This window comes from Ursus arctos, unplaced genomic scaffold (assembly GCF_023065955.2).
Source record: "Ursus arctos isolate Adak ecotype North America unplaced genomic scaffold, UrsArc2.0 scaffold_4, whole genome shotgun sequence".
NCBI classification, from domain to species: Eukaryota; Metazoa; Chordata; class Mammalia; order Carnivora; family Ursidae; genus Ursus; species Ursus arctos.
In genome coordinates, this window is record NW_026623056.1 from 88,615,406 (window position 1) to 88,687,494 (window position 72,089).

Below are 72,089 nucleotides of genomic sequence, written 5' to 3' on the forward strand. Positions count from 1 at the left end.
GGCCTTGAAGCCAGGGCCTCCTGCTAAGTACATGGCCCGCATTGTATTAGCAACCACGCCACCACGTGGCTTCCTGCTCGGCACCCCCAGCCAGAGTCCACTCCCCAGTCCTTGTCCCTTCCCTTCCAGGCTGGAGCCAGGCCCTGGAGTGCGCTGCACGAGGCCCTCCAGGCTTTCCCCCCACTACCACTTCCAGCACCTCCCTCCACACTCTCCCCATACCCCAGCTCTCATAGTTTCCCGGACTGGCCAAGGCCACTTCGTGTGCAGTCCTGTCCATTCCAGGAATCCCCTTACCCCTCATGTCAGTCTCCCTGTACCTCTTATGGTGCCCTCCCTGGGGCAGGCCGGTGGGAGCTACGGGACCATGGTGCTAAACAACACAGACACACTATGACCTCATGGAGCTTCCAGTCTAGTCTTCGAGAGAAACTGAACAGTCACAGGCGTGGCTATGTATCTACCACTGATGTAAGTGCCACCAAGGAAAAGAACGCCATCCTACGAGAAGGTGACCAGTGGACTGGGGCACTGGGAAGGCTGGGGGCACGCTGTGGAATGAGAGGAGATGTTCTGATCAGAATGCCGGATGCCCTTCCATTTCACTCTGGCAGCCCCGGAGGCCAGGCTGGAAGGAGCTAGGAACGGGCTCAGGATGGTCACCAGGACATCTTCTGCAGCGACCCAGGAAAGGCAGAATGACTGGTCCTAGCGGATGCAGCAGAAACAGAGCCAAATGCACAAGAGGACTCTGGTGTGGGAGAGGAAGAGAGCGCATGCTAGTCAGAGTTCTCCAGAGAAACCCGACCGAGAGGAAATGCACACACGTTTGTTATGAGGGATTGCCTCTCACAGTTACGGAGGCTGAGGAGCCCTGTGGCTGCAGTTGGCCGGCTGGGGTCCCAGTCTGAGTCTGAGTCTGAAAGCAGGAGAAGACTGATGTCCCAGCTCAGAGTCAGACAGAGCGAGCTAGTCCTCCTCCCTCCACGATTTGCCCTATCCAGGGCCTCAACGGACTGGACGTGGTCCTCCCACATTGTGAAGCGACCGATTCAGAGGCTCACCTCATCCAGAAACAACCCTCCACACACGCTCAGATAGTGTGTTAGCAAATGTTCGAGCACCCCGCGGCCCAGCCAAGTCGACACACAAAATTAGCCATCACAGGGAGTGACTGAGGGGAGGGCAGGACTGTGTGTGCAGCCCGGAGGCCTGCAAGTCACCCCCACATGGCGGGAAGCCACACACGTGGGTGTAGAGCTAAGACAGGAAGAACCAGCTGCGGTAAAACTGGGGCGCCACAGGCACGTGGATGAGGCCCCGGGAGATGATGAACTTTCTGAAGGAGAAGGGACCTCAGCGAGAGGCACTTCCTGCACTGAGCCCCGAGGAGCCCAACGTCTGAAGCTTGAGCAGCCAGGAGGACGTGCGTGCTGAGGACACCTGAGAAGGCGCTGGGGGGGGCTGGCCCAGGTGGAACCCCGCCTCTCCAGAGGCCCTGTCCACCTGCTGCTGGCTGCTCATCGCCCACTCACTCACCCTGCAGCACGGCTCTGGGGACGGCAGTGAAGGCGTATTAGTCACTCCAAATGTTTGCAGTACTATTTTTTTAAATCTTCTCCAGTAGTTTCCTAAATAAAAGTATGATGAATGAATGTGGTTTGCTCTCTGCACTTTGCCTCTGCAGTGGCACAAAGAGCCCCGACACTGCAGGCACCCCCACCCCCAGCACATCAGCTCAGCCTGGCGCCTGGTCCCTCCACTCCCCCCGACCAAGGATTCTCTCTCCATGAGAATGCAAAATTTTCCCTTTTTTCTTAATAAAGATTTTATTTATTTATTTGACAGAGAGAGTGTGTGTATGAGTGGGGGGAAGGGCAGAGGGAGAGAGAGAGAGAGAGAGAGAAGCAGACTCCCCGCTGAGCGCAGAGCCCGACGTGGGGCTCCATCCCACCACCCTGAGATCATGACCTGGTCCAAAACCAAGAGTCGGATGCTCAAACGACTGAGCCCCCCAGGCAGGTGCCCGCCAGATTTTCTCTAACAGTTCTGCCGGCTTTTCCTGGGGACAGACAGACTCCGCTGGCCGCTGGGCAGGAGGTGTGTGAGCGCCCGCTGTGGCTTGCCTGGAAATCCTCTCTCCAGGTACTGACACCTCCCCACTTCCCCCGTGCAGTTTCGGGCTGGGCCAACCATTCCCTTTATAAGATGTGCCTCGTGACACATGACACCCAGCAGGAAACAAATCTGCCAGCACAATTTCTTCACCCACAAGAATGGGCCTACATGGCGGGGCTCTTCCCTGAGAGGCCCCAAGCTGACCCTTTTGGGAATGCCCGTTCCGGGAGGTGCCTGCAGGGTCGGGTTTATGGGCCACGCCTGCTGCAACCACACCACAGACACACTCACTCCCACATGCTCACACTCGTGCCCACATACACACTCATTGACACACGTGCTTGTGCACACACATCCCACACTCACACATACATCACCATCCTTCCCGGTGGCACCGTCCTCTTCTAACTCATTCTGTTTAGCCTCAGATTGTGTCTGGAGGAGATGAGGACATGGGGAGGAAGGTGGTCCAGAGGGCAAAGCCATCAGAGATAATTTAGATGATCCTTCAGAAGAAGCTCTTCATCACTGACAGTCGTAACAAAAAGCAGGATGAAGAACGAGGAGGGGGATGGGCAGCTTCGTGGCCTCGGTTAGCACATCAGATGAAAGGAACTGGTGCTCCTTTGGGGCCATGACTGTGGCTCCATTGTCATCGGCACTGTCTACAGACATGGGAGTCCAGTACAATCTTCCATCCCAAACCTGTCCCTCGAAATACACAGCAGGCAAATCATGGGGATGAGAAAGAGCATGGCTTTTGTGCCACTAGCTATAGAAAGAGCCATGTATTTCACTTAATTTGAGGTTGACCAGGAGAAGTGTGCGTGCACCGTAACTGAGAGTGTTTTAATATATGTGTAAGTTAATATTCAGAAAATTGAAATAGTCATATCAGAGTGGTAGACTTGGAGTTTCAAATTTTATTCCTCTAATGTGATCATTTCACATTTTTAAATACTAATTGAAAGGAGAAATCTTAGTCCATTTTCTTCAACCTTGTCAAGTGGCCGCAGGGTCACGCCCTGTCTCCACAGCTGGGAGCTGGGGCTCTCAATTCCAAGCATCTGCTGTACACCATTACTAACATGTGTGTTTCTTGGGTACTGGTAGAAGGGCAACACCAGCTTCAACAGAAATCTCATGAGTAATTACCAACATGCAAACAAAGGAGAAGTGAACACCCTGCCCACTGTTGTGGTTTTTGCTTTTCTGGAAAGTTTACTTCGCACATCCTTGTGCTTAAGTCACTCTGTAATATTAGTAAGCAAATTTACTCAGAGTTATGTAGGCTTTCTGTGCTGCTAGAATTCACTGAATGTCACCAAGCACATTCTTTCTCCTGGAATAAAGTTTTCCACCCTAAGTTAGGGTCGCCCAATCAGAGCCATTGCCTTTCTCACTCAGCAGTTGGAGGCTTTCAACTATCTGAAGGGAGTGTCTGTCGGTAAATGACACAGACTCAGAATCCAGCTGCGGCTTTTGTTTCCTTCCAACATTCGGAGTAAACTGGGTACCAGAAGAAAATTTGCCACCCCAGAATGTGTCTCTTTGGCATGTGGATTATTTTAGGCTGATTATTTTTAAGAAACAGAAGACTCACAAAGTTTCTGTAGGGGTTTTTTTGCCTCCTCCCCAACCTCCTAAAAGAATTTAGAGAGAGGACCTGTTCCACAAACGGATCTATCACAATAGATAACTTCCATATAATATGAAGCAGGTCTGGTCGACAGAAAGAAACCGAGCAAGGCCTGTTTGATCAAAGTCCTCTCTAGGTCCCATTGTTTCTGGGTGGTCCAGCAAACATCTGTTTACCAAACATTTACTCTTTCCATTCTTCCTGTGAATTGCCTTCCTTCCCTCTGAAGCTCCACCCCGCTACCCCCTTCCCCTTAGTCCAAAATGACATACCTTTGCCTGATTGTCTTTGTAATCTCTTAGGTTTATGTGGATTCCCCATATGTATGTAACTAAATTTGATTTTCCCTGTCTCATCAAATTAATTCTTAGGTCAGCTGGAAGAATCTTGAATGCTACAGGAAAAAGTTTTCCTCCTCAGTGGCTGCTCCCTTCCCCAGGGCCTCTAGTGTCTCTCAAGATTCCTGGATCCCATTTTTGTAGACGTCTAGTTTTCTAAGCCCATATGCACTCTCTGTCCTGGGTTCTCTAGAGCTCCTTTTTGGGCATCCACATTAAAAAAAAAAAGAAAGAAAAAATCCTGTTAAGATGAACTTTTTACCCCACAGTAGAAGCCTGCTGTGCTCAACAAACCTTTGAGATAACCAGGGCTCCTAAAACCTGTCCTACAAAAAACAGCAGAGTGGGTGATCAAACAAGAGTCAGACAGGCAAAGTTCCATTTTGGGATAGGCTGATGTGCAGTGACGAGACCCAATCGTTCACCTCCATTCCTCGGTTTAAAAAAACACAGAAGAAAAAATACGTGTGAACAACCACCTGGGCTTCACTGAAAGGTTTCCCCATTTGGTGAGGGTTTGTCTGTTTTTCTTTCGTGTGCCCAAAGGGAAATGAACTGATCACAAGAAATCTTATCCAATGGAAACACCCTCAGGAATGTTATGGGGAGAAATAAACACACATGAAGGGCTATGGGCTCCAAGGGGAAGGGAGCTTGCTTGGTAAGTATAGTATAGGCAGCATGATTACTAATATGATGATGGTGCTGACTCCTTAACTACTGGGTAACTCCAGCATCAACATCCAAACAAAGATAATGACAAGTTGAAGGGGGCAAGGATAGCTTGAAGACGTTCCTGTTCCATCAAGTCAACTCTCTGTGTAGCTCTTTGACCTCTCAAAAATCTGAGTTCAAGACTTTCTTGAAAAGCTTTCTCAGCTTTTCCCAGCCCTTCCTTTACCACCTCCCACCTGACTCAAGCAAAATTCCCTGCAGAGGTCATCCAAGACAAATGTTGAAAGTTATTTAAGGAAGTTATGTTTGTTCAGCTTAAAAGTACTCTCTTTCCATGAAGGTGAGTCGATACAAAAATATTGTCCCAGGAACTGAAGCCAATGTTCTGAGGGCGGGGGCTGGCCAACTTCTTTCTGTAAGGACCAGAGATAGTAAATATTTTCGGTTTTATGGGCCATTCAGTTTTTTTGCAGCTATTCGGCTCTGCCACTGGGGTATGCAAAAGCAGCCATAGATAATATGGAAGTGAATGGGAATAAATATGTTCCTATAAAACTTTATTTATGGATGCTAACATTTGAATTTCATATATACTTTTCATGTGTCACAAAAATAGTGTTCTTTTGTTTTTTCCCAATCATTTACAAATGTAAAAACCATTGTTAGCTTGTGGGTCATACAAAAACCCCTGGAGGCTGGTTTTGATTTGGGGGCTCAAGCTTGCAGCCCCCTGGTCTGACATTTGATCAGTAACAAAATCATTGTGCTTACTTCTAATGATGTTCATGCACATTGCATTGTGTATGTGATAAAACATACTCAAAAGCATCTATAAGGTGATGGACATTCTAGAATTTTTTTCCTGAACTTCTCCAGTGGGTCATCCTATAATGCCCCGGGTTCACCCACTTTGGAGACACCTGACCTAACAAATGAGAAGAGAAAATTCCTATGAGATTTTCATTTTTTATTAACCCACTGTTTCAAGAGATAAAGGAACTATAGAGCACTCAACATCTCAATCTGAGTTATTTTTATAAAATGAAGATATGCTGGCTTGTATTCACAAAACTTAAACATAAGAAATGAAAGAAAAAAAAACCCCAGTATTACGTGATCTGAGTAGGACCATGCTAAAATCATTCAGCTCAAAATCTGCAGGGGTACTTCGGTTGCTCAGAACCAGTCAAACTTGTGCTATGGAGACAATAGGTCTATTATTTTATATCAATTGGAAAAGGATGTGCTGTGCCCTCCATCCACCTCCTGCTTTATTTTCTGAAGGGCATGAAACCATCCCAATTTCTTTTTCAAACTTTGACGGTGAATCTAAGGTGTCAGCCTAGCCTTGGAATGGGCCATTACCAGATGTCCATAGAAACAGTCTATGTGGTGTCTATCCTTGTTTATCTTCGGGAGCCATGGGTCCCAGCCTAAATCTGGATCAGTCAACAGTCTCATCTCCCCCAATTACTTCAGGTTTAAATCTGTCTCCCAGACAATCCAGAACTAGAGACTGACTCAAGAATAGTCTAAACAGCCCTTTCACTACCCCATGCCTCTCTCTCTTGGTCTCTCTCCATCTCTCTGTCTCTGTCTCTATCTCTCCCTCTCCCTCTCCCCCCTTCTAGCACGCACACACACACCCCTAAGATCAAGCCACTGAAGCTAGACCTAAAGGGAAAAAGGGGAAAAAGTGTCAGGAATGAAGCATGTCAAATCACCATTCCTGCTCCTACGGGTCTTTTGAGTTCTGAAATTGCCATCAGGCAATGTGCAACAGACTGAACGTTCTGGAAAGCAGGCTAGGGCACTGAGAATCTCCAACAAGGACTGCAGATATTGCCCTCTTGTGCAAGGTGACCAGATGGCCTGGATTTTCCAGGTTAGTGCCCATTGCAAATATTCCATCTTCTTGTCTTTTGACTGTCCTCGCAGATCGGGAAAGCAGACCTCAGTCACACCACGTGTCCTGATTTGAGGGTCAGAACATACTGTCATCATCCCTCCGCAGAAGAATTTTAAATGTTTTTACAAATTGTGGCAAACATACGCTCAATTCGTTGGTCACTAAATGCTCTATTCTACCTCCCCATCCCACTTTGCGGGGATCAGGATGTCTGAGAAGTTCTGAAGAGTCCAAAGACAGGTGACGTGGCTCCTGGGCCATCAGGAGATCTGTGACAACGCCACATGAGCCATCCTTTGGCCTCTAAAAGGCTTGAGATGAAAATCCTGGTGAATTATCTATGTATTATAGGAGATTAAAATCAGGAAAGTGAATAGAAATGAAGAGCTGGCACTTTGCATGGATGAAAGCCCACCGCACCCTCCCGCCTGCGTGGCACCCCGCCCTCAGTGCACGCCGCGCACCAGCAACCACCGCAGCCCCTCGGTACAGACGTCTCCTGCCTGATCCTGTCTCTCCAGTCTGGAAGGAAATCACGGGCCACTGAATCTCCATCATCAGCTCACACAAGACACAGCTGCACATCGCCTTCCGAATAAACCCCTCTCTGTTGTCCTACCACATGCTAATTGCCCATAATGAGCAAATTATAATAATTACAGGCTATTGCACAAAACCTTTGACTTAAGTAGCAATCCTTCACCAGGGAATTGCAGGGCCTTTCCTAAATATTAATTAAAGGCCACACCAGTCCCCTGAACTAAGACAGCGTTATTAGCCCACTTTAGAGATGGGGAATACAGAGGCGCTGAACAGCACATTTCTTATTCGAGTCCAAAAGGCAAACTTGCACAGTTTAATGAATTAAAATTAAATTTTAGGCATCATCTATAAAGAGTTAGTTAAATCAATGGCTTAGCTTTTCCAAAGAACAGTAGGTAGCTGGTAAAAATTTCCTGTTTTCAAAGACACTGGGAAGAACGCTGATGATGGAATTTTAAATGAAAGCAAGGGATGTATTTGTGTTTGCAGGGGGGTCTCAGTCGCGTGTGAAGGTGTAAGTGTCTGTCTGAGCATCTGTTTATCAAGACGACACCACAGAGCGAGCAAGGTCCGACTGTCAGTTGCTGGCGGGATTCAAGATGATGTTTAGCTCTACCCTTAAACTTTCCCGTCACTTCTAGAGTATCTGCGATAAACATTTAAACTCTTACGATAAGAAAAAAAAAAGCTGAATGCTATTTTAAAGATGCTTTTAATTTTTAAAAAATGAAGACATTTTTAAAGACTCTCCTAATCTGCGTTTTAAATCAGGTTCCTTAACTCTTCAAATGCACCAAGGACATTCCCTTTTCCACTCCCCGCAGAAATGCAACCCCCAGTTACCTTCCCTCTTGCTTGCGGTGAAGGAGTAAGCATGTCCCAGCGTGGGACCTTCACTTAAGTTGCCCCCTGGCTGCAAGTCACCGAGAGAGGCTGGAAAGGTCCACTGAAGTCTGGAGACAAGGCGTCGGACCAAATTCAGGTCTCAGAGCAGGTGCCCCTCAGAAGGGGCTCGGGAGCCCCCAGGTCCCTGGTGAGATTCCATGGAGTGACTTTGGCCAGCCGCCGCTTTCCCGGAACCGGATGCATGCCCGCACCTCCCTCTAAGCCAGCCGGCTGTCCGGTGGTCAGGAGAGAGGAGGGGGCAGCCGACATCAAAGACATAGCAACTGCCTGGCGAATCCTCCCCTGCCAGCCTGGAGGTGTCGCTTCCTGCTACAGCACAGCTGCTCTCTCTTCTTGCCCTTCAGCGAAAGGGTAAAAGGTTCACACTCCCCTGTAAATACCACGCTGACCCTCTAACACCCCTGTCCTAAACAGAACAGCACCCAGACATCATGGGCTAAATCTGACGCCCCTCTAGAATGGGCCATGTGCAAGGGCTCGTGTCCACCAAAAAAATCCACCTGCCACACCCCCAAAGGAAGGAGCCACCACCCCTTAATGTCCTTCAGATCTGCCCCTCAGGCCACCTGGCTGCTGCTAGGGGCTCAGGGACAGAGAGTGAAGTGGGGGTCCTGGCATTGCTGGGTGCCACTGAACCCAAGCTGGCCCTCTCGGCCACAATCAGGATTCTGGCTGCGCGTGGACAGCAGGGGACACAGTGCAGTGTGGGCAAAGCCGCAGCCTCAACTTGTCTCTGGCTTGTGACTCCGCAGAGAAACCCGGGCCAGTTTGACTTATCCTTGTAGACACAGGAATCCCAGGCTATGTTCTCCCCTTTCCGCAAGGCTCTGCTGCTTTTGCAAGGACACTTGTCTTAACTTCATTAAGCCCTGCGTGGAAGTTTCCCTCAGGAAGGACAGTTCTCCCAACACCTGCCAGGGTGCGTGGGCCTGAGGGAAGCTTGGGCGGGCAGAGAGGGGCTGCTGGGAGGGACACTAGGAGGGGGCACAGCTTCATGACCCTGCTGGGGGAGCAGAGATGGCCATTTCATCCCACGAGATGGGCCTGGGTGCCAAAGAGAGGTTTGGGGCCAGCACAGAACACAAACCACACCAGGGAAGTGAGGCCAGAGACGGCACGTGGGCCTCCCAGCAGAGGCTGAGCAGAGACGTGGGAGGCTTTGTGGGGGCTCAGGGACTCTCTTCTACCTGCCAGCTCGGGGGTCAGCACTTACTGTCCTTCACGGGAAGTTCCAAACGGGAGCAAACACAGTCGTTGCCCCAAGAGGGTCCCAGCCTGGTTGGTCGGAACCCGTCCATTTTGAGGATGAGGATGGGAGGATGGTGTTCAGCCCTCCTTTCCCCGGACTGGGGGCCCAGCGTGTAGGACCCAACCCCTTCTCCTCAAGCCCCTCACTCCCTCCAAGTCCTCCCTGGCCCACGTCTCAGGCTCTGGCTCTTTCCACCCTGAGAGCAGCCTCTCTCCCAGTGGAACACCTGACCACAAATGCCTTTTCCCAGGTGCCTCCCAAGCGTGCCTCCCGCTCCCCAAATGACCCACACCCTGAACGACAGCCCCGTGGAGGCGGTGCCTCCAGCAAAGTTCCCACCATGGCCTCAAGGACAGTCACCGTGCACATGAATGGACCCCCAGGGAAAGCCACCCCACTGCTGGGCCACCGGACTCACAGGCCCAGTGACTGGAGACAGTGTCGGTGGTAACATCCACTGTCGTCATTCCCATAGACGGGTGTTTTTTTGTCTCAACTATGGGACAGGGACAAAGCCCCGAGTGGAGAATTCAGGAGACTTGGATGCCCACCCCCTTCTGGCTCTCACCCTTGTGTAATGTAACGTACAGCTCTGCCTCAGTTTCTTCATTTACAAAGCTGTTGACAAGACACCTGGGACGTTCCCTCCAGCTGTGAAATCAGCGTTGACCACAGGGTATCCGCTGGCTCTCGGGAACTCACATTATCAGCTGACACAGAAAAAAATGGTGTAAATACTGCCCGGTCATCAGAGGCAGGCCCCGCCGAGAGGCAGAACTCCCCAAGATCAAGGCCTAAAGGGCACACGCTCAGGGCTGCTGAGGCTGCGACGTCAGGGACCATGACACCATGACACCCCGCAGTAATGAGGGCAACAAGTTCCGGGGTGAGGGGAGGGGGAAGGGAGCCCTCCCTGTGCCCGCACCTGTGTCTCTACTCGTGGGCGGAGCCCCGACCTGCAGGCTGAGGACAGGGAACCAAGTGCGGACCAGGAACGGGAAGCTGCTGGAGGAGCGCCAGCATAGCCCGGCGGCTCCGCAGCCACAGCGGCTGGACCTGACCAGCTCGTGCGGTCACCCAGGCCCAGCACGACCCATGAGTGAGATCTGGGCTTCTGTGGGATACTGCAGAGAATTCCAGAACTGGGGTCTGTGTCAGATCCCTGCAGGTGCTGTGGGGCTAAAACAGCAGGAGTGGATAGTCTCGCGCCTGGAGGCCAGAAGTTGGGAATCAAGGTGTCACAGGGCTCCAGGGGATGACCCTTCTGTGGCTCTCCCAGTTTCCCAAGGCGGTTGGCAGCCCCTGGTAGTCCCGGCTTGCAGACGCACCACCCAGCTCTGTGTCTGTCGCCATACGGCCTCCTGTCGTGTGTCTCTGTCCCCACTGCGTCCTCCTCCTCTCCTGAACACCAGCCCTGTCGGGTCAACACCCGCCCGCGTGACCTCACCTCGGCGGGATTACACCTGCAAAGACCCCACTTCCAGATAAGGTCCCATCCACAGGTCCTGAGGGTTAGGACTCCAACTTCTATTTGGGACCACACGTCGGCCCATCACTGAGTTCTTACACCTGGCTTCAGAGGGAAACGAGAACTCAAAATTTTTCACTGCAATGTTAGCGCTTAAAAATCCGTAGAAATGACCTGAGGCGTGTTATTCGGAGTTTGTACTTGGTGGACTACTGAGCATAAAAATGATAAAAATGATTATCAAGGGACCATGTGGCAAGATGACAAAACATTTCTGGCCACGCTGAGTCACCCCTCTGACTACGATCGTTGTGAAGGGGCCTGGGGGGGAAGTGAGAACAGCTCTGTCGGAGGTGAGGGGTTACAGGCAGCTTTCCTCTCCGTGTTTTTACCTTAAACTTCTCTTTATGTGATTTTTTTTTTTTAATTACAAACGAGGAAGAGGGGCACCTGGATGGTTCAGTCCATTAAGCGTCTGCCTTCAGCTCAAGTCGTGATCTCAGGGTCCTGGAATCGAGTCCCACGTCGGGCTCTTTGCTCAGCAGGGAGTCTGCTTGTCCCTCTGCCCCCTGCAGCTCCCCACCCCCGCTGGTGCACGTGCACTCTCTCTCTCTCAGGTGCTCTCTCTGTCTCTCTGGCAAATAAATAAATAAATAAATAAATAAATAAATAAATAAATAAAATCTTAAAAAAAAAAAAACCAAGGAAGAAACGATCGGTTTGCATCATCTCTAACACTCCAGGCTATGAGGCCAGGGGAGGCAGTTAGCTCTGCAAACCCCAGTTTTCTAACTGCAGAGGGGACAGAACACATGACCCTTCAACCTCCAAGAATAGTTGTCGGGCTCGCAAGGGCTGGAGTCACCGGAGGGTAGGGAACCGCCCGGGTGGCCGGGGCCACCGAGGCAAACCTTTCCTTGTTTCTGCTGTTACAGAGTAAGGCTTTGTTTCTGTCACTGTCCTTTCAAGTGCCTGGGAGTGCTCTGTGACTTAGAGATATTCAGAGCAATAAAAAAAAAAAAAAAAAAAAAGGAGGAGGAGGAATTACCAGATCTGAAGAGCACAGAATCAGGGTGCCTGGGTGGCTCCGTCGGTGAAGCGTCTGCCTTGAGTTCTGGTCATGATCTCGGGGTCCTGGGATCGAGCCTCACATCGGGCTCCCTGCTCTGCGGGAAGTCTGCTTCTCCCTCTCCCTCCACCCCTCATCCCTGCTCCTGCTCTCTCTCTGCTCTCTCACTCTTTCTCCCTCTCCAATAAATAAATAAAGTCTTTTAAAAATAAATAAATAAGTGTACAGAATCGAAGTGAGCTGAACAAGCACATGGGGGGGGGGGGCAGAAACTTCCGGAAGTTTGGTTCACTATCACATGATTTCCCTGCCGCAGGCTGAGCCTGGTGTCTTGGAGCTGCCGCGAGAACTCACTCACTTCTGGAGCCCACGGCCGGCCGGCCTCCACTCTCTCCACCAGCACACGCTTCGTTCATTCTGCCTCATCTGCCTGCTGAGCGTCCGTGACACCGCGAGAGCATTGCTCTGTGACTGGGATGGGGCAGTGGGCAGCGCAGAGTCTCCGAGGGAGACAATCAGCAGACAAATGCGCACAGCGGGCCCAGAGACCACGCATACCAAGAGGGAAAAGTGACCCAAGGAAGAGCCCTGCTGGATGAGGGCGTGTTCGGGCAAAGACGTTGTGAAGAAAGGGAATGAGCGTTTGTCCCTGTGCCGGGGAAAAAGCCCATCTCTTCCAGGAGGACCAGCAAGTGCGAAGCCGGATATGGGGCAGGCTGGGTGCACAGCAGGCAGAGCAAGGAGACCGGTGTGTCTGAAACAGAGCGGGCAGGAGGGGCAGGAAAGAGGCTGGGGAGACATGGGGGCAGACCACCCGCAGCCTTGAAAACAAAGATGCGGACTTACAGAGTTTATTCTGCGTGAAAAGAGAAGACGCTACAGGGATTTAAGCAAAGGAGTGACGTCTTTAAGAGGATCACTCTGACTGCCGTGTAGGGGACAGGTGGGGGACAGCAAGGTGCAGGCTGGGGATCAGCCAGGGAGAGACAGTGCTGCCCCCGAAGGCAGAAGTGGTGGGAGGGAGGAGAAGTGCCTATGTTCCGGACAGTCGTGAAGGGATTTGCAGATGGACCTGATGGGAGAGGAAGAGAAGAGTCTAGAACTCAAGAGTTTGGATCTAAGGACCTGGGACAATGGAGTTTCCATGTACTGAGACTGGAAGACCCCAAGAGGAGCACATTGGGAAAAGCAAAGGGTCACCTTTGGTTAAGACTACAGTGAATGAAGCCTGAGTGAATTCAACCAACACTGAGGTTCCTGGCTGCACGTAAGCCGACCGAAGCCAGCCCTGCCTCCAGAATTGCTCCCAACCGGCACTGTGATTACCCGAACTATAATTGGAGATGCTTTTCCATACGGGTTTTTTGCAAATGCGTGAAAACACTGTCCAAAGGAGGGAAGATCCCGAGGGAATGATCTCCAATAGGGTTGCTTTTTGTGTTGAGAAAAGGGAAGGCTGTTAGTGCTTCTCCTAACTAACCCTGTGACAGATTTTGGTTTTTCACCCTGGAAAGGGACCTTGACAGGGGGGAGAAGAGGGCCAAGAGGTTTAATAACCACACAGGTGTCACGGACCTGCCACAGTGGGGGCCTTGGGCTTGTGGGTGGCCGGGCAGGGCTTGGGACCAATAGCTGTATGACGGGAATGTGGGATTATAGTAAGAACTGGCCCTTACCCACTGTGGGAGGGGCTGGGGAAGCCAAGGTCGGCCGGGTACCTGAAACGTGGGCAGGGACAGGCCAATTGCACCCAGCAGCCTAGATGGGACGGCGAAGGGGATCTCAGGGCGCGATGGGTGGGAAGACGTCAGCAGGGCAGTGGCAGGGGCACAGGGATGCAGAGCAGAAGAGAGCATAAGCTCTGATTCACTGGGCTCCTCTGCTCTGCCCCCCACTGCCTGGGACCACAATAACCTTCTGAGCCTCACACAGTTTGCCAGGTCGTTGTATAAAATGCGGAATGCCCCATTAAATTTGAATTACAGATCAGCACTGGATCTTTTTTTAGCATAAGCATGTTTCATGTGGTATTTGAGACATACTTATCCTAAGAAACTACCTGCTATTGATCTGAAATTCAAATTTAACTGGGAGTCCTGTTCTTTTCTTTGCTAAATCTTTGGCCAGCTTCTACCAGAACTTTCCAAGGAAGGGGCCCAGGGCAGGGCTCGGGCCCCCAGGAGGACAGTAGCGCCTGCTACCATGAGTGAGTGCTACGACACCAAGTCCAGCACATACATGTAACCCCCACAGCGGAGGAGGGCAGGTTTCATGACTACTGCATTGCAGATGGGGAAATAGAGTGTCCGAAATAACAATTTAGCAAAAATTTTATAGGCGGGAAGGATAATAGTAGCGAACACTTGCCCAGCACTTACAAGGTCCGGCACAGCTCTGAGAGGTCTGTGCATAAGATCTCACGCGATCCTTTTTACCAACTCGACAGGGAGCTGTTTTTGGACCCATTTTACAGATAAGGAAATAAAGTCACACTGATAGTAAGTGGTCGGGGTTGGAACCCAGGGAGTGTGATTACAGTCTGTGCTCTCACGCATCATCTTAAACCCCCACTGAACATTACCTCCACCACCTCCCGCTCTTGACGAGGCCGAATTCACACACAGGACACCCGCAGAGGCCAAGTGGCAGGTCTGGTCACGAGCTCATCGGGATGCACTGAGATGCATGAAACTGACAAGGGAAGAGGTAGAAATCACTATGGTTTGGGGGGACCAAGGGAGGGTTCATGGAGCAGATAAGTGGGTGACCTAAACAGTTGGAAGATGTCGCAAAGGGGAGGTTAACGCCCAGGTCCGGAACTGTAAATGTGTAAAGTAAATATCAGGGTCACTGAGCACTTCCTAGGGACCAGGTGCTGTACTACCGACGTCACCCAAGTCCTCACGGTCACCCCCTGTCTACAAACTAGAAAAAGGGGGTGGTGGAAGCCAAGCAGCTTGCCTGAGGTCACCCCACCAGGAAGAGGCAGGTGTAAGATTGGAACCGAGGAGGGGACCCCAGAAGCCAGCACAGGCAGCATCATGCCACCTTCCTTCCTGGCCTGCTTGTAAGCGTGTATATCCTCAAATTCGAGACCGAAAGACACGTGCATTCAGCTGGATCCCATGAAATGTGAGTCATCCCTGCTTCTGTGACAGTGACTGAGCCGGGGGTCTGTTCCGAGAAATTCAGTCACCATCTCCCTGGCTGCCGAGCAGCCTTCGGCTTCCAGGAGACAGAAGAAGGGTGAACATCAGCCTCGGCGAGCAGACAGCTCACCGGACAGAGAAAACTCTGGCAGGGGCTTCCACCCGCAGACCACGGAGGAGGACAACAGGAATGGCCACCTCCTCCCTGGAGACGGCCTCTACACCGTCCCCGCGGTTGTCAACTTCAGCCATGCCCTTTCTGCGAATGCACAGAGTTTTCCAAGAACGCTCTGGTGGTGCTACAGAGCTTCGGTCATCGGGGCGGAGGGGCTGGGGTTCCGATCCTCACTCACCATCTACTCCGCAGGGCCAGCCGAGCACATGACGGCCAGGGTAACTCTGAGTCACCTCCTCAGTGAACTAATTAGCATCAGGACAGGGTTGGGCATTAGACCGTGCCCGGGGCGTTCACGGGGTCACCATGAAGGAATCTCACTTGGAAGACAGACCTGCAGTCTGAGACCCAGCTAGGGGCCTCCCCGTGTTGCTCTATCTTTTTGCTCCTTGGCTTCCCTGTGCCCTGGGCTTAGGCGATCAGAGAGGCCCGTGTGCGTAGTTCAGACTGGCCAGCGGACTCCTCCAACACACCATCAGCTGGAAGCCCGCCGCTGCCTCAGCCCTTCTCTGCACTCCTTCCAGGCCCAAGTCGTCAGGGCCGCACGCCGAGAGCGGAGAATCAGACGGATGCACACATGGACTCACCCGCTCGCAGGCTCCGAAGAAGCTGATAGAAGCCGAACAGACCAACTGGATCACTAGTGCACGTGGGAGGGCAGCCCCAGCCCCTCCATGCCTGCACGCTGACCGACTTTTACCTTCTCTTTTCTGGTTGCGTTTGTAATTTTTGAGTTTTATGTAAGTTTATGTTTCATTTAAAATAAGAAAAAAATAATTTCAAAATAATGTCCCACAAAAAAGGAAATGAAAATTAAAACTAAAAGAATAGGAGGTTGACAACAGCAATTGCCAAACCCCCAGGCCGCAGACTTCACCCCACATCACTTACAAAACACACCACACTTTCTTTTTTATGAATTTAATAAATTATTAAATTTAATAAATTAGTGTCCATTTGTGTAATAAAACACAGAAGTATGTCGCAGGGGTGGCATTGACCTGAAGGACTTTCTGAATCCCAAAAACACGGAACGGAATCCATTTCTCCATTCAGGAGCATTTTCTCCTTTGCTGCTTTAAAATAACTCAGTGGATGGCACTTAATTTCAGAAACTGTGCTATGCACATGCTTTCCCAGCAGGACACAAAGAGCAGCCCCGAGGAGGAGGGCAAGGTGGGCCTGTGGCTTTATTCCATAGCAGCGTGTGGCCACTTCCAAAACGGTTCTCAGCTGGGGCCCATTGTCCTCACCTGCTGGTCCTCCGCCCCACAGAGGAAAATCGCTATTAATACCCATCCCGTGTTGGCGCAGGACGCGCAGCCCTCTCCAGATGCCACTTACAGGCAGTCAAGCCTCATTCAACAGAAAAAGAATCCAGAAAGTAGGCGGGCACGGGGAGGAATACACTGGCCACCTCGCTCTTCAACTACAGCAGGCCAGCCCCATCTCAGGGACCTTGTCCCAGCCGCCCCCTCTTCCTGGAACACACTTAACCCTGAAAGCCTTTAAGCTTTTTCTGCATCTAACTTTCTCACCGAGGTCTACGCAGACCTCCCCTGTACTGGGTCTATAATCGTGCCCCCCTCAACATTCATGCCCATGTGGAACGTGTACATGCAAATAAATTTCCTTATTTGGATATAAAGTCTTTGCAGATCTGATTAGTTAAGAATCTGGAGTTGACATCACCCTGGATTTAGGGTGGGCCCCAACCCAATGACTGGTGTCGGTATAAGAAGACGAAAGGGAAATTTGAAGCACACGGAGACACGGTGGAGGAGAGCCGCCTGCAGACAGAGGTAGACATGGAGTGATGCAGCCACAAGCCGAGGAACGCCTGGGACCGCCAGCAGCTGGAAGAGCCTGGAAAGAGCCTCCCCTAGAGCCTTGGAGGGAGCACGGGCCGGTGGACACCTTGATTTTGGACTTCTGCCCTCCGGAGCTGTGAGAGAATCAATCGCTGTTGCTGCAAACCCCCCCCCCCCCACTCCCAACGCCGTCTGGGTCCTTTGTTACAACTGCCCTGGGAAAGGAACCCACTCCCCTGTCGGCTGTCGCCACCCGCCCATCCCGTCCCCTTCCCACTCCCTCCTACCCTGCTCTGCCTTTCCTTTGTTTTAATACACACATGCATGTATGTATACACACCCTAACAGCCGAGAGTGGGGTATTACACCTCAACACTACTGTAGCAGTAATTTCCTAGGCACCCACAAGCTCCCTCCCAGAGCTGCAGGAAAGCTACCAAATTCAGAAAGTTTAGTTTTGATACTGTACTTTTCTCTAACCTGTAGTCCATATTGACTTCGTCCATGACTCCAACACTGTTCGCCGTGGCATTTCCCCCTTTCATACAGTATCCGGTCCGGAATCACTCATTGTGCTTAGTTACCATGTCTCTCTAGGCTCTTTAATGTCCTTTAATAGCTCTCAACTTTGTCTTTTGTGACATTTGTAGAACGCGGGCCAAGTAATTGTACAGCATGTCCCCCTCCTTGGGTTTGTTTGATGTTTCCTCTTGGTTAGTGTCAGGCTTTGCACCCCAGCTCGATACGTCATAAGGAACGTTTTGTCCTTCGTGGGGTGTCCCATCTGGAGCACCCAGTGTCACCTGCTCCTCCACTGGGATGCGGACTCTAGTTGTCCCGTAAAAGTGGGGTCTGGTGTGTGCACAGTACTGTCTCTATTTCCTCCCTTGCAAATAATGAGTAACCTGGGCAACGTGCAGGGAAATGCTTTACACAAATATGTAAAGACGTAAATATCTTGTTCCTCATCAAACTCTCTCTCTCTCCGTCTCTCTCTCTTTCACGCACACACACACATACACATACTCACGCTCACATGTGCACAATGATATTCTGGCATAAAGAAATATTTCCTGCAATGATTGCAATAGGTTGAGTTTTGCAACCGCAAACTTGCATTGCATTTACCTGTCAGCACCCTCCTGCAAGTCAGTCTCCCTTTCCCTCACTTATTTATCAAATTATTGTCAGCACAGAGAAAGCCTCGCTTTCAAGATTATTGTTTCCACTGTGTACTTAAAAACAGTTCAATATTTACTAGAGAAGCTGAGCAATAACTTCTTTGTTCTCAATTCCACCTGCACTTTGATGGAAGAAATAGATACTTCCACATCCACAAAACTTACTGGGAATGAAACATTTACCAGGCAACCTTTTAAAAATATTATTCCACCATGGCTGTATTCCAACCCAGAGAACATAAGTTTGTAAGCAACGTAACGCTAAAGTTTTAACAGAAATAACTCAATATTACCTGGTCCAGAAACTGGTTGGAAACCGTGGATGATCAGCAGAGCAATGAAAGGGGATATTCTGTGTTTCGAGAAACTCACGGGAGGAGAAGACACAAACACCGCATGTCCCCGAGCTGGACGGAGATGTGCAGGGTCTTTACGGTGTTTAGCCAAGGACAACGTCAAAGGGGACCGAGACAGGAGGTTGTTTTTAGAATATACGACAGGCCACCCAGCCAGGTAGAAGATGAACGCTGTCGAATACAGATCCAAGATCGGGCTGGAAGGCCAGTCCCGTAGTGATGGTGGCTGTGGATAAACCAGACGTGGGCAGGAGGCCGGTACTCATTCTAGCAAAGCAGCCGATCAATTCCTGACATGCCCTCTTAGAAATTTCACCTCTTACACGCTTGCCTGGCCCCAATCACTAGACGGCCCTAACAGCCAGTCACATGGAGGGGGGGGGCCTTTAAACAGAAAGATTCGAGTTAATACAGCGACCTAGTGTGTGACCCTGACCATGACCTCTCGGGACCCACAGGGATGGGGTGGGGGGGCCAAGTGTCTCCCGGGGGTCTGTGTCATCACCTCTGCCTCTCCCCGATGCTTAGACCAGATCCACAGGCACTAAATTCACTTGGAACTTAGGTTCCTAACACAGCATAGTTCACATGCAATCAGGAACCACGTTTTAAAACAATCTTTTTCTCTTTCACAAAGCTGTCACTTATAAATATTTATACCCAAATGAGTTAAAACCTATGTCCACACACAGACCTGGGCAGAGACGGCTATAGCTGCTTTCTTCCCAGTTACCAAAACGTGGAAGCAACCAAGGCGGCCTTCAGTAGCTCTGACCCTGCACCCAATGGAACATTATTCAGCAATCTAAAAGCAAGGAGCTATCAAGCCACAGGAAGACGTGGAGGAAACGTAAATGCGGGCCGCTAAGGGGAAGAAGAGACCCTGAGAAGGTTGGGCACTCTGTGATTCCACCTCTACGACCTTCTAGAGAAGACGAAACTAGAGAGACAGTGGAAAGACCAGCGGTTGCCAAGGCTTGTTGGGGGCCGGGGGCTGTGGAATCAGAGCACAGAGGACCTGTAGGCAGTGAAACTCTTCTGTGTGATCCTGTAGGGACGGGACATGTCGTTCGTCACACCTGTGTCGGAACACAGAACAGCACATCGTGAAGGGTGAACCCTAACGCGAACAAGGGACTTCAGTGAATGGTAATGATCCGTATTGGCCCATCCTTTGCGCTGTACTTTCCACTCCATTTTTCTGTAAAACTCAAACTCCTAGGGGAAAAAAAGGTGTAATATGCATAAAAGCCATTCTCATTCTACAAATGAAGGCTAAGGATGACAATACCATCCCCTGGATTTGGAGCTCACAAGAGGCCTGACTGCACACTGAAAATGAGTACTTTGAAATTGTAGACAGAAGCGGCCCAGCTGTGATTTCTGGCACAGATGAAAGGTTATTCATCTGCGAACACGCACAGATAGGTCAAGGGAAAACAGTAGAGTGTTTTTAAAAGATAAATTTTAAAAGAAAAAATGCAGTTGGATGTTTCAGCCTTTCTTAAACGACCGAGTGAAAACCAAACCCTCTGCCCAGTTGTTCCCAACACGTCCTGATGAAGGACAAAGAGTAAAACACAGGGATGCCCCCCTAGGCCGTGTCCTATGTTCCTTTGGTCTATTTCTGCTTACGTAGAAGAGCTTTTTTTTTTACATACAGCCCCAGGTAAACTGAGAGATAATCCTTCAGCAGAACACAGCATCTCATTTCAGAATTACGTGTAACTTTCAGACAAAAGAGTCCACGTTTGCGCAATATGCTCTTTGAAATTAACACTCTTCACACCTTCCAAGAAAAATAAAAAAGTATTTTCCCGGTAGCTCTATAGATCCCACTAAAGCTTCTACTCCAGTACAAACCCAAACACACACACACCCACGGTGACTAAAGCTGTTTAAACACTCCGTGTATATAATAAAATAATTCGCTGGTACCAAGTTTCATTTACCTTAGGTGGGGGCTCTGTTGCTCTGGCTTCCCAACCCCTCCTCGGCCAACAAACATCTAATTCCAGGAAAGATTAGGAGCCAATTACCAGGGGTTATTTTACAGAACAACTCCTAAGTAGACAGATTGCCTTTGTAGAAAACCAATCTTAGAGCGTTTTTAAAATGAAATAAAATTCAAGCATAGCCGTCTTCTGGTTTAAAGCTCCACCTGATAAATTGAGGTAATAATAAAAAATAAAGACGCTATCATGGAATTCTGGCTCCAGGGGCCATAAGCGAAGTGGAGGACGGCCCCATGATGTGGGTCCCCACTGCAAAATGAAAATATGGGTCCCCTTGTTCAAACGTTAGGAAATTCGCGATGGCAAGAGCACTGAGGCCTTCTGAGTGCGGGCCCACGGGTGGGACACCGCACAGGTGGGTCCCAGGAAGCCGGCGCAGGCTGGGTTGCCTTGGACTCAACCTTCATGTCTTCGTTTGCCTTTTGCTGGACGACCACACAGGCACGGCCGGGATATTTGAGCAATAAGAGCTGCAGGAGGCAAGGTTTTAATCCTTTGTTTCCTCGTTCATTAAACAAAACTTTGACTTATGTTCACCATGCAATAGTGTGAGTGAGAGTCGTGTGCTTTTTAAAACATTTTAAAATAATAGTTTTTGTCGGGACTCAGCGCTTTTCTTTCCTGCCTCGTGTGAGTCGTCTCCAGAACCCAACCCCAGCCCGCACCTGCACTGAAAAGGCGACCACCACCTTCTTCAGCTTTTATGAATGGAAAGCTTCCCTTCCGCCACTTCCTTCCTGCAGATGAGGGATGCAGGGAGGGGTGTCCTGGGATGTGGGGGTCCGAGCTGACCATGTGCACACTCAGGCACCTTCCCAAAGAATGCTTGGCTGCTCCTGGCCCCTTCCCAAAACACTGCTATAACCCACACTCCATCCGGCATTTCTCGACGTTCCCTTCCTAAAAATCAAGCCAGTGAGAGGCGACCTGAATCAATACGGGAAGGCTGAGCGGAGCAGACAGTGTGATCCGGGCCTGAGCCTTCGGGCACGCATCCCAGTTACGCATCAGTAGTCTGCCGTCTGCTAAAACTCAGAGGTCATTCACCTCTGCCCAGGACTGCCTCAGTTTACAGGGGTCCAGGCTTGTCTAGAAAACCCAAGGGCTTCAGTGAAAAAGATCTGGGTTGCTTTTGACCTGGGTTTTACTTTATTTATTGTATTATTTTTAGACTTAGTTAATGTTTGAAGAGGTCACACCCGTGCTGGGTATCAGAAGGTGTAAGAAGGCATGCATAGGAGAAGTTCCCCACCCCACCCCACCCCACCCCCTGCCCAGAGGTCCCCACTCTCAGCGGATGGTTTTATATATTCTTCAAAAGCTACTCTGCAAGTACAAGCAAATATACATCCCTCCCCCGCCACCTTCCTACGAGGGGTAGCCTGCAGTATGCCCTAGTCTGCATTTTCCTCTTTAAGGGAACTCTCAGAGCTGTCCCCTTCGGTACCTAGAAAGTACGCCCCTTGTTGCATCCCACTGTACGGATGTCCCCTGATGTACAACCCGTCTTCCCTCAGGGGATGTTTACTTTGTTGCCAAAATTACTCACATCTCTTCTTCATACGTGACCTATTGACTGGTGCCGAGTCCCTCGCCAGACGTCCTACAGGGCGCCCAAGGCGCGGTGTCGGTGTCGCGGTCCTGAAAAGTGGATTTCCAACAGGTAGCATGCATTTTCACCCATCAGAAATTTGGAGCTGAAGGTTTTTCCCTCTCCACCTATGTTCTTCCGGAAATTTTTCTGAGAACGTGCCTTCAGTCTAAGGATGTGGGACCCCCTTGTTCCCAATATACAAAAGAGTCTAAGGGTACCACAGACCAAACAGCTCAAAGCTATCAGACAATTAAAGGGCCCAGGAGCACCTTTAAATTTCCATTAACATTTGGTTCATTTGACTCAAGCCCTTTGTTATGCTGTAAGTACGGAAAGGAGAGATTTTAGCAAGAGAAAGAGCTCAGCAAACCGACTAACCCACTAACCCCTAGGAAGTGCTCAGTAAATAATAGTGGAAAAAATCAGTGAGCCACCTATATTCTACTTCCTAGAGTCCAAAAAATGAGCACTGATGAAACACTCCTAAGATGGAAATAAACACTGAAAAGTTTACTATCTGCAACACCTCAGTTTCCCCCCAGCCCTGATTTCTGGGTTAATAGGTGATGACCACAGTGAGACTTCAACCCTGCATCTCTGAGGGGGCACTTAGACGTGGGGCTTCTAGAGCCAAGTCACTTCCAGTGCCCGTGGTTCTCAAAGTGTGGGGAAGCTGGGGACCCCTGGGGTCCCAGACCCTTCAGGGGCTCCATTAAGTCAAAGCCGTTTTTGCAATAACACTAAGACATTATTTGTCGTTACCGCTCTTGTTCTTCCGGTGTAGGGTGGGGTTTTCTAGAAGCTTTGTAACATGTGATACTACAGTGGGTTGGATTCAGAGAGAGATATGAGAATCAAGGGTCCATTAAGCCTCCTAATAGACTTGAAAAAATGCAAAATAATGCTGCTCTCCCTATTAGATGATTTTGTTTGGGAAAATACAGTTTTTTTAATGAAAGGATCGTATTTATGCCAACATGTAATGGGTTCATTACGTTTTATCTATGAATAAATAAGTGCTTTTGAAATGTCTCGATTTTACTTCCTAATACAATAAAAATGCTGTTTAGCATAATCCACAAGGACAAAAGCTCTCTGAGGTCTGCAATAATTCAGTTCATGCACACGAAGTTCCAGAAGGTCAGTCATCCCGTGGACCTGGCTCCCTCTTGCCTTCTTCGGCACACAGCATGGCACCACACGCGGCGGACGTCCGGTGTGAATGAAGAAGGGAGGGAGGGAGCGAGGAAGATAGGAGAGCCTTTCCATCGAATGTCAGTAGAGAACACAACTAAGTCAAATGTGGGAAAACGCTCCAACGGTAAATGGCAAGTCGTGTGGGGCGAATTGCTTACTAGTGAAGAAAATGAGCACATGGTAGAAGATGGGAGATCGGTGTTGAAAGAGAAGAAGGGAAAGACATTCCTGACCCAGGAAGGACTGTCCAGCACATCCAGGTCATGGCCTCTGCTGGTGCTCCAGGAAGAACTCCTCCACATCACGCACCTGCTGGCCCCAGCAGCGGGCCGCCGGGTGCGTCCAGCTTCCAGGGACCACCCGCAGCAGTGCCGCCTCACCCACATCCCCCTCTCATTCTGATGAAAATGCCCTCGTGATCTTTGCCAGAAGCACTACTGCTGGGTGAGCCACTGCGTGTGCCTGGGCCAACATGGATTAAGTGTACCATTTTGCTCTCGAGAGTACCACACCTGTCCACACCTGCCAGCGAAGCCCGGGGGTTCCTCTATCCACTTCTCCACCCATCTTTAGCATTAGAAGGCTTCCTAATTCTCCTAATAGACTTAAAGTGAGATCTTACTCTTTTGCTTTGTATTTTTCTCCTATTGCTAACGGAGGTCTCCTCATATGCTTGGGTGTGGGGTCACCTCTCCTGTAAATCACCTGCTTATATGCTTCACCCTTCCCCGCCCCCCCCCCAGAATTCCTTCTTCCTCTTATTGGTTTGTAGGTATTTTTAGCATATTCTCCATGGGTTTTAGTTATGGACATGTCTTTCCGCAACCTTCTCTAAATTTGTCATCCTCTAACTTTGTTCATGGGGTCCGCAAGGACAGCAACATTTTATCCACTATTTTTGCTTTTGATATGAATTTTTAAAAGTTTGCTCACAAATCCTTTCCCATCTCTAGGGCCAAAAACATCCTCCTACATTTTCTTCTATTGAATTTATGGTTTTACCTTTCACTCTTAGGGCCTTGGTCTAGTTGGAGTCCAGAGAAATAATGCCATATTTTTCTTTTGCAAGATGAACAGTAGAGCAGCCCCTGCAGAAAGCCAGGAACTGTCTAGCAACGACCAGAGGTTGCCATCCGGAGCCCACACCTCTGGGGACTGCTCTGCAGGTCCGTCCACATTCTAACAGCTGAAGGCATCAGAGAGGACACTTGTAAGGGAGCTGCTCCGTTCAGAGCCCTGGGAGGAACACCTGCTCCCCCACCGTGACAAACCCCACTGAGCACCAGCACGCTGGACCATCTTGGAGCACAGTTTCCAAGAGGAACCAGTGTGTGGTTCTAATGTGGAGCAGGGCTCATCTGAGGAGGGCCTGCAATGCGTTCACGTTCTGCTCACCGATGTCTACCGTCTGCCAGGAACTATTGTAAACGCTTTGCGCACTCTATCCCAGGATCCTGTCTGTTGTGTAAGTTCTCCCCGAAGCCTCCAGGGGAGAGACACTCCAGGAAGTGTTGAGACACAGCTGGTGAGAATTCATCAGGCTGGCTCTCGCTGTGGAACATGGAGTGACACATTACACCCCAACAGACCGATGCCCTTAGCCAACCTTCCAGCATCGGCTTCAAGAAACCACTAACGGCTTATGCATCTTTGGAGCCCAGCCCTCTGCTGGAAGGAAACGGTGACAGCGTGACCTCTTTAGAAGCAGGGCTAAGGCACAGCCACGGTGAGAAATTCTCCCTATTAAAGTTGTAACCCAGGGGCTCCTGGGTGGCACAGTGGTTAAGCGTCTGCCTTCGGCTCAGGGCGTGATCCCGGCGTTCTGGGATCGAGCCCCACATCGGGCTCTTCCACTTTGAGCCTGCTTCTTCCTCTCCCACTCCCCTGCTTGTGTTCCCTCTCTCACTGGCTGTCTCTATCTCTGTCGAATAAATAAATAAAATCTTTAAAAAAATAAAAAATAAAGTTGTAACCCAATGTGAGATCTTAAAAAAAAATAAGAGTCAAACTCATAGAAACAGAAAGTAGAATATTGTTGCCAGGAGCTGGGGGTGCAGGAAGTGGGGGAGGTTGGGAAAAGGGTACAAACTTTCAGTTACAAGGTAAATAAGGTCTGAGGATCTCAGGTATAACACGGTGACCACAGTTGATGACATTGTATTGTGCAATTGAGATTCGCTAAGAGAGTAGAACTTGAGTTTTTCTCACACACGCACAGAAAGGTAAATAGGTGAGGTGAGGGGTGATTAACTCAGTGGTGGAATCTTTCACAATGTCAAACATATATCAGATCGCATTGTACACGTTAACATATTCAGTTTTATTTATCAACTCTACCTCAATAAAATGGAAAAAATAAATCTGTAACCCCACCCACCCCGGCCTAGATGAAGGGAGATTGAACCCCCAACTCCATGTGGGCTACGGTGTGTGATGCCCTTCCCATTAATTCTAAGGGATCTTGAGGTTACAGTCTCCGTAAGCACAGGTGGCGCACGTGGGTTGTCTCTGTCTTGCATGGTGATAACCGGATGGAAACACAGCTCACTTCCTGTCTTACACAAACACGTGAGTGTGCGTGAACACACGTGCACGCATGGGAACACAAACGCACACACAAGTAGCTTAGCACAATGAACGCTGCACATGTGAACGCAAGCACACAGGAATACTTGTGCATGTCTGAACGTGTGTGCATGCGTGCACACGTGTGAACAGGTATACACATGTGAAGACATACGCACACATGAACAGGTGTGCACACATTCTCACAAAACTAACTCGCACAGAACATCCATTAGGGTGACCGGCTTGACTGAAGATGAGGGTCAGAAATATGGAGGAGGGGTTCACACTGAAGGCTTGAAACAACCTCTAACTGCACATGAGGCTCTTCAATTAACGGTCCCCTCAGCTCTTGTCTGGCCCACCCCAACCCAAACACTACCATCACTAACAGTTCCTGACATCTCCCTTCTCCTCCCTCTTTCCACTTCCACCTCTTCTTGTCTCTGACAAAGCAGTTCACATATTGGGTTTCATGAGCCCCCATAATGCACTGCCTCTTGAGCTCTTGTTTCTACCCCAAGCCTTCAAGGTATTTTCTGAGCATCATGATGATTTCCTCCTTGAGAATTCTACTGCCGGTTGTTTACATAATTAATTTTTAAAATCTCTGTATAATTAGAAGAAATCTGCAATTTCAAGAAATTCCTCTCCTGAGTTAGCCTTCCAGATGAGGCTCTCTGTCACCTGCCACGGAAGGGTAGGTAGGCTGAAGGGTACTAAGGTGTCTCACCAGACCAGAGCCAAGCCACAGGGGCACCTGGGTGGCTCAGTCTATGAAGCATCCGACTCTTGATTTAAGCCCAGGTCTTGATCTCATGAGTCGTGAGTTCAAGCCCCACATTGGGCTCCATGCTGGGTGTGGAGCCTACTTAAAAAAAAAAAAAAAAAAGCTCCAATGCCAGAATTCCAGAACAACGCACTGAGGCATTCTTAATGAACAGGCAGGCAATTCACACTGGTGGCTGATAAACATGTTTAATCCCTTGGGACATTTCCTCCCGACCATCTTCTCCACACCCAGTTCCATTGCTCATGAAGGTCTCAGCTTGGAACAGGGAGTAGAAAAGCCTGTGGAGACGACACAGTAAATTTGGAACCTTCAAAGGCAAATGATTCGAGACATCTACAATTGATGTGGCCTTTCAGAAGAGTGAATGAGGTAAGCACTGAACAGAAGACTCCAAGACGGATGAGGAGGGGCAAATTCAAGGTCACAGAGTCACCTTCCTCAGGAAGAAAAGGAGTGAAGCTTTTCTTTAATTTTAAAGTAGGTTCATCAGGGGCTGTCCAAACTTTTTGGTGGATCAAATGTCAGCATTTTTTATTCTGAAATAATGGTTTAAAAGGGTAACATAAATTTTCCAATTTCACATTTTGTCCACTTGGGAATCCAAACTATCAAATTACAAAGGAAATTCTGGATTCTTTCCACATGTTAAGTTGATGAGTCGGACATCAGAATATGGTACCATGCTTGGAATCCTAGAAAACGGTGACTCTACCATGCATACAAAAATTCAGGCTCAACAGAAATTCCAAATCCAAGGATTTGTAGGATGTTGAGTGACAGCTGATTAGACATTTGCAGAAGCAACTTTGAGACTTGTCCAACTTTGGCAAAAATGTCTCCACACACCTCCTCTCCCAATCCACACAAAAATTGCAACAACTAGATACTGGGGCTGTGTGAGTAATTCTCAGTGTTCTTGGTGCCTCGATAAAGAGTCACCTTAGAGCTAGCATTTGGTGTCTAGTTAAATATTGGTTGTGTGTGGCTGGAACGAAGTTCTCACCACATTTAAGTAAACACTTGGGCTCTTTTATAAGCATTTTCCCTTGGAGCAAAGATGCATTTCTATTGGCTGAGTCCAAGTGAAGGTGATGGATTCCATTGGTAAGCTTCCAGTTCCTCAGAGCCTCGCTCAGGAGTTTAGACTAATCATGACCACCTGCTTACCTCCATCATTACTGGTGTGAACTCGTTTCTTCCCAAGAGGATTCTGTGCCAATACCTTACAAAGAAAGGACTCGATCTAGAAATACATATTAGATTTGGAAAAGGGTCCCCTTTCTCCTGCCAATTCCAATGACATAGGTCCTCTAAGTGAGCAAGCATTCATTGTTTCACAAAAATTCAGGGGCTGGGAAACGCTGGCTTTTAGGAAAGAAACCCACCATAAAGCGTGCTCCACACCTGAATGAGACCCTCCTGAGCACGCGCTCCGTGCCAAATGCTATCCTTCACCCTAACAACAGCACTCCCAGCAAGGCGTATTAATCCTCCGTTACTTATCAAGCTCAGAACAATTCAGTAACTTGTCTGAGTTATTCAATCAGCAAGTGGAAGACCCAGAATTCAAGGGAACTTGGTCTGATCCAAAACAATCCGTCTGTTCCAGTCTGCTCAGGCTGCTAAAGCAAACCAGAGGCTGAGTGTCGTAAACCCCAGAAGCTTATTTTCTCGCGGTTTTGGAAGCTGGAGAGAAGTCCATGATCCAGGTCCCAGTATGGCCAGTTTCTGATGAGAGCTCTCATATCGGCTGGCAGGCACCAGGCTCCCTGGTGGCTCTTCTTCTAAGGACTCTAACCCTATCAGAGCAGCACCCCACCTGTATGACCTTATTTAGCCTTAATTACTTCCTGCAAGGTCCCATCTCAATACAGCTGCACTGGGGGCAGGGCTTCAACAGATAAATTTGGGGGGACACAACATTCAGCACATAGCATGGTCTTTCTACCTCGTCATGCTGCCTTTCCTCATCAGTATATCTACTAGTGAAAATAACATTAAAATGTGATATTTTCCATCCCAACATCATAAGCGGAGTCTTAGGTCTTCCCTGGCCTAAATATTTTCTACTGTTAGATTTTTTCTTCTGTATTTATAAAAGATGCATATTAAAAAATAATCAAGAAGCAACCATGTAAGTTGGCAAGACAGCCGATCTTTTTCTTGATGATCTCCAAGAATTTTTTCCATGTCATTGGACCTCCACTTTAATCCTCTATCGATTTAAGATATTACAAATGTTTTCTCTGGTGTGACACCCGCATGTCCGCTTTATCTGAGGTCTCTTTCATTCAGCAGAAAAGTCTTTATTTGAACGTGATCAATAGAACAGTACTAGCACAGGCACATCTGGAAGGACAAAGGACAACTTGGAATTTTGCTTTGCTGGGCACAGAGGCATGTTTCCTTGGTGTTGTCATCAGCAGGGGATGGTCTAACCCCTCCATGCCAGCCACGCCAGATAAATCTGTCCCTCGCTCAGAACGCTGTAGAATTAAGATATTCCCCCAAAGATGATGGAGCCACAAATCAATGAAAGACAGGAACCAGAGGAAAACCAGACTTGTTCCCAGCTGTGAAAGATATAATCTCCCTTTAATATTTTGATCCCCTGGCAGAACATCACACTCAGAGGGGGTCCTCACGGCAGGACGGATTTTGAAATGTATGCAATGTTGTGTTTTCACGTCTAAGGCCCCAGGGATCATCAGAGAGGTGGGCCTGGTGGCCGGGGATGGTGCAGAGGAGCCGGGAGGGAGCTCAGGTGCTCACCTCTGCTCAGGTGTGGACTTACACCAAGGATGGCTGCCTTGGAGGGCTGCTTGGTCTAATGGGGGAGGCAGGGGGGCAAACAAGAATGAGAACTACAACAGACTCGGTCCTTTAGGAGCACAAGGGGCCGTGAAGACATGGAAAAGGAAACAAGTCCCAACTGGACAAGTGCGAGATGCTGTCGGGGAAAGGGGACTCTGAGCTGGGTTTTGAAAAATGAATGGTAATAAAGAAGAGCAGTTAAGACCATGGGCCTTAGAAGAGACGGACAAGGGTCTAGTTTCAGTTTCCAGGCTGTTCTGGCTGTATGACTTAGGGGCCGTGTAGCTGACGCAGGACTGGCGGTCGACTTGGAAGAGGAGGCAGGCAGTGCGTAACTGGCTTGCGTCAGCGCCTGGCTCCCACCCGGAGCAGGTGTCTGTGGCTCGAGAGAATTCAATCCTGAGAGCAGCATTCCACTGAAGTGAAGCGTCTTGACCTTGGGACAGAGGAATTTGCTCTTGCTCCCAGGCTCAGCAGGGAGGACCACATGCCGAGGCTGAGAAGCCCACGTCAGGGTGCCCAGCACTTTGGGACGATGATCTCCAGTCCCTCCCAGGGGCGGTGGGGGGCTTGCCCCTCACACTGGCTTGCTGTTTTTTACTCTTTCTTTTCTTAACACAAAATTTATCATATTAACCATTTTCAAGTGAACAGTTCAGTGGCATTAAGCACATTCACGCCGTTGTGCAACCATCACCACCATCTGTCTCCAGAAACTTTTCATCCTCCCAAATGGAAACTGTGTCCCCATGAAACATGAATGCCCATTCTCCCCTCTGCAGCCCTGGCAGCCACCGTTCTGCCCTTCGCTTCTGTGAATTTGACTCCTCTGGGGACCTCACCTAAGTGGAATCATACAGAATCTGCCTTGTTGTGCCTGGTTCATTTCACTGGGTGCAACGTCCTCGAGGCTCATCCCTAACGGAGCAGGTGTCCAAATGTCCTCCCTTTTGAAGACTGACTAATATTCCCTTGAATGGATTGACCACATTTTGCTTATCCCTTCATCCATCGATGGACACTTGGTTTGCTTCTCATCTCTTGAAGACCCTGCATGGTGCTGCCGTGGACAAAGGTGGACAATAACCCGTCCACGTCTGTGCCACTCCTCGGCACCTTCCCCCTGGCCGTGGGCCCAGAGACTTGCCTTGAGGCCGTGTGCACTTCGCTGATGTTGCTGATTCCTGGACATGTCACCCTCAGATCTCGGTAATAACAAGGTCAACTTCATGCCTTTTCTCCTGCCCTCTGCATTCACCTGAGCAGCTGACTATTCCAGGGACATTTCCAGAATGATTGTCTGGAGAATGTCATGGGGCCCTGACAGCTGGGAAAGGGATCTAAGTCCCCTCTTTCTGAGCAAATACAGATGACATATCTACCCACCACCTGAATGTCCCAGAGAAGCCACTATTTGTCTTTTTTGTCAAACGATATTTTGGGGACCTGCCTTAGTCCCAAGTAGAGAGAATGACCTAGAGCTTTCTGGACCGAAAGTCAGATGACCTCCAGGCAGGGAGACTCCCTGCAAGCCTGTTTCACCAGGACATGAGAACGACCCTCAAGAGACTGTGGGTCCCAAGCTGGATCCCAGAGCTCCTCTAACTGGGCGATTCACCCCTACCCCGAGTGTGAGGAGGACAGCTGTGCCTGTGTTCCTGGAGGAGAGAGCTCACTGGAAGATCTGAGGGCAGGTGTAGAGCTGTGGAGGAAGGGACCAAAAGGTCAAGTGTTCAATTGATGATCAATATACACATTGAGAAAATAATAAAAATAAAATATATATACACATTTAAGAATAAAGCAGACAGCTATATTAATGAGATAGAATCCAAGATTTTTCATGAATGTGTGTGGAATAGGAGAAAGGATCTGTGTAAACACCCTCCAGGGCCAGCTCCATCTTGGCACCAGAGAAGTCAGTCTGTCCTGCCCCTTATTTCTTCCCCTGCCCCGGGCCCCGGCCCCCCTGGAGAGGTCGGAGCCACAGTGGAGGAGGGGGTTAGGAAGAAGATGTGGAGTAAAAACAGAAGCAGCTGCCTTCCCCAGTCCTCCTTTCCCAAGGCTGGGGGCTCGGACCAAAGTCGGGGGTTTGAGCCCATGGGCTGGACGTGTCATGGCTGAGCTGAGACTCTGATGGGGGATAGGTGCCCAGATGATGTCTGATGGTGTGAAAGCAGCCAGGAGAGTCAGGGGCCTGCCCTGAATTCAAAGAAGGTGGCAGGAAAGAAGGGCTGGTACCACGGGGCTGTATGCGGACAGGAATCAGGTTGTTTCCCACATCACCTAGGTGCCTTGCTCACTCACGTCAGCAGCTCCGAGAGCTTCCAGGAAAACCCTCCCTGGCTGGCAGGACAGATGACAGGTTGTTTGGGGGTAACTAGGGAAAGATCCAGAGGTGGGGCACCCAGAAAACAGAAGCCACCCCTTCGCCAAGGGGTCAGGGACCTCTGGGCTGACTGGTGTCTGAATCAGGCAGCCAAAGGGGATTAAAAACCAGCAGACACCAGCTTCGGTGATTCGCAAAGTTTTTTCTCACACGAGGGACGTGCACTCAGCGGGGGGCACAGGGCACCCAGTTAAATAAAAATTTCAGATAAACAATGACTGATTCTTTAGTATGTCCCAACTGTTGCCGCAGACACACTTATCCTAAAAAATGAGCCATCATTTATCTGAAATTCAAATTTAACTTGGCATTATGTAGTTTTTAACAGCTTTATTGAGATATGATCTACGTGCCACATGATTCATCCATTCCATGTGTATAATTCCACGGCTTTTAGTATATCCACGGAGTTGTGCAACCGGCACCACAGTCCATTTTAGCATGTTTTCATCACCCCCAGAAGGAACCCCAGTCAGAAGTTTAGCAACAGGAACAAAGTGTGGGTTCCTCTAATCCTCGGTGGCTTACGGCCGATCTCTCCTAGGACGGTGCCCACCCCCTCCTTTGCTCTCACCATGATTTCACATCTGCCTTCAACCCTTGACCTGGAGCAGGAGGTGGGGGCTGCAGAGGTGAAATCACCGAGCCCAGCTCTGGTAGCCTGTCCTGACTTCCCAAAGTTGGCACGGCCCTCGCTGGATCCAGCTTCTTGGCTAGGGTTCAGTGATGATCTGCCCTCCCCTTCTGCTGCGAATGTGGAGCTCTAAATCCTGAGCCAGCCACTGAAACTTACAGATGTTACTTCTTCCTGGAAGCACCCGTGACTCTAGAGTTTTCTCCACTCTCATGCGTGTACTTTTCCAAGATGGTGGGCACCGGAAGGCCCGTGGTGCCCTTTGGACTCTCTGGCCCCTGCAGTTAGTCATTCCCCCTGCCTGCTGCCACCCTGGTTCCCAGAAATCCCCTCCTGGTTTGCAGGCCATCAGCCAAACCACACAAGAGCCCTGCCTGTGAGCACTGAGAGACGCTTGTTGAACTGTCCCGACGAGGGGTACAGAGGTTGCTCGACGCGGCCGCTGTCTGGGAGAAAACCCTGCCCAGTGGCCTGTGCCCTCCCCGTGTCGGGCACTTAGCCCGAAGGCCAACCTGCTAACTTACTTTAAGGGTCAGACTCACCATGGCTCATAACTTTCTTCTGAGCCCCTGAAGTCACTTCCCCAGGCTGGCTCTGCCGTCTACACAGATGACTTGTTCATTAGCAAGGGTGAATAATGCCTAAATGCACTGTGGATTTTCCCACAAAGCCCCGCTGGGGTATGCATGACCGGAGTAATCTCACCTGCAGAGCTGGAATTAGGCAAGCACCTACAATGCCTTCAAGTGTCTTGAATCATACCTGGGAGTCATGACTGAACATCTCCTCCATGGTCCGTCTAGACAAACTGGGGGGGGGAGGGAGTGCGGGGAGCCATCAACATGCTTCCAAAGGGTTTGAGTTAACAGGAGGTTCGTTGTCTCTTGATTACCCCTAGGAGGAAGGCAGAAGAATCAAAAATGTTTCCACCTTCTCCACTCGAGACAGATTATTTTTTTCTACCTTCACAATGGAAAATATACCATTAAATTCACTTTATTAATAAAATGTGTTATCACAGTTAGACCTCAGTTTTGCCCTTACCAAATGCATCCGTGAGGGCCCTAGCAGAAAACAGAACCGTAGCGTGTGTGTGTATGTGTGTGTGCCTGTGTGTGTGTGTCTGTGTAGAGAGAGAGACAGAGATTGGTGGATATCCAGGAACTGGCGTGTGTCATTGTGGGTTCTGGCTGGACAACTCCGAAGTGTGAAGGGCAGGCTGGCTCCTCTCAGGCAGAGCTGGAACTTCAGGCCACAGGTGAAATTTCTTCTTACTCGAGAAAGCCTCTGTTATGCTCTTCTGGCCTTGTAACCGATTGGAGAGGCCCAGCCAGGTTATGGAGGATAATCTCCTTTACTGAAAGTCAGCTGTTCAATCAGCATCATCTCCAAAATACCTCCACAGCCACACCTGGATTAGTGTTTAATGAAATAACTGTGTACAAGAGCCAGGCTAGGCTGACACGTTAAAATGACCATTGAACCATAAAATGCCGTTCCGTCTTCGGGTGAGGTAACCGGCACTGCTACCTTCCAGGTGAACAATCTGAGACACACGCACACACGCACAGCGTAAGGAATCTTCCAGCCCCCCTAAGGTCACACAGACACAAGCGGCTGAACTTGAGGGTCCTCAGGAATTGCAAGCCCAGGACCAAACCTACCGAGGACTCAGATCGCATCCGAGGGTCCGCAGGCCAGGCCAAGCCTCAGCCTCCCCTTGCGGCCGGGAATCCCACCAACTGCAATGCCCCTTCTCACCATCCTCTGAGTTCTGATCATGTCTGCCACCCGCTTAAAACTCCTCAGTGCTGGGCAGCTCCCCAATTCCTGTGCATGAGGCGGGAGACCATTCATGGCTTGGTCCTGGCCTGCCTTTCCAGCCTTTCCTGCCACTGAAGTTGGCCCCCTTGATTTAGGTGGTGACATACCACAGCACATGGGGGACCCACACATTCCAGTTCTGCTGAGTCACAGGGCCTTAGCACCTGCTACTGGTTTTCCCTGAGTCCCCTTCTGGCTTGACGTCCTGAAGCTCCTACTATCTCCTCAGAATCCATCTTAAGGGGCGCCTGGGTGGCTCAGTCGTTAAGCATCTGCCTTCGGCTCAGGGAGTGATCCCGGCGTTCTGAGATCGAGCCCCGCATCAGGCTCCTCCGCTGGGAGCCTGCTTCTTCCTCTCCCACTCCCCCTGCTTGTGTTCCCTCTCTAGCTGGCTGTCTCTATCTCTGTCAAATAAATAAATAAAATCTTAAAAAAAAAAATCCATCTTAAGTCCCACTACATCTGAGAAGCTCCCAGACCCTCTCCTCAGGTCTTTTCAGGTCTTTTCACCCAACAGCAGCCCCCAATTTGGGGTAGTTAGGTAGGTACCCTCCTCCGTGGTCTGCTAGCATGTTCTGCATTCCTCTATCCGTTCTGTTCTTCTCCGAGTCTGATGAAATGATGTTTTTACAGTCAATAAACTGAGATATGGAGAAACGGATTTGTGCCCTGTCTTTCAGTTTTTTGAGGACAGAAGTGGGCAAACTGCAGCCAGCTGGGCAAACCTGGCTGACTACCTGTCTATGCAAATAAAGTTTTATTGGAACACAGCTGTGGCCATTCGTGTAAATATCGTCCATCGCGGCTCTCATGCTTAACGCCAGAGTGGAGTAATTGTCTGGGTGACAGCAAACCTTGGTCCTTACAGGAAGAGTGTGCTGGTTGCTGGGGTAGACTCATCAGCAAGAAGGTACTTTTCCTCCTGCCCTCCCGGCCTCTAGGAACACAGATATGCTCTTCAGCCCCAGGACTCCTTGAACCTGGGGGCGTCAACAGTAGCTGTGGGGTTTCAAGGACTGCCAGGGAAGACCTCCCCAGCCCTGGCCTGTGTTAGGAGGAGGCTGCCCAAGAACCGGAAAGCCTTCACGGAGAAGCCCCTGGAGGAGGAGTGGCAGACTGGGGGCCAAACCCAAAGTTTCCTGAAGTCTATGCAAATATGGCTTCACTGTTGGCTTGTTGGCCTCCATAAAATTCCAGGGGAAAGACTCCACAGAATTAGAGGATCTCTCTCAAGGACTTTGAGATTCCCAGAAATCTGATGCATGAACCAGAACATGGACTATTTTGTGAAGCTCGACGCTCTGGAAACAGGACATCAGGTATTTGCTCCTCCAGGAAGAGATCAGAAAGGGACAAATTCCTTCTTCCTCTCCCATCTTCAGACACCCAAGTCCGGGGAGTGGGGGCCCCAGGCCCTGACACTGATTGTGTCTTTGTGCCAGAGGTTGGCCACACATCCAGGGTCCAAACAAAGGCCATTCATTCAGATGCATTTCCCCCACTGGAAAGCGCTCTGCTTCCCAGATTCGTAAATCACTTTAGTAATCTCGAGTCAGAACAAGAGCCCCAGGGCACACTTTCATCCGGAGGCCACACTGACACAGTTGGCAGTTTTCTGAAGTCCCAGCTGCAGGGCAGAGCCGCATTCATGGCTGGCAGATCGGCCACCCCGCAGGTTTTGAGACTGGTCAGTCAATATTTCCATTAAGAGCTAGTCAATGTCCTTATTGGTCTGCCCTTTGGGCAATTGGCATGAAATATTTGTGGACTATGGTAGAGATCTCACTTGTCTCCAATATCCACTTTCCTGGGAAGTGGCACCGCCCCCATCTTCCAGCCAACCCAGGGGAATTGCCCTACAATTTCCAAGTATCTGCAGAACGATATGGCCCTTTATCACGTTGCTGCCATTCCCCTCTGAAACTTCACCTGGTAAAATCACGTGCTGTTCAAGAAAAGGAAAAAAATAGTCCACCTTCCCCTCCCCAAAGGAAACCAGCAACTACACTTGTTTTTCCAAGGCCCTCATACCAGGGGGCCTGGAGGGGGGCCTGGAGACCTGGAGAGATTTCTCATCCAAGGATTCAAGACGATGACAATTTCCAGCATGATCAGAAATGTAACTGGAGAAATGGCTGCTTTGCTATTCAGAAACTTTCTCATTCCTTGACTGGTCTCTACCCTTGCTTCCAGTAATACTATTATTATTATTATTGGGGTTTTTTTTCTTTTTTTAAGAAAACATCTCAGTGTGTTTTCAACAGTTGTCATGGAGAGCTGGCAGCACAGAGGCTCGTGTCCTCAAGACAAACACACTCAAAAAAAAAAAAAAAAAGACTTTGCAGGAGAAAAAGAAAGGAAGACAAAAATATTATGATATGATCTAGAAATTCATTTCTCTTTCAGGCACCCATTCGTATCCTCACCATCTGCCGTCACCTACGGATTATTGGCTGTTATTATGACGTTATGATTGTACATGACAGCAAATACAAAACTTTAACAAATTAATGAAACATAATTACCACAGCTGATACATGATTGAAACACAGTTGCAAATAAAAGCTCTAGCGAGCAGGGAAGGCACTGGGGAGCAGGACTGCAGGCAAGGGTTTGGAAACCTCTCTGCGTCGAGACTATTTGTCAGCTCAAAGACACCAGCTTTTTATGGCCGATTACCAATATCAAGAGAATTTCATAATTTCCGAGCAGTTCTACAGCAGGTGATTGAGGAGTGACCCACAAAGTCGCCGGGCAAATGCGTCCGGGTTCTCTGATGTTGGATGTGTGAGGACAGACTCTAAACACGGCCTCTCCGCTATCAGGACCATTCATGTATTTGGAGTCCAGTGAAAAATATGCCGGATATGAGGTACAGTGAGCAAAACTGCGCCACGAGGCCATGCTGCTAGGATAAAATGGGTTCTATGCGTTGAAATTCAGAGATCGAAATCACTGGAATTACCATTCAGGAGGGAGGAGAGAAAGTGCATCATTCCAAAAGCCATTTGTTCTTTCAAAGGCCATGAAGCTTCAAGGAAAAGGAATCTACTAGAAAACAAAAGATCAGAATAGGGAACCAGAGTTTGACTTTACCAAGCCCAGTGCCTCGGTGTGCTCATTCTAGGCTCTCCTCTTCCCCACTTGTCCCCATGCTCCTGGGTGCACGTTGAAGGCTCTCAATAACACGGATGAAGGAGGCCGCACACTCCTTCTGGATCCTTCAAGCCCAGCTTGGCAATCTCTTCAGAGATTATCCGGTCTCTGCCATGACCACCCACTAAACACTCCTTGCCCCTCTGTGCTCACCCTACAGACAAAACTTCAGGAGTGCAGCCTACCCCAAAAGCCTTGGCCAGTTCCCACCAGGAGGGGTGCGTTCCTGGCAAGCCCCCTCTGCCCTTGCCAAGTGTATCGGTTTCCTACTGCCACGGTAACAAATAGCCATAAATATAGTGGCTTAAAACAACAAAAATGCATTATCTTACAGTTCTGAAGTTCAGAAATCTAAAATCTAAACTGGGCCCAAACCGAGGTGTCAGCAGGGGTTGGTTCCTTCTGCAAACCGTAGGGGACAACCTGTTTTCTTGCCTTCTCCAGCTTCTAGAGGCGGCCTGCCTTCCATGGCTCCCTCCTCCATCTCAAAGCCAGCAGCAGCAGAATCAAGCCAACACCACACATGGAGGGAACCATTTTGGGGTGGCAGGTGTTTTCACACACGTGATGGTTTCCATTACTGTAGGGAGAGGGGGGAGTGGCCCTTGGTTTCTCGTGTGGGCAACTGAAAGTTGTCCTTCACTGAGACAGGAGACAAAGTGGGAGAAGGGGCTGAATGAGAATAGGTCATAATAGTTACTTATCCATTTGTTATGGAATTATTCATTTACATAAGTAAAGATTCATTTGTTAAGAATAATAATGATTCATAATAAATGAATATTTCCTTATTCATTTATTACTTGTGGCTCCTCTGTGCCTCCCAGTGTGCTGCAGGCCCTGAGACAACAGTGGTGAACCTCGTCTCTGTCCGGGGTGTCTCGTGTCTTCTGCCAACATCCATGAAACCAGCCGTCTCACGTGTTACCTTGCAAATAGACTAAAACCTAGAACCCCTCACTGTTCTTTTTTTTTTTTTTTAAGATTTTACTTATTTATTTGAGGGAGAGAGAGAATGTGTGAGTGAGAGAGAGCACAAGCCAGGAGAAAGGCAGAGAGAGAAGCAGACTCCCCGCTGAGCAGGGAGCCTGATGCAGGACTCGATTCCAGGACCCTGAGATCATGACCTGAGCCAAAGGCAGACACTTCACCATCTGAGCCACCCAGGTGCCCCACCCCTCACAGTTCTTGACCATGTTTTTAAAAGCATTGCTTAAGACCTTTCTATAGGAAATTTTAATTTGGCCTATGGAACCTGACCAAACACTGAGAGAAACTTAGCAAAATATTAATTTCAGGAGCACCTGGGTGGCTCAGTCGGTGAAGCATCCGACTCTTGGTTTTGGCTCAGGTCATGATCTCGGGGTCCTGGGGTCATGCCCCGCGTCAGGTTCACACTCGGCAGGGAGTGTTTTTGAGATTCTTTCTCCCTCTCCCTCTGCCCCATCCCCCCACCCCGTGCTCTCTCTGTCTCTCTCTCTCTCTTTGTAAAATAAATAATCTTTTTCTAAAAAAAGGTATTGATTTCAAAAAGCAACCAAATCCCAAAGAAATATGGTAGATACTAATTTACTAACCTCTGATTCAATAAAAAGATTATTTTCCCATTCCTGGGGTGGTTCAATTTACCAGTTTACAGGTTGGCCGGGGGACAGGAATGCCTTGTGCCCACATGGGTTTCTCTGCTTCCTGGGCACACAACTGGACCACCTTTCCAGTCTCCCTTACAGACAGGTGGACGTGTGACTCTTCTGGCCCATGGAACATGGACAGAAGGAATACGTGCCACTTCCTGGCCTGGCGCTAAGACTTCTGTGCAGTCCCGCAGACACTCTCCCCACATCTGCGGCTGAATGAAAAGGGTGCTATGGCCCTCGAGAAGGGCACGGCCAGAAGACAGAAAAGGCCTGGCTCCTTGAACCATGCTGCAGAGCAAACTCCCTCCCCACCAGATTTCCACCACCAGCTGGACTTTACATGAGTAAAGAATAAATTCTGTTGTATTAAAGCCACTAATATATTGAGGTTATTTGTTACAGAGGTTAGCCTCTGGTGACTAATTCAGACGGTTTCTGTATACGGATCTCAGAATTATCTCACACGTGCACACACACACACACACACACACACACACAAATATGCAGACACACAGAGAAGTGACACACAGCTAAGCAGAGGGAGATGCCAGGATGTGGTGGCCCTCTCCTGTCACACTCAATCTTCTCCCCCCGAATCTTGCAGACTCCTCTCATTCAGAGAAATGGCCCAGATTTGTGTATTACAATTGCTGTTATTTTTAGGAAAGGATATGTCATGAAGTTATATAAATTATGTGCGATCACTTTTGCTCGTGGAAAAATACATAGAACCCTGCTGGGTTCAGAAGGAGACTCAGATTACCAACAAAGACGACACTGGGAGTCCAGCCCTCCTGGTGACACTGAGAATTCAGCATCCGTGAGCTTTGTCTGGGGGATTTACGCAACAGAGCCCCTGGCACTTTCTTTATGGATCAGACGGTCTCCTTGCTGGAAGCTGCGGTGAGACCCAGGTAAGGTCCGCATGCAGCTGGCCCCCCAGTTCCGAAAGAAGACGTCTGCTGAGCTGCCGTGGTGTTTGTTTAAACCAAGCCCCTCAGTCAAAATGGTCTGAGCCAGACACCCCTTTACGTGGGTAAGAGGTAGACCAGATGCACGGTGTTTGGTCGGGGCTCCCCTGTCCCCGTTTGTGACCTGTAGCTACTGGGGAGTGAGGACGATGTGACGTGGCAAAGGCTTACTGCACACACCGCACGGGACCCACACTCGGCACCCAGAAGGGCACTAGTTGGGTTGGGTGTTTCTGGGATTCAAAAGCATCTCTCAAACGCCCTTTCCTTGTCCACAGCCTGCAGTGCTGCGAGCTAGGAAGGCCTGCCACACCATTCCACAGATGAAGAAAGTAAGGTTTGGAAAGCACAAAGGCGCTGCTGAGGTCAGCTCTTCATCCGGGACAGGGCTGCCCCCTAAGTGCAGATCGGCCTCTGCCCATGTCCCTGTGCAAATACAGAACCTTGATTATAATCCATTCAAGTGATGTTCAGTCAATAGTAGAAAATACCCAAACTTCGAGAACCAAACTCACTCTATCTCAACCAACCAACACAATCCAGCCCAGAGGTAAGGCAGTTATCTGGGTATTTTACACATACACACATGAACAAGTCCCTCGTCCCCACCCCCGAGTTTTCTGGAAACTTGCCCCCCGCCCTTCCCTTTGTGCGGCTCGTGTTTGCAGCCCCTCCTGGAGGGAACCACTGGGGTGACTGCGTCCTCAGGGAGGAAATGACCTACAGGATGACCCATAGCTGGAAGGACTTGTGGACCCCCAGCCGGTTCATTCATGCTGTGACTCCCCTTCCTGGGATTCTGACTCCCCCTCCAAGCACGCTCTGACCTGCAGACTGGCTGAAAGTCGTTGATGACGGCCATGAAGGGGCATCAGCGGGGCCTGCATATTTCCTGCACAGCCACTGCTCAGTCGGTGTGCACAGAACAGACGGAACCCCCGTGCCCCCCACCAAAGAGGGGGTGCTGGGATCCAAGACTAGAACCTGTCACCCCGTCTGTATGGGTTGTCCCCCGGGGAGCAGGGCTGGGCCAGGAAGTTCTTGAGGGACGACCACAGGAATTAGCAGGAGGGACAGAGAGAAGCAGGGGGCCGCTGCACACTGCCCAGGCCCAGGGGCATCCTCTCAGCTACAGCCTCTTCCAACTCTCTCTGCCTGGCCACCTGCTGTGCACCCCAGTCTGCATCCCGCCAAGAAGGTTGAAGAACCTTGGATATTTTTGCACCGACAGTTTGGTTTTCCACACTGGGAGGTTGTAGTCACTGTGCCCTGGTTAGAAACCCTGCCTACCCACTGTGCTGAAATGCGTCTCGATGGGAAGTGGGGAGAATCCCCAGCTTGCAGAGCGCCAGAACCAGACAGACGTCCTTGAGTAGTAGACGCATCCTCTAACCTGGTTGGGGTCTGTCCTATGGTTCAGGCAGCACGGTCTGAGGTGCCCAGCAGGCAGCCAAGTGCCAGCTGCCCGACCCTCAGCCTAGAACACAGCAGGAGAGGGAGGTGCTAGACAAGAGCAGGCTCTGCGCAGACTCCCCACACTGGGCATCCTGTCTGACCTGCTGGACAACACTTCTGTCTGTCCCTCACATGGGCACGCTGTCGACATTTGTGTCTGCGCTGGCAGGGCCGGGTCATCGGAGGGCAGTGGGCCCAGACAATCAGATGAGCAGGTGAGTGGAATGAACTTTCCCCTGCACCTGCTGCCTGGGCATGCCGCTCCCTCTGGGGTCATTAACTCAGTACGTGAAGGGACTCAGCTTCCTGATGACCCTGTATTGTTCATTGTAGAGAACCCTGAGACCAGAGGCAAAAATAGAACAGGAGACTCCAGGTATTATATACAGGTGTCAGTAAAAAGGTAACCATCAGAATAAAAACAGAAGCCTTTGATGGTAGATTAAAGATGTCCTTATGCTTTTTGAGATTCCTTCTGTGAAGAGGCAGACTCTAACTTTCATCTTCCTAAACTGGAGCTGACCTGAGAGAACTGCCTGACCCACAGAATGTGGTGAAAGTGACACCCTGGGACTTCTGGGTTCAGGTCCCAAGAAGCCTCTGAGAGCATGTTGTCTCAGGAGCCCCAAGCTACTCCATAGGAAGCCTAGCCAGCCTGAGGGTGCTTTGCTCAGGAGCCCCAGCTGAGCCCATGCTTCCAGCATCCACTTCAAGTCACCAGACTCAGGAATGAAGCCCCCTTGAGCCCTCCAGACTGACACATCCACCAGTGGAATACCACTGAGGGACCTCTGTCCTTGCCTCGTAGAACAGAGAAGTCGCCCAGCCAAGCCCTGTCCAACCATATGACATAAAATCATATATCAGTATGAGTTTACAATGTGTTTTATCTTTAAGAAATTACATACTATGCACTGAAAAGGCCTAGAAATAATAATCAATCCAGTAGCCCCAAACACCCACAGTACTGTATCGTGGTCTCTAAATACCACTTCCCGTTTCAAAAGTCCTGGGTCTCCTTGTATGAATGGCTGATCCCAGGTCTGAGCAGGAAACACACAAGGTAAGTGTAAAATTTATCATCCAGAAAATAAGGAAGCTACCAAAAATTTCTAGGGGCCTGTCAAAAGAAATCAGGGGTCAATCTTAATGGTATAATTTGAACATTAGATTAAATCCCTAAATTCATAATAATATTGAAAAGCTCATTGGTCATGATTGGAGGATGTTACTGAACACATCACAACTTTGAAAACTGGCAACGAAAAAGAATCTGGCATTTTGTGCCTTGCCTCCACAATACAAACTGAAGAGTAACAAAAGAATTGATGAGAAAAAGAATTCCAAGAATAAACAAAGGGGGGAGAAATGACCTGACACCATCTTGAGACCTCTAGTGAGCTAATGGATCTGGCCGATAAGAGTCACAAGGAAAGAGAGAACCTGACATGAAGCACATCCCAACAGAAGGACCCACAACGTCTATAAAGTGGTCTTTACACCCCTAAAAACCATTTGAATCTGGCCCAACCTCTGCCTGTAGCCACTAATGAATCAGAAAAAGAAGGGGTAGAGAGACATGCTAGACAAAATCGCGGGTATTCCATCAGCAGTATCAGACTCTAGAAAATTATGGGGTAGATGTGTTGGTTTCTTCAATAAATAAATTACAACAAAAGAAGAGAGACACACACAGACCGACCTCAATGAACTGACTTTGTTTAGTGCCCAGTTTGAATAAACTGTCAGTGTGGAGGTCCCTTAAAAAGTTAAAAATTGAGCTACCCTATGATTCAGCAAGTGCACTACTGGGTGTTTACCCCAAAGATACAGACGTAGTGAAGAGAAGGGCCATATGCACCCCAATGTTCATAGCAGCAATGTCCACAATAGCTAAATCGTGGAAGAAGCCGAGATGCCCTTCAACAGATGACTGGATTAAGAAGATGTGGTCCATATATACAATGGAATATTACTCAGCTATCAGAAAGAACGATTACCCAACATTTGCAGCAACATGGACGGGACTGGAGGAGATTATGCTAAGTGAAATAAGTCAAGCAGAGAAAGACAATTATCATATGGTTTCACTCAGGAAACATAAGAAATAGGAAGATCAGTAGGAGAAGGAAGGGAAGAAGGAAGGGGGGTAAACAGAAGGGGAAATGAACCATGAGAGACTGTGGACTCTGGGAAACAAACTGAGGGCTTCAGAGGGGAGGGGGGTGGGGGGATGGGATAGGCTGGTGATGGGTATTAAGGGGGGCACGTATTGCATGGGGCACTGGGTGTTATACGCAAATAATGAATCATGGAACACTACATCAAAAACTAAGGATGTACCGTATGGTGACTACCATAGCATAATAAAAAATTATTTTAAAAAAACTGTCAAAAAAGCCCAAAATTCACAAGACAGTTGGGAAATGTGCGTTGGCTATTTAGTAATATTTTTAAATTGTTTTCAGATGAGATTTTATTGTGGTTTTATTAGAATTATTTGTTCTTAAGTTCTTTGTCTTTTCCTTATCTGTCAGATACATACGGAAATATTTAGAGATAAAATTATATGATTCCTGGAAATAATTTGGGCTGGGGCCAGGGGGGTATTAGAGGCTTTGGAAGAAACAGGAGTGGCCAGATACTGAGAATTGTTGGTGCTTCAGGCTCGTGATAAACCACTCTCTAACTTGGTATGTGCTTTTAAATTTCCATAATAAGAATTTTTATTTTTTTAAAGATTTATTTATTTTAGAGAAAGAGCCCAGCAGGAGGGGCAGAGGGAGAGGGAGAGAGAAACTCAAGTAGACTCCATGCTGAGCACGGGGCTCGACGCTGGGCTCAATCTCACGACCCTGAGATCACGACCTGAGATGAAACCAAGATTCGGATGCTTTAACCGATAGCGCCACCCAGGCACCCCCACAATAAAAGCTTTTAAATCGTGCTTGCAAATAATTTTCAGTGACATGGCAAAATGCTTATTACATAATATTAAGTGAAAAAAGGTAAGGAAAAAATTAACACAGTAAGATCCAAGTTATACAAATCAGTATGCTCTCTACCGAAGCATTCATGGTGGCTCTGTTGGCTAGCAGAGTTGTTACGGTAAATTTCATTTCTTACTCTATACTCTAATTTTCTAGCTTTTTCCATGGGCGTGGATGAGTTAGATAATGAGGGAATCAGCTATTTAGTTTAATTTTTAAGAGTAGATGAACTCTGAGCCATCTGAAGTAATGCTCTTGAGTCCTCAGCCATGCGTGCGTACCATCCGCTCAGGAAAGCCTAGAGCACCCCCTGTGGTGCATCTTAGCACTAAAAGTCTGTGAGAGATGGTGAGTGTGTCACTCCACGTTTACAACGAGGCACCATATCACATAATCTGGGATGTATTTGTGCGTCCAGAATTTCACTCCATATCACCAAAGGAATAAAAGAATTCAATCATTTCACCTGTTTGACTTACCTGGATGTCCCCAAAAGAACAGAGCCAAGTAAATAATAATTATGAGGTAATGAGTAGATAATTATTATTAGAAAGTCCTAGAAACTTCTGTAGCAGAGCTGACTTGGACATTTTACCTTTTTTGTTTTAGTGAAAGATATGATCCAGAGGATTCCACATACTCTTTATGCCTTTGTCCATGGAAAATCAGACCTCCCGCCATTGCAGTGTGGGTTGGCCATGCCTGGTGGTACTGCTCCTGGCAGCTCTTCCCAGAGACCCTGAGTCACACTGCCTTGTGCAAGCAGGGAATTTGTTTCCCAGTGGAGATTTGGTGTCACTGCCTTCTTAGGAACCTTTTTAAAGAAACATGTAAAAGGAATACTGAGAGAGATCGGAGCAATGTGTATGTCATCCACCAGCCTAGAAAGTTCTAGAAGGGCTCGCAATGTTAATGTAGCTACCTGCAGGCCTTTTCCTACTCCCATGGAGTCACTTATACCTTGGGACATGGAGCTAAATATCTCTCCCCGTAATCTCTTGGATTTCGTTAAGGTTTTGTTTTATTTTATTTTTCCTCTTTTTTTTAAGATGTATTTATTCATTTTAGAGAGAGAGAGCATGCACGCACACAAGTCAGGGGAGGGGCAGAGGGAGAGAGAGAGTCCTCAAGCGGACTCCATGCTGAGTGCAGAGCCGATGCAGAGCTCGACCCCAGGACCCTGAGATCAGACCTGAGCCAAAACCAAGAGTCGGACGTTTAACTGACTGAGCCACCCAGGCGCCCCTCCTCTGTTTTCCTCTATACTGCCTATGGATGATTTGACCTCTTTGGCTAAATCTCAACTTGGGAATTTCTTGGATTTCCTGCTTGGAGATCACCACGCACCATCTCCATATGCCATCTGCACGTGTGCGTTGTTCCCAGCGGCCGTACTTCATTCTTCCCTCCCTGGTGCCTCTCAAATGTCTTCCCCGTTCTACAAAACACCCTCTGGGGTTGTAAAGTACATTTTATTGATGGGAAAATGGAGACGCCAAGAGGCTAAAGGGACTTGGCACTGAGGAAGGAGGCTCCAGATTTGCTTGCCTTTGCCACTGGAGTCACAGCTGGCTCCCCTTCGTGAGAAGCACGGGGATACAGCGAATGTCCACACTCACGTGCAGGCCTGCGTGTTCCACCCTGACATCCACGGAGGCCTCCTATTTACGCACTCAATCCCCCCAAACGGGAGACCGTGACCCCTCCCCTCCAGGCTTCGTGTCCCGACCACAGGCACGTCTGCTGTGACCACATCTACCCCAGCATCAGCAGGGGGATGAGTCAAGGTCACAGCCCTCGGGCAGACTTTCCAATAAATTTCACAAGACGGAGTTGCAATTTACAGGGATCCTGTATGTGGGAATCTAAACTGCAGGGAAGAGGAAGGGAGAGAGAGCATCACTCACCAGAAAGTAGGAGAAAAGCTTAGACCACCCACCCGCCTCCTTGACATCACCCAGATACGACGGAAGAGCCGGCTCCCGTGAGCTCAGACACAAACGTGGTTTTGTACACGGCAGTGCACACTGTCCCTCCTGCCCCGGGGCTAACAGTCATCAACCCTCCATAGGCGATTGCCGAGTGTCCCAAACCAAAGCAGGGCCTTCTGAAGCCCCAATGTTTAGAGGAAGGAATTGAACGTTTCTTTTCTCTTTTGCTGTGTGCAAGCCAGCTTTCATCACCAGCCACCAGATATGAGGGCTAACAGTTCAGGGCACCACCCCAAGGGAGCATGGAGCGGTGGGCACTCCACGAGCAGGGCAGCTGGATCAGCGGGGATCTTGAGGCCAGGTAATGAGATGGGAGAGCAGCTGCTGGTCTGTTTTCAGGCCACAGGGAAAGAGATGCCTCCTCATTTCTCTTTGTGCAGAAGCATCCTGCCCCAAGGGTCTGAATAGGTCAAGTCTACAACAGAGCTTCTCAAACTCTGTGCCAATGTGCATAGGAGTCACCCAGTTAAAATGCAGGTGCTGATTCAGCAGGTCCGGGCTAGTGGGGAGCGAGATTCTGCATGTTTAAGAACCCCCAGCTGATGTGCATACCACCTGCCCACAAGGATCACACTTGGAGTAGCAAAGGTTTAGAGCTAAGCTGTCCCGTGGGTACCCGGGTGTCTCAGTAGGCTAAGTCATGGTCCCAGGGTCCTGGGATCGAGCCCCACACCAAGCTTTCTGCTCAGTAGGGAGCCTGCTTCTCTCTCTCTCCCTCTCCCTCTGCCCTTCCCCACTCCTCATTCACTCTCTCTCAAATGAATAAATAAAACCTTTACAAAATAAAAATAAAAATAAATAAAGCCGAGCTGTCCTGTATGGTAGTGATGGCCATTGTGGCTTTGAACACTTGAAATGTAGTTTGTCGGAACTGAGAATTGAAACGTGCCGTTAAGTATAAAAGATACACTGGATTTGATTTAGATGCGAAGAAAGAATGTAACATCTCAATAATGTTTATATTGACTGTATGGTGAGATGACAATATTAGGGATATATTGGGTTAAATAAGCTATATTATTAAAATTAACTTCCTTATGTCACTATAATATTTTAGGTTACATGAGGTTTCACATTTTATTTCTCTTGGGAAGCACTGATTTACAGGATTACCCCAAGCCTCAAAGCCATAATTTTTGTAGTATTTTTTTTTTTAAGTCGGCTTCACGCCCAGCACGGAGCCCAACGCAGAGCTCAAATTCACAACCGTGACATCAAGACCTGAGCCGAAACCAAGAGTCGGATGCTTAACTGACTGAGCCACCCAGGTGCCCCTGTAAGTATTCTTAAAGACCATTTTATATCTGTTTGTCTCTTTGAAAATTCACACAATTTATCAGCCTGCCAAAATGGGCCTGGCATCCCACTTCTTCTCACTGGGAAGCAGAAAAAAAGGGGGGGGGCTACTGGAAACCAGATATTTATCTGCTACAAACCATCCCTCACCCTAGCTGGGGGCTTCCTTTGACTATTATCATAGTGGCCTTTGATTTATCACAAGCAATCCAGATATCAGAGCTCCATGCTTGTTCAAATGATCATTCAGTCTATTCTACAAAATATTCTCTGAAGACCGATCATGCTTGTTTCTGAGAAAGGCGACAATATGATTCGAGTCCCAGGCCGACACTTCGCTTTACCAACGTGCTGTGGTCAATCTCTCTTTTGTAAGGACAACCCTGTCTTCCATCCCTTTCAGCTAAAAATGCCTTTCTCATTAGCCAACACTTTTGAAATCGGAAGGTTGTTTGTTTTAAGCTTTAAGACTGAGGCAAACATTTGTAATAAGGCTCCAAAGGATTTTGCAAACAATGTCCACCCATGATTTCCAAAGCTTGTGTAACATTCTATGTAAAATGTGGGGGCTGCCTCCATGAGGCAAGCATTTCCAGAAATGTTTACTTTGCAGAAGTAAGCGTGCATGTGTGCGTGCATGTGTGCGTCCCCTGCGAAAACTTCCGCACGTGTGCACCACCACGGGACTGCTGGACAGACGCACCCTGGCCCCTCCGCAGACAGCCTTGCACAGGCCAGGGACAGACAGGTTCTCCAGCCCCTTTACTGCAAACCACCCAGACAAGTTTAAGAAGAGAAAGGCCCCGGACTGTCCTGGGACCGTGCTATGGGGTGAAGTGTGTTCCCCAAAAAAAAGATATGTTGAAGTCCTAAGACCTATGCTATAGACTAAGTATGTGTGTCCCCCCAAAAAAGATTCACATGGTGAAGCCCTATCACCCCATGTGATAGCACTAGGAGGCAGGGTCTTTGGGGGTGATTAGGTCATGAGGGAGGAGCCCTCCGGAAGGGATTAGAAGAAGAAGATGCCCCAGAAAGCTCCTTGCCCCTTCTGCCCTGTGAAGACACAGTGAGAAGGCAGCACCCACGCAGCAGGAAGTGGGCTGTCACCAGACTCCGCACCTGCCGCACCTTGAGCTCAGACTTCCCAGCCTCCGGAGCCGTGAGAAATACTTTCTGGTGTTTAGAAGCCTCCCAGATTGGGGTGTTCTGTTAAAGCGGCCCAAAGGGACTAAGACACCCTAATATCTCAGAATGGTTCCTGATTTGGAAATAGGGTCTTTCCTAAAGCAGTTGAGGTGAGGTCATGGGGTGAGACCCTAATCCAGTATGACCAGTGTCCTTCAAGAAAAGGGAAATTTGGACACAGATCCGCAGAGAGGGAAGCACCATGTGAGGAGAGGAAGGGAGGATGCCGTGGGAAAAGGTGACTTACACCTGCCATGAGCCACAGAATGTCTGGGGCCACCGGAAGTGGGAGAAAGGCCTGGAATGCATCCTTCCCCAGCATCTGCGGCGGGGGCATTGCCCTGCCCACACCTTGGCTTCGGGCTTCTACTCCCTAGAGTAGAGACAGAACACCGCTCGGTCATTCTAAGCCGTCCAGCTTGCAGGCCTTTGTTAGAACAGCCCAAGGAAGCTAACGCGGACCCAAAGCTCCCAGAGTTGGTTGACTTGCCATCACTCAGACACGCCAGCCCGCCTGGGTTTCCAGATCCACACCGGTGACTTGGAAGCTACCATTTAAAGTCCCAGCGTCTTAAGAATGCACCGCATACAGAGTTGTCAGATTTAACAAATAAAAATACGGGTTACGCAGCTAATCTGAATTTCAGGAAAGTGACAAACAATTTTTTAAAGATTTTTTTGTTAATTTGAGAGAAAGAGAGTTGAGCGAGAGAGAGAGCATGAGCGAGGGAGTGGAGGAGCAGTGGGAGAGGGAGAAGCAGACTCCCCTCTGAGCAGGGAGCCCAACACAGGGCTCGACCCCAGGACCCTGGGATCATGACCTGAGCCAAAGGCAGACACTTAACCAACTGAGCCCTCCAGGCGCCTGACAAATAATTTTTTAGCATAAGTATGTGCCATGCAATATTTGGGACAATAAAATACTAAGAATTATTTGCTATTTATCTGATATTCAGCTTAAGTGGGTGTCCTATATTTTATGTGGCGACCCTGGACAGAGAGTATATTTGGACTCTTTTAAACTCACTGGAAAAGACGTGTCCTTAGTGTCACGAGGCGGGCGGGGAGAATTTCATGAGTCTCGGTCAAATAACAGGGTCATTGTCTGGCATCAGATCGTTGATGCTCGCATGATGAACGGCAGAAATGTCGTTGCCCTGGTAGAAAGCTCAATGCTGGCATTTTCTAAGTCGGTAAAATATTTCCGTTGGTGCAATTTATCTAATACCTACTTCGTAGTTCAAACCATAGAGTCCATTTTCATCCACGTGCATGACTGTCCCACCCGAGATGAGAGCAATCATCCTGGACTATTTAGAGCGGACAGGACCGGCTTCCGGGCACGTGGCCCGTGCAGCCACATAGGGTCCCGTGCACGGAAGGGCCCTGTGTTTGGTTCCAAATGGTTCTGTTGCTGTATTGGAATTCTTAAAAATGTTTGCGCCGGGGGCCCCGCATTTTTACCTTGCTTGGGCCGCACCAAGTACATAGCCAGTCCCGAGGGCGGATAGACGCAGGGATGGGTAAGCAGGCTACCCAAAATGCTCTCCTCTCTGAAACCTGCAAGACCCCTCCCCGGCCTGTTCCTGGCTCGACTCACTCACAAGCGACATGAGCCCTTTGCCCCGGCATCTCTGCTCAGCCCCACGCTGCTGTTTCCAGCACGGCTTTGATCTCATTCGTGTCTTGCTGGTTCAAGGGATTGTTGTTGATTCTGTGCGTGCTGTGCGAGCTGCGGTCTGGACCCTCGTCCAGCTCGGCAGCAGGAAGGCAGCAGGAATCCACTGCTTTGGCTTCACGGGGCCGTGGTTCTTAAAGAACAGCTGTTCTCCCAGCACCGTGAAGGCTGAGTGGAGATCTTCCTGAAGGCGCCCTTGAACCAGCAGACTCCGGCTGACTGCCCACCGGTAGCTGATTCCCACGCTGAGTTGGTACAGAACCAAGTCCCTGCCATCGGCTGCTCTTCTTTTCCTGACTCTGTGGGTCCCGCCCTGCCCCCACAGGCTTCAGTTTCTCTCTCCCTCTTAGCATTTCTCTCTAGATGTCCCTGGCTTGTGTCTGACACACCCCTTCCCTTGTCCTCTCCGTGTGACTAACCGTTCCATGACTCTACCAGGCCCAGGGCCAAACCACTTTTTGCTTGGGTCACTCTCCAAGGAAAAAGACACAGAAGATGACATTCAAGTTCATTCTGCTTTGTGTTGATGTCCCTTTTAAAGGTCATTGAAGCCAAAGGTTAGAGGAAAAAGATTTGGAAGCTGGTTTTCCCATTCATTCCATTTCTACAGCAATCTCATCAGCAATTACACTAAGAGTATCAGAAGACAGAATTCTGGCTGATAGATTCTGCTGTGTGACCTTGGGTGAGTCACTTAACCTCTCAGACCCGGTTTCATCATTTCTCAAATAAGAGTTAGATTAGATAATGCTCTCAGATGAGTCTGTAATTGGCACATCAAAGTTACAACTCTGAATTATTCCACCAAGAGGAACAGGTATTTCATAAATCTGAGTTTTGTGATCTCCTGCATTCATCAGCAGTCACTGGGGTAATGCTACATAACAAACAATCCCCAATCTTAGTGGCTTTAGAACAACAACATCAATCTCTTGCTCACCGTTCTGCAGACTGGCTGGGAGCACTCTGCTCTGGGCTGCAAACCAGGTTCCGCTCAGCTCCGTGTAGCTGGCATTCTGGGACCCAGGCTAACCTGGAGGCGGCTGCACGGTTCTGCTCATGGTAGCGGGACAAGAAGCGGGGCCAAACCGCCCAAACACATGCAAAGTCCCTGCTTGTGTCCCATCCCCCTAAAAAAAGATATCAGAATCCTGCAACACTCCCCAGTATCTCAGAATGTGGCCTCATTCAGAGATAGGGTCTTTTGCAGAGGTGATCAAGTTAAACCAAGTTTATAAGGACGAGTATCTTTATTAAAAGGGGAAATGTGGACACAGAGACGTGTGTTCAGGGCAGATGATGTGGAGTCATGGGGAGAAGACGACCATCACAAGCCAAGAAGAGCGCCTGGAGCACACGCTCCCTGCAGCCTCAGAAGGAACCAACCTGCCCACACTTTGACCTCAAACTTCCCACCTCCAGAGCCGTGAGAGAGTGCATTCCTGTGGTCTAAGCCCCCCAGTCTGTGCTACTTTTTTACAGCTGCTCTGGCAAACTAAGACACCATATACCCATATTCGTCTGGGGAGAAAGTTCTTAATTTTTATTAGATTTTAAAGGAGGATCTATGAACCACCCATGTAATGTAACTAACATAGCTGTGAGTTCCAGTTTGGCTGCAATGGAAGGGCAAGGGTTAACACACCGGCTCCCAGATTGGTCCCTGTTGAACAGAAATCTGATTGGTCCAAGCCCATGCTGGGACAGCTCGAGAACCTCAGCCTGCCCCCAAAGAGGGCATGATGCCCCGACCCTCTTCGCAACTCTCTCACTGCCGGGGCTGGTCAGATCTATTCATCTCCTCGAGATTTGGACTTGTCCTTGATCAGGAAAGGCTAAGTTTGGGCAAACTGGGTTACACCTAGAATCTCAATTGTCCACAGTCACCAACCAATGTCTTCTCCTGGGTCCTGTGTTATTGGCCAAAAATCAGTTCAATTAATACCAATTGACCAAATAAAAATGTGAAATTTCTCTTAGTAACTGATGTTGATGTGTTAAAGGATTGCTTAAGGACTTTAATAGAAACATAGTGACAGTGTTGACAAGAATTTAGCTTCTAATAATTAAGTATATAGAAAAATATAGTTCATTATCAGTAACCAAACTTTAGCATTTACCCGTGAAACTTTTCTTATATTATGCTGGCATATAAAAGAAATAAGATTGGGCTAATCGGTCTAGTGAATTGATTTTTACTTAAGAGATCACTCTGTACAGTTGCTCAGGCTGTGCACTATGCAACCACAGGGGCTCCACACTTAGAGCCATGATATAATGGCACCTCCAAAACTGTACAACGCAGACAGAACGTCTTCTACAAATTACCCCTCCCCAACCCAAGAGCCTTGTCTCCTTGCTAATTGCCCACAGGGACTTTGCTTCTGACCACAGTTCTCAGCCTCTCCCACTCCCAGTGCCATCACCATTCTGTCCTTTTCAGAACCCTGCAACAAGACCCTCTTTTTTAGTGCATTTCCTTCCATTCTCTGCCATGTCTACCTGCCCCCTCCAAGAAATGTATGCGTGTCTTGGATGGATACATTGTGGAAACAAGACCTCTACTAAGCAATTATTGCTTGTGTAGGAAACCAAGCACCACGAAGGTTGGAATGGGGAAGTTTATTGGCAATAGACAGGACCTACGTAATGGAGAGATTCTGAAGAGGGAGAATAGGACCCTGCCTTCTTCCTTACTAGAAAGATGCCCTGAGAAACATATATAGTGTTCCTCCCTCGGAAGGGAGTTAGGGTCATCACAGACACCCATGTGCGGGTGTGTCATGGGTGCAGGGAGCCTGGCACGTCGAGGCCTCCCAAGGCTGCAGATACCCTTCTGGAATCCATCGTGCTGTGTAGCAGCCCCATCATTTTTTTCAATGGAGGTGAATTCACAAAACAGAAAATTAGCCATTTGGAAGTAAACAGTTCAGTGGCGTTCAGCACGTTTGCAATGTTGTTCAACCACGGCCTCCATCAAACTCCCAAATATTTTCATCACCCCAGAAGGAAACCCCATGCCCATTGAGCAGTCACTCCCCATCCTTCCTTCCGTCCAGCTCCTGACAACCACTAATCTCATTCATCTCTTTGGATTTACCTATTCTGGGCATTTTGTAGAAACGGAATTGTAAATATGTAGTCTTGCGTGTCGGACGTCTTTGACTAAGCATAACATCTTGGAGGCTTATCCGTGCTGCAGCATGTGTCAGTACTTCCTTCTTGGTTGGGGATGAATAATATCCTATTGTATAGACTTATCTCATTTGTTTATCCAGTTCTCTGCTGAGGGACATTTGCGGTGTTTCCGCCTTTCTGTAATTATGAATAATGCGGCTATAAACATTAGTGCACACGTTTTGTTGAGTACTTATTTTCAATTTTGGGGGGTGTATACCCAAAGATTCTCTGCCTCCCCATCATTTTGATTGTAGAGCAAACCTTGCGGAGACCTTATATTTCAGGGTGTTATGGGCCATATCTGCTCATATTTTCAGCACTTATCCTCAATCTTTTTACTATAGATCAAAGATCAGCAAACTTTTCCTACAAGGGCCAAGTATGTAAATATTTTAGGTTTTCTGAGCCTTATGGTCTCAGCTGTAACTACCCAGCTCTGCTTTTGTGGCAGGAAGCAAGCACAGACAATACAAAAAGTTTGTTCTCCAGTAAAACTTCATTCACAAAAATAGGTGACAAGTCAGATTTTATGGTCAGGCTGTAGTTTGCCAACCCTGGCTCTGGGATAGGTACAGGATGTGACCTTTTCCAAGTGCTGCGTTCCGTGGGGGCTGGACTCCCTCCAGCTACATAGGATAGTGTAGGGTAGGGTAGGGCAAGGGAAAGGAAGATAGTATAGAGTAGGAAGAGATCCTAAAACATGTGGGCTTGTGGAAAAAAAATTCTAGTCACCAAACATTTGTTACAGCAAAAATAACCAAACGCTGGAGTCTCGCTGCTGGCTCGTGCATGGATGGGAAGGCCACGGTGAGGTGGGATCCTGTGAGCGTGGCACCCAAGGCTCTTCTTGCAAAGAGCAGCCCCCCCAAGAAAGAGGTGATGGGATCTGCCTGGGTCAGGCAGGGGGGCAGCTGGGATTCCGAGCCCGTGCTGACCCCAAGGCTCCTAGCCAGCTGCTTCCAGTGCTGGCCAGCACGACCACACTCCAGCCACGAGGCTCCACGCTCCAGCCATGAGGCTTCACACTGGAGGAGCAGCAAAGACAGAAGCAAAGGACAGGGCAATGGGGCCAAGAGCCGAGGGATGTGGGCAGCCTCCAGACTCTGAAAAAGGCATGGAAATGGAGCTCTCCCCTAGAGCCTCCAGAAGGCACACAGTCCTGCTGATGACTTAACTTTAGCTTTAATGAGACGCAACTGGGCCTTCCGCCCTCCAGAACTATAATGTGGGTGCTGTGGTCACCTGTTACGGCGGCCATGAGAAACTCGCATAGATTTTGGTCTATATTGGGTCCGCCCTCAAGGATCTTATAATTCAGCAAAACAAAACAAGAAAACCAAAAACAATAAGCATTCATGGGGAACATAATATAATTATTCAAGACTCCCGCAATGTGTTCCCACAACTGGCTGCTGTCCGCCCATGGTGGCTAGTTGCCATTGCTAACAGCAAGCAGTGTGGTTTACAAAATGCTTTCTTCTTAGAACCTCTTTCACAGTCGGGAGCTGCTGATGTCAGACCTGGCACCAACATTCCCACTTTGTTGGGTGAATTCGAAGATGAGAGAACTCACAGGCAAAATGGAGCCTGCAGATGGATCCGTCTGGGCCCACCGAAACACACAAGATTTAAAAGTTTACATTTTGAGTTAGTTGCCAGTATTTAAGATTTGATTGAAAATAAAGCTCTCCTGCGTCCCTTCAAAACAGCAGGAGACCCAGGGACACTGAAGCCCGGGTTCCTGCCTGACCACCCTCAGCGAGAGCCGGGCCACAGCTGCCGCGTCACAATGGCCCGAGCTGTCCAGCCCCCGCTCCTCGGCCCGTCTGCAGTCCCTGCTCCAGGCGGAAATCGACACGAGGCTTTCCAGAGAAATGACCTCACTCCCTGAACCAGGGTGTTTTTTCTCTTGCCTCACCATGTAAGTCCCTTGAGGGGAGTCCGATATTTGTTCTTAAAATATACTCCAAAGTCCCAGAAGGGCCCAATGCCACTGGGAGCCAGAACCGCCTCTTAACTGACCAGTGTGGGCCTGACCACGTCCCACGGTGGGATCACCCTGGGCCACCAGCAGTACCCACACATCGGAGTGCTCCTGGCCCCGAGAAGCCTCGGGAGAAACCAAGGCGCCGACCAACATGCAGCAGAAAGTCCCAGAATTTCCAGGGAGAAGAGGAAAGGAATGTGCTGTGCTGAGGTCCTGGTGTGGAAAACTCCCTTCCGGGATGTGTAAGCTTTCACGGGAACAAGACTTCGAGCATATGCTTCAAAGACCCAGGTGGAAGCCCGTGAGCCCTGAGGATTTGTTCTGGAAGCTAGGAGGGCACGATTAACCAAAGAGAATGAAAACACACCCCGGACACGCTGAGGAGCGGAAACGCCAGCATGTGGCGAGGATCCGGGCTGGGAAGCCGGCCGCGTGGTGGAGAGGGCCCGGCACCAGGAGAGCAGCCGGGCACCTGCAGCCCGCAGGAAGCCTCCCCTCTGCGGCCAAGCCAAGACCCGGGGAGACTCTGGGCCCACACCACTCACCTGCCCACAGCGCACACACCGTGTGCGGCGCACAGATTCAACCGCCCCAACCAAGTCTCTGCCAAGTCAAGTTTCTAGAGGACAGGGACTCGAGCAGAGGTCCCGTTTATCAACACAACACACAGGACCGGGTTCGTCATAGAAGCCCCCCCCCGCCTTGTGCCTATGACTGAAGGACTTCGTTCACTCTCAGAAATATGTGTCAGGGACTGTTGTGTACCAGGCAAAGTGTGAGGCTGAGAACACAGTGGTGAGGAGGCGAAGGGAGGGAGGAAGGGGGAGGAGAGAGAGAAAGACGGTGAGGTGAGAAAAAAGGAAGAGAGGGGGAGGGATGGGGGAGGGAATGGGCAGCACAGTTGTGGGAAGCCAGGCAGACATTCCTGGTAAATCAGTTCTAACTTGAGGGGTCTTAATCAGGAGTCCACATTCTCCCAGAGAATCCGGGGGGGGGGGGGGGGGGGTCCATACACTTGCATAGGAAAATAATGACATTTGTATTTTTACTAATATCTACCTGAAAGTTAGCATTTCCTTCTATCATGAATGGACACAAACATCAGGAATAGACCTGGGACTGGGTCAAGGATTAGAAATACATATACTTTGATGTAACGTTACACCTGTTCCAGCAATCTCAAAACCACAGGGATCGCCCATTGCTACTTTTGCGATTGTAGAAAGCTTGTCATAACTGCTGGTAGATCTTATTACAAAACACATTAAAAAGTTTTTAAAGTTGATAAGTGTGTATCAAGGTAACTGATTTACTCTGCAACCCAGAGTGTTTTCTCTGATGCATTTAAAAACCTCATCCTTACAAGGGGTCCATAGGCTTTACCAAAGAGGTCATGGCCCCTGGAGAGGGGAAGAGTCCCTGCCCTCATCAGAACCCAAGTGAGACTCTGGGGAAGGCTGCTCTCAGGAAAGGGCCATCTCTTTTTATTATTATTATTATTTCATCTTATTTATTTTATTATGTGCAGTCAGCCAGCATATAGTGCATCATTAGTTTTTGATGTAGTGTTCAACGATTCATTATTTGCGTGTAACACCCAGTGCTCATCACAACACGTGCCCTCCTTAATGCCCATCACCCAGTCACCCTACCCCCCCACCTCCCTTTTAGAAGCCTGTTTGTTTCCCAGAGTCCGGAGTCTCTCATGGTTTGTTTCCCTCTCTGATTTCCTGCCTTTCAGTTTTCCCTCCCTTCCCCTATGGTCCTCCATGTTATTCCTTATATTCCACATATGAGTGAAACCATATGATAATTGTCTTTCTCTGCTTGATTTATTTCACTTAGCATAATCCCCTCCAGTTCCATCCATGTCAATGCAAATGGTGGGTAATCATCCTTTCTGATGGCTGAGTAATATTCCATTGTCTATATGAACCACATCTTCTGTATCCATTCATCTGTTGAAGGGCATCTCGGCTCCTTCCACAGTTCGGCTATTGTGGACACTGCTGCTATGAACACTGGGGTGCAGGTGCCCCTTCTCTTCACTATGTCTGTATCTTTGGGGTAAATACCTAGTCGTGCAATTGCTGGGTCATAGGATAGCTCTATTTTTAACGTCTTGAGGAACCTCTGTACTGTTTCCAGAATGGCTGCACCAGTTTGCATTCCCACCAACAGTAGAGGGTTCCCCTTTCTCCACATCCTTGCCAGCATCTGTCATTTCCTGAGTTGTTAATTTTAGCCATTCTAACTGGTGTGAGATGGTATCTCATTGTGGTTTTCATTTGCATTTCCCTGATGCCGAGTGATATTGAGCGTTTTTTCAGGTGTCTGTTGGCCATTTGTATGTCTTCTTTGGAGAAGTGTCTGTTCATGTCTTCTGCCCATTTCTTGACTGGATTGTTTGTTTTTTGGGTGTTGAGTTTGAGAAGTTCTTTATAAATCTTGATTTCCAGCTAGGAAAGGGCCACTCTTAGGCACCCTTCAGAATCTTGGTTCACCCTTGATATAATTAAACTGATTTAAAGCCTCTCCGCAGGACGGAGATGGCTGGTTATGTTTTGTTCTCGGATAACAGGTTACAGGTACTATGCACTGCACTAGAACCCATAACGCAAGTCTGGCAAGTGGATATTTCACCATTTTTTAAACGAGGAAGTTGAAACTCAGAGAAAGGTAGTCTCTTGCTGAGTGTCGCTCAATCCATCTGCCAGGGGTGACGCAAGGCCTTGCAGCTCTGCCTGCTGATCAAACCCCCCCTCCAGGAGGCCAGCCTGCGCACCTGCTCCTGCCGCGTATGTGCTCCTGCAGGGACTGCCCGCGGCGGGGCCATAGCCCCACCTCCTAGCACACCTCGGGTCTCTCTTCTGCCCACCCCGTCCCGCCCGCTGCTCGGTCTGTCCTTAGGTGCCTGGGACAACATGTGATGCGGATCATCAGGACAAGTGTGCACTAGGATATTCTCCTGGAAGCACCTTGGTTTCTCAAAGCTCAGAGCTATCTCCCCATCTTCCATCCAGGTGCGTAGGTGAGGTTACCAGGAAAGCTGTGCAAGAGCAAACAGCTGTAATGCTAATAACAAGGACGAAGGCACCCCGCCAGCCACCCACTTGCTTCAGGATATCTGTAAAATTGCATGTAAAAGGTCAATAAACACTTTCATTTCCTGACCCATCTCTGCCTTTAGAGTTCTGCCTCTCTAGGTGGGTTCCCCATTCAAATCCAACACCTGGGGTGGGGGGGAGCCCGCTCCCAGCCCCATCACTCCTCAGGGCGAGGCTGGCATTCTGGTGATGGGAAACCCCCCCAGGGGGGCACTTCACGCACACACATCCTCTCACATGTCCCTCTAGGGGGAGTCGGGAAGCTATTTCGCTCCAGTGTTACAGATGTGGAGACAGAAATGCCCCCTGAATGTGAGGGAGCCTCATTGGCACCTGCTGTCCATCCTGAGCTCCCACACACACACACACACACACCCTGGTTCCGAGTAGGAGAGAGCACAGGCTCCACACGTTCTGGATGAATCTGGATTACCCTTCATCTATGTTCTATTGCTGTGGTTGCCCTGAAATCGAGCTTCCTCGCTAGCAGCAAAAGCTGTCCTTTGCCCTCTTCCTCTGCCCTCTGCCCTGTTCAATGTCCTAGTCTCCAGGACTTCCTTGGAGGAATCTTCCTAAGAACTAGTCACAGGATTGCATGGGGCGGGGCTGGAACACTCATGCTTAGAACACCAGTCCTGAATCACCTGCTGGCTGTCTTGCAAACGCCCGCATTTTGCATACATCAGTCGCCTGAGTGTGTGGGGCTGGGAGTGGGGGTCATGACTCAAGGAGGCAGCTTGCTTAAGCTTTGCCCAGACAAGATGATTGAGAATTCAGGAGCACCTATTTGCGTAAACATCTGCATATCATTAGCCATCAGATAAGATCTCTGTTTTCTTGGAAGATTGGAGGTCAGGATTCAAACTGATGGATCAGGCAAGCTGAGCCTCCTTGCAAAGAAAGTCAACAGCAGCTAAAGTTGGGGGGTGCAGGGTGGGGAGGGGGAACACAGTGAGGTTCAGGACCCAGTCCTGATGAGCTTGAAGAAAGTGCAAGTTTTCCTCACACGTGCTGGGACCTTACAGTCCAGAGTACCGACTGGTGTGAGTGGCTTGCAAGGTGCCGAGCATGATATGATGGGCATACAAGCATCTACTGGACCCACATTTGTGGCCACACTGTGGCCGTGGCGGGTCCTGGCCGTGGGAGCTGGGAGACACCAGGGCTTGACAAAGGGGATGACAGTCACTTGCTCTCCGGGAAGGAGGATCCCCTACCCCCACTCTCTCTCCCCACTTGGCCCAGGGTTAAGAGTCATGGGGGTGCTTGTTCAAGACGCAGGTTGGGGACCCTGCCCCAGGGCTCCAGAATTCAGCTCTCCAGCACCGCTGTCCATGGGTTAGGGGCTTTCGAATAACAGAATCCCGGGGACATTGTCCAAATACATGCATTCATCCCAATACGTGGCAGACTTACTGAATCAAAATCTCCCCAAGTTAGGCCCCGGGTGACTCTCAGGCATCCCAAGTTTGGGACCCCATCTTGGACAAGCGGTTTTCAAAGGATGGTCCCCAGACGGGCAGCAACAACCTCACTTGGGAGCTTGTTAGACATGCAAATTCTCAGGCCCCACCCCAGAACTGTTGCATCAGAAACTCCAGGTGGGGCCCCGCCCTGCAGGTGATTCTGATGCCCCCGAAGTATGAGACCCGCGGGGAGACTGTGAGCCTCCTGAGAGCTTGGACTTACCCAGCCCTGGCTGCTCCAGAGGCAGCCGTCCGCTCCTCCCTGCTCCCGGTGGACAGAACACAGCTCCTAGGGCAGGCCTGTGTGCACGGGAGGCTGCCACCAGGAGCCGAGAGAGCCTGCCCATCGCTGTTGTCATGAGAACCTTCTGCAGGCTCTGGTTTGGCCTGTCTTGCTCCAAACCTGCCCAAGAACCTGACTTCAGGGTCCAGGGCACCAAATGCAGCGTGGAGGGCGCTTTCTCTGCTAGCGTGAAGCGTGGAACAATGTACACGTCTGGTGCGTCTTAGCCACGGCCCTGAACGAGGGCCAGGCCCCTTGCTGATCCCCGTCAAGTTGACGTGGACATGGGTTTCTGCTGCAGTCCTGCCAGGTCCCTGATAATCATGGAACACACGGAACCCCCCAAGCCTTTGCCACGGCCATCCCGCACCCACCCTCCCTCGCCCTTCGAAGCCCCGCTCAAGCTCCCCTCCCCCACGAAACTTCTCTGGCCCTGTCCAGCCCTCCCCGACCTGCCCGCCCTCCACACACGGAGACGCAGTAGCCTTCAGTATTTGGCACTTCCAGGCCCCTTGAAACTTCTGCTTTATTTCCCCACGGAACATGCCAGTCTGCTGAGCCAGGGACAATAATACTCATTTATTGGTTTTTTTCCTTCCCTCAAATTGCTCAGCATCCAAGAGACTTGTCATCAAGGTGCCCAGTGAGTATCTCCTGGATGACAGTCAAAAGCCTCATGGCGAAAAGCAAGAACCGTATGTCACTGTGGCTGCATGGAAGGCTCTGGATTTGCACACACACACACCCTTAGTATGGTTCCAGATCAATGGGCATTTGTACTGAGGCCTGGGAGTGAGCTTCGGGTCCTTTGCAAAGATGGGAAGGCAACACCAGCCCTGAAAATCACGGCTGACCGTCAAGCTGGCTCCCGGCGACCTTGGCCCGGCCGTCCGCACTGGCTCCTCTCTGCAAAATGGGAAGGGCTTGAGCTCGACAGCCCTATCTCAAGTCCCAGCTTCGCCACTTATGAACAGTGGTAACATAACTGTTAACCTACGGGGACCTCGGCCACCCCCTCCTCTGGCCTTTGCACACCCTGCATGCCCAGGGTCTGGGAGAATCTGGCTTCGCACACCCAGGGACTGCCCTTCCTGCACGCCCAGGCAGGAGGTCCTGCTCTGGGAGGCATTTGCATTTGGGGGTCAAGGAGAATGGGGTGGGTAGAAGGGGTTGAATGGTGTCCTCTGCCAGCAAGGAGATCAGGAGAAGAAGGTCACCAGAGGCTGAGAGAAGACTGTGGTGCCCAGGAGATGCAGGGATGAGACATTGCTGGGAGTGCCCGCCTGGAGCCCTTCCATGTCCTCCCAGAGGCATGAGTGAAGGTGGCATTTCCTTGACATGATCGCTGGTGATCATCTGTATCTCTGAATCATGGCAATTCTCGGATTAGGTCTCAGCCCAGTGACAGGTCAGGACAGTGACAATGTGCATGTACTGGGCACCGGGGCTAAGGATGTCACAGCAGGCACCCCTGAGGAAGGGACTGCTGTCGTAACCACAGCATGGGGGTCAAGCAAGGCACAGAGAAGTTCAGAAATTACTTCACGTCCCACAGCTTGTCACGCAAAGCTGGTGCTTGACCCCATGCCAGTCCCTCGTCTGTGTTCTCAGACACTCCTGTCCTGTATTGAGGCAGGGACGTGGGTCCCACGAGCCAGCCCCTGTCCACGCAGGGCTTTCACCAGGCTCTTGTCCCCTGCCCAGGCCTGGAAGCCGATCCGAGCGGCCATCTGAGGCTCAAGTCCACTCTCTGCCCACCCCACGAGGGGCCGGCTGAGGTGTGAGCGGGACAGCGGGGACAGAGTCCCCCGGGGGTCTGGGACAGCAGGGCTGCAACGCAGAGGGGGTGCAGCCGGGGGGCGGAAGGGAAACCAGACGGGGTTCTGCGTCCAGAGGGTCTGCAATTAATTAAGACTGAAGGGAATGCTGAATAACCCTTTTGTGGATCAAAAGCGCTCAGTTGGAAACCCAGCTGACAAGCCCAAGAAAACCAACTTCATGGGCTTATGAGAAACCCAGGACGTAGAGGACTGAGAAGCGCTTTGTTCCAGACCTTCGTGTGAGCCGCGGAGATTCGGGTTACAAAGCGGCCGGCGCTGCCCCGTTAGAGCAAACACCGCCTCGCAGAAGCCAAGGCCGACCAGGTGTAGAAAGGCCAGAAATAACACACGGCCGCTGGGCCTGAGCCGGGGAGCCCGCAACTGCTCTTTCACAAAGACACGCTCGCACACCGCCCGCCGCGAGCGGGCACCCGGCGGGGGTAGAAATTGCCCTGAACCCCCCACCAGGTGGACCCCCCAGCCTGGGCCTGTTTCAGCGTGGATTTTCTAGTCTCCTTTTGGTTTTGCCACCAAGAGCTCTGAAAACTCCCCAGGACTGTGTCGCCCAACGCTGAGGGTTCCGATGTCATTGACGGGCGGTGAGCCTGGACGGCAGGACTCTTTAAAACCTCCGGGGATCGTGGGCTGAATGGTGCCCCCCCCCCACCAGAAGATGGGTCCAACCTGGAGCCCCTGAATGGGGCCTGACTGGGAATAATGGTCTTTGCAGGTGTCATTAAGGGAAGGCTCTCTAGGTGAGATCACCCCGGGTAGGGTGGCCCTAAATTCAGTGACTGGCGTCCTCACGAGAGACAGACAAGGAGACACACAGAGGCCCAGGGAGAAGGGCCTGTGAGGGAGGGCCAACATTCCTGGTGCACGTGGGCTCCGGTGCGAGTGACGCTAGGAAGTCTGGGGGTGCGGGGGAGGCTGGGTCACTGCATCTCCTGAGCCACAGGCCTTCGAGCCTGCTGTGACCTTGAAAACACTTTAGGAAACACGGTTCCGATCTCATCGGTCTGTGCGGGGCTCTATCGCGGGCACTTTCCTAAGGCTCCCAAGGTGATTCTAACGTGCGGTCAGGACTGGACATCACTGCCAAAGACTCGAGGCTGGAACCCCGATCCAGAAGGAGTCGAGCTGTTACGTGTTTGTTTGTTGCTGTTCGGTTGGTTGGTTGGGGTGGGTTTATCTCTTTGGTTTTCAGGCATCCCCCAACAAGGGATGCCTGAAAGCACACCAGATATGCGGAGAAAGCAGATCCAATCAGGTTTCCCGGAATGTCAACACAGGCAGGTGTCCCAGGTGCCACCAAACAAAGTCCCACAGACTGAGAAGTTTGCAAAGAAATTTACTGTCTGACGCTCCGGAGGCCAGAAGTCTGAGACCAAGATGTGGGCAGGGCTGGTTCCTCCGGAAGTCAGGGAGGGAGGCTCTGCCCCATCCTCTCCCCCCGGCTTCTGGGGGTTTGCCGGCAATCTTTGGGGTTCCTGAGCTTGTAGCAGCATCATCCCATCTCTGCTTTCATCTGCACCCCCCCCCACATTTCTCCTTTTTATAAGGACACAGTCCTGTTGGATCAGGGCCCACCCTAATGACCTCGTTTTCACTTGATTAGCTCTGTAAGGGCTCAAGTCCAAATCAAGTCCTATTCGAGGTACTGGGGGTAAGATGCCAACAGACCTTTTGGAGGACACAATGCCCCCTGACAGGCCCCGAGCTCACATTCCTGTCCAGACCCTAGAGGCTGGCACTGGTCCTTTCAAGGTGGAGGGGACCAGGCCCTGAGAGGGCTTCCTGCCATGAACAACGACCTCGAGGCTCCAGGCTGCTCACGAGTTGCGCCCAGTCAACACATGGCAGGTCGCAGTGCCTCGACCTGAGACCCTGGCCCTGGCTTGTCTTGGGACCTTTGGCCCAAGTTTGAGGGTGGGTGAAAGAGAGGGGTCCCCAGAGGTCAAAGTGGAGGTGTCAGGGCTCCTCAGGGGGCATCTGGGGACAAGGAAACTTCCAGAAGGGACTCCTTCCAGTGGCAACCCAGTGGAGGGTGATGCTGCGTTTCCGTTAAGAAACAATGTAGTCACTTACAACAGGGACTGGATTTTTAGCTCCCTTTAGTAACAACACTGGGGCATCTGGATGGCTCAGTCAGGTGAGAGTCTGACTCTTGATTTCGGCTCAGGTCATGATCTCAGGGTTGTGAGATCCAGCCCTGCAGCCGGCTCTGTGCTCAGTGGGGAGTGTGCTTGAGATTCTCTCTCTCTCCCCTCTGCCCCTTCCCCTGCTCATGCGCACACACGCTCTCAAATAAATCAATAAATAAAATCTTTAAGAAATAAAATACAACACTGCCCACATTTTATACTAAAATAAGATATTCTTAGCATTTTATCCATAAAACAGTCCAGACTCAGAAAAAAAAGTAGGTGCTCAGTTAATGGCCATGAAAGGTAATGTTAAACCTAAGGTCTTAACTGTAATTTAAAACAAAGCCATCCAGGAACCAAACTGAAGGTTACAGAAGGGAGGGGTGGGGGATGGGGTAACCAGGTGATGGGTATTAAGGAGGGCACGTGTGCTGATGAGCACGGGGTGTTACACGCAACTAATGAATCGCTGAACACAACACCAAAAACTAATGTACTATATGTTGGCTAATTGAACATAATAAAAAAAAGAAATTACCTTAAAAATACACAACCACATAAATAGCACATAAATCCATACACAGCACTGTCATTGTTAAATACTGAGGTGTTGAGCTGAATAAAATGAGGAAGAGTTCTTTGAAATGAAAAAAAAAAAAAAAACCACAAAGCCAGACCCTAAGCCCTTGGGTTCTAGAAGTTTCTGTACTCAGCACAACACTTACCTCACCCCACCTTTTTAGGAAGTTGACTCATGGGTCCGTACACAGCCTGGTTTAGACAGATACACTCTCCCTTCCTTTCCTCCCTCGCAGATGCAGCCCCTGGGCGCTGACCACCTCCCACTCTGCTATCCTCCCTGCTTCCTCTCTGCCCAGGCAGGACCCGGGGAGGGCAGGTCCCCTGGCTTCTGTCTGGGTCCTGGGCCACGGAGGGGGTCTTCAGTGTTGATTGAAGTCATTCGTGAATGGACAACTACCCCAGCTGGTTACTCGGAAGTTCCCATTTTTTATTTTATTTTCTACATTTCATGGTTAGTATGGCCTGTTTAAAAAAAAAAAAAAAGCCTCCTGGCAACTACACTTCAATAAAATAAAGAAAGAGAGAGGGAGGGAGGGAGGGGGAGAGGGAGGGAGGAGCCTCCTTTATAGGTTAGGAGACAACCTTTCTGAGCTAAATAAATATTGCTTCACGAGCACACGGTGGGCATCATTTATGACAGTAAGAGAATCACTGTGGGAACACCAGCAGGTTGAAGAACTAAGTTAGGGATAAAAACTAATTCCACACATTGAGAAAGGAGGTCGTACTGAAGAAAGGGCAGAGCAAAACCCGTTAGCGTGGGGAGATGTTCCCAGTAAAGTGCTAAGCAAGGGAGGCGGGTTACAAACACGATGCAGACTGAGGTCCTTCAAGTGTTGAAAGACTGACCCCAGGGCACCTGGCTGGCCTCGTCAGTAGAGCACGTGACTCTTGATCTTGGGGTTGTGAGTTCGAGCCCCACATTGGATATAGAGATTACTTAAAAAATAAAATCTTTAAAAAAAATAAGATGGACCCCAAAACTTCAGCAGCATAATTTGAGCGCAGCAATTCATGTGGAAGTATTTCTTTTTAATCAATTTTCTACGATGAGCGACATTAATGCCTTCACAATAAAATAGCTTTCTTTAAATAAAGGGAAGGAAAACTTCTATGCCTTTCAAGGACCCCCTGGGTCTCCAGGAACTTCCCAGGGGAGGAGATTTGCCCTTTCAGAGGGCTCTGGGTCCCAAGCACACCCCTTGAGAGGAAACCCAAGAAAAACCAGATTGCTGGCTAGACTGTCATCTAGTCCCAGGTAGCCTGGCCCCCACACTGACCCAGCCTCCGACCCTCCTCAGCCTGGGCCCCCGGGGGGGGGCACCCCAGCTTACTGCTGACTCTCCATCACCCCCAGAGTTTCTGTGAGAAGAGTGACATGTTGGGTGTTGAGGCCAAAGAAAAGGAGAAGACCATCTGTGTCCGAGCTCCTGACCTTGCGTGGCCATGCGGAGAAGCCCACAGACCTCCTTCCCAGGAGTGCTTTCAACTACATGAGATAAAACCCGTGGGCTTGCGAAGGAAACCGGCGTCCCCGGAACACACGGAGCCGCGGAAACAGTTCTCAGGCTTCTGCTGTGAGAGCAGGTGCGCTCCTCGAACATCGGGTAGCGGCGGCCAGCGGGGCGTCCCAAGGACAGACGAGCCTCAGCCCTTGTTTCTAGAAATCTGGCACAACCATAACACGATACGAACTTACCTGGGGTCTCTGCCAAGACACTGCGACAGGAAGGCCACGGCTGCCGTGTCCCCGCCGTGCCAGGAGAGGCTCGCTTGGTCTTGAAGAGAGGTCGGCAAAGGCGGAGATGCAGCTTGCTCCCCGTTAAGTCCTCAGAGCCCCGAGCTCCTGCTGGGTTAAGAACGGCTCGTGTCCGGGCGGAGGGAAGCCCTCCCTGTGCGGCCCGACGGGACACACACGGACGCACACGCGGCGCAGGCTGGACTTGCCTGTCGCCGTGAGACCGTGGGAACCAGGCGGTAGCCCTGGGTGGGTGGACAGTGTCTTTCACAAAGATTCCGCTGTCTGTGCACCGCCCCCCCTGCCCTGCGGCCAACGCCACATGAAGCAGGACAAGGAGATGGGGCCACCAGACCGGTGGCCTTCTCCCCCCCACACCTGCCACGGAGCCAAGCAAATGAATCCACCCTCCTTCCTGGTAACCCTGAGAAAAACCTCGGGAGCTCTCGAGGGAGGAAGAAAGTGCCCAGAGACCCTGTCCTCGGCCCCCTCTCCTCCCTCACGTGTGTGGAAATCGGGGCACTCCCGTGTCCCCAGGTGAGCAGGGGCCCTGTCCAGGTGAGGAGGCCGGCGGGAAGGGCAGGCCCATTTCGGAAAGAGCTGAGAGTGGTGGAAACGGCAGTCTGCCTGTCTTGAATCAAAATGAATAAGCAAAACCACAACTCACTTGAAGGCATGAACAAGGCTGACCGTTCATGAGTGAATTCCCCTCGGCTCCCTTTTACTTATTTTTGTATTTAAGGCCTAGTGAGCTGCCGTACAGGTCAGTGCTGGCTCAGGGGCGGAGTTCCATCTAACACCCGGAGCTCATCACAGCAAGTGCCCTCCTCAACGCCCATCCCCCCTCCAGCCCATCCCCCACCCCCTCCCTCCATCAACCCTCAGTTTGTTCTCTATCCTTAGAGTCTCCCAGGATTTGATTCCCCCTCTCTCTTTTTCCCCCTCCTGGAAGTTCCCCCATTTTCTTTCTTAAATTCCATAAATGAGTCAGATCACAGGGTATTTGTCTTTCTCTGACTTATTTCACTCAGCATCATACGCTCTAGCTCCGTCCAGGTCATTGCAAACGGCCAGATTTCATTCTTTCTGACGGCTGAGGAGTATCCCGTCATATCTAGCTCATATATATGCGTGTGTATATATGTATATACACCTCATCGTTACGCATTCGTCAGTCAACGAGCATCTGGGCTCTGTCCGTAATTCGACTGTTGTTGATAAGGCTGCTATAAACATCGGGGTCCGTGCACTCCTTCGAATGTGTATTTTTTTATCCTTTGGGTAAATACCTAGTAATGCAATTTCCTCAGCTTCTTTTTAAAGTCAGTTGGCAAAGGGGAAAAGAAGAGAGAGAGACAAACGAAGAAGCGGACTCTTAACGACAGAGAACGCACTGCTGGTTACAAGGGGAGGGGGGTTGGCAAGGAGGCGGGGGAGTCGATGACGGGGATGAAGGAGGGCGCTGGGGACGATCAGAGGCTGATGTGTGGAAGTGTTGAGTCACTGTCTTGTGTGCCTGAAACTGATATTACACTGTCTGTTAACTAACTGGAATTTCAATAAAAACTCAAAAATAGAATAAAAGAAAATAAAGTCAGCGGGCCACTGGGCACTTTTCCAACCATGAGCCACAGGCCGTGTATGGAAGATCTGTTTGGCAGGGGGTCATGTTCAACATGAAAAGCAAGGCAAACCGTATGCCCCAGGAACCCAGGATGACTCCTCATTTCCTCATTTCATTCTTAAAAAGCCTTCCCAGAGTCCCCTGCTGGGCACTGCCCTCTGTGCAGGGGCCTGTTCACTGCGGGGACAAGTCATGTTTCTATAAGCAGTTTTTTGGGGTTTTTTTTCTTGAATGGAATTGTTTTGCTCGTTTGTCTCACTTCCCCTTTGGGGATACCAAGGAACATGAGTTCCCCTTTTCCTGGTATTTGAAGTACGTCAGCTCGAGCCTGAGTCCATGAAAAGTGAAGTGTAAGAGGCTGCTCCGTGGTGTGACAAATCATATTCACGGGGACATTTGGAAAGCTCCGGCTTGTCATTGTTTTCTTTTGTTTTCTTTTCCAGGGCGCTCACAGAATGGGTGTGGGTCTCTAAAAGGGGGGTCCACGCCAGGTAACGCGTGGCATCGATGGCAGGGTGGGGTCCCTGCAGATGTGCCCGCGAAGCCCCAGGGCCCCCAAGGTATACTGAGCAGCAGAGAGCATGGGAGAGCCAAACCCGCTGGTGAACAGCTCTGCCCTGAAGGGATTTTGAACCTCGGAACGCTTTGGGTGTGAACCATGAATCATGCCTATGAAGACGGTCACTTCTGGTCTGTTCGATTATAACATCATAACGTGATTCAACACTCAAATAGCAAAATCATATTTGCCCCCAAAAATGCAATGTCATCGGTGTGAAGGGCAGCAAGGATTTCTTCCCTTGCCCAAGAGAGGGGACAGCAGCCGTGGAAGGCTGCACGAGCAGCCCCGGCGGGACAGCGGGCAGGAGCACAATGCCAGGGGCGGCCTTAACCCACGAGAGCCCTGACGCCATCAGTACACGGCCGACGAGGAGGTGACCGCAGGGAACTGCAGAACGGCCCTCCCGACAGCACCTCCTGGTGTCAGCTTCCTCCTCCAGGGAGTCCTCCTGAGCTTCAAGTAATTTCGTTTTTAAAATCTGTCCCCTTTAGAAGTTTTCCCAAGTCCCTCCCTCCCTGCAGGGAGAGGTTCATGTGCTATTCCCACGTCCTGATTCTCCTTTTCTTTTCTTTTTTAAGACTTTTTATTTCTTTGAGAGAGTGAGAGAGAGAGAGAGAGAGAGCACAGCAGGCTCCTCGCTGAGCAGGGAGCCCGATGCGGGACTCGATCCCAGGACCCCGAGATCATGACCCGAGCCGAAGGCAGACGCTTCACCGACGGAGCCACCCAGGCGTCCCCACTGATTCTCCTTTTCAGTACAAAACCTGGGGGACTGGTTCGTCGCCCTCCAGAGCTTCTCTGGCACGCGATTTTCCACCGCGTATTTTCTTCCTTGGCATTTCTCTCTAAATAAAGCCAGCGGTGTCGTCACTCGGGGGTGGGAGTCCCTTGCACCACGGAGCAGCATGAGATAAAGGCATTCATGCGCACAGAGGTCACGGGGGAAGTTTCGGAGCCGCACAGACCTGGCTGGCCCCGCTCTGCACCTTCCTGGGGAGCCCAAGGCAGTGACTCTGATTTCTCCGATTAAAGGAGATCGTTCGTATAAAGCACTGACCACTCTTTGCAGCCCAGTCAGGACTCGGGAACTGAGTCGTGCCCTGTGCTGAGTAGTCACACCAGGCCCAGGGAAAGACTGGAGGTGGGCCCTCCCCCGAGGCAGAAGGCTTCCCCGGGCCTAGTCCCTGCTTGGGACCCAAGAGCCCTCTCCAGCCGGGGCGGCAGGGGGCGGGGGAGGGGGGTTGCAGCTGGAGGGGGCCCCAGGAGAGCCGCCCTCCAAGCTCTTATCGGCCAGAGCAGAAGGCATTGAGATTTGAACCAACTGCAAAAAAAGTAACCTCAGACCTCGGTTTCCAGACAAGTCACCGTCTTTTCCAAGCAGTGGAACCACTTACAAATGCCCTTGGAGCATGTCTAGAGCCTTGAAAATCTTACTCTGTGAGAGGCTGCCAACAAAAATACGTCCCATCCATGACAGTATCAACTCCAGGAGTGAAACGGGAGAGGTACGGTCATGCCCAGGGCCACCGGTCAGGGAGTGACAGCAGACAGGCTGAGAGTTCAAGAGCCACACGGTGAAATGTGCCCACGGGGAAACTGTGACACGGATATTAAATTGCAAAGGATTTGAAGCCCAGATAAACACCGGGAGCTATTATCAGCCAAGGAAAGCTCCATTCGCTGGGTGGAAATAGGCACGTTCACATTAATGCTTATAAACAGGCCTTTTCATAATTTCTCCCCAAGGAAGAAACTCGACGGCTGATTCTTCAGTGTGGCCGCAGAGCAAGGGGCCGCTCACTTTCCAGAGACTGACTTCAAGTGTTTGGGCTCCCGTCCAGGCTCCCCACGGGGGTCTGCGGAGACCCAGCAGCAAAGCCCACCCAGGTTTAATCTGGTTGGAAACAGGACAGAAAATGTCTACAAAAACAATTAAGCATGTATATACAGGCTTATACGCATATGTGTGTATATATGTGTATGTGGGTATTTAAAATGTTGTTTTATGTATTTATTTTATATACACACACGTATTCTTTTTCCAACCACAGAAAGACAGCATATCTTTCCTATTACAGGAAGCGCACTCTACTGATACAGATTCGAGGAGTCAAAGAAAGTGTGGACAACGTGGAAGAAAGTGTGCAGAAGCACGCAGCTCCTCCAGTAGAGAGAACGGGAGAACGGGCCTGCTCCTGAAACCTCAGGAAACGCACGGCAAGAGGCGTCATCCATATCCCACCACTCGAGTCACTGTCCACATTTTTTCTACTTCCTTCCAGACTTGTATTCATCAAATGCACCTATTTCCAATGCCACATACACTTTTTCACTTAACATGACACCGTACCATCATTTACATGATGGCCTACTCTTCACGGTCATCATTTCCGTGGTTGTATGACATTCCATCCAGGGATACTCTGATTTACATTATGCATTCCTTACTTACAAATATTGTTTTGAATCTCTTCCTAATAATCATTCACATAGCCATGATTATCTCTGAGGAGAAAAAATATATATATGTGCTTCTCATGCCTGGAACCTTGTTTTATTTGTCTTCATATCCTCATCAGTACTTGGGGAAATAAATGGAAGCAGATACATGGATGAATGGATGGATGGATGGATGGATGGATGGATGGATGATAGATGGATGATGGATGGAGAATGAACAATGAGTGGATGATGGATGGATGGATGGACAATGGGTGGATGGATGGGGATGGATGGATGGATGGATGGATGGATGGATGGATGGACAATGGGTGGATGATGGTTGTATGGATGGATGGACAATGGGTGGATGGATGGGGA